This window comes from Ochotona curzoniae, unplaced genomic scaffold, assembly GCF_017591425.1.
Source record: "Ochotona curzoniae isolate NIBS_2020 unplaced genomic scaffold, NIBS_Ocur_1.0 contig_2861, whole genome shotgun sequence".
Classification (NCBI taxonomy): Eukaryota; Metazoa; Chordata; class Mammalia; order Lagomorpha; family Ochotonidae; genus Ochotona; species Ochotona curzoniae.
Window position 1 is genome coordinate 2,300,381 of NW_024465620.1, and position 57,878 is coordinate 2,358,258.

At 58.0% G+C, this 57,878-nt stretch overlaps 5 protein-coding genes across 6 annotated transcripts; 3 read left to right on the forward strand and 2 right to left on the reverse strand.

Moving 5' to 3' along the window:
* Positions 1-1,837: 1,837 nt before the first annotated feature.
* Positions 1,838-5,796, reverse strand: KLK14 (kallikrein related peptidase 14). Its single transcript, XM_040978217.1, has 5 exons — positions 5,760-5,796; positions 5,095-5,266; positions 3,143-3,396; positions 2,458-2,594; positions 1,838-1,990 (listed from the first exon to the last, which is right to left on the reverse strand). The coding sequence occupies exons 1-5, from the start codon at positions 5,794-5,796 to the stop codon at positions 1,838-1,840; spliced, it is 753 nt and encodes a 250-aa protein (XP_040834151.1).
* A 12,206-nt stretch (positions 5,797-18,002) lies between these two features.
* CTU1 (cytosolic thiouridylase subunit 1) lies at positions 18,003-23,822 on the reverse strand. Of its 2 annotated transcripts, XM_040978047.1 has the most exons (3): positions 23,795-23,822; positions 21,134-21,659; positions 18,003-18,630 (listed from the first exon to the last, which is right to left on the reverse strand). In XM_040978047.1, the coding sequence occupies exons 2-3, from the start codon at positions 21,639-21,641 to the stop codon at positions 18,077-18,079; spliced, it is 1,062 nt and encodes a 353-aa protein (XP_040833981.1). In that variant the 5' UTR covers positions 21,642-21,659; positions 23,795-23,822; the 3' UTR covers positions 18,003-18,076. The 2 variants fall into 2 exon arrangements, with proteins under 2 accessions (XP_040833981.1, XP_040833980.1); XM_040978046.1 differs by lacking the exon at positions 23,795-23,822 and having other exon boundaries at positions 21,134-22,734.
* A 3,599-nt stretch (positions 23,823-27,421) lies between these two features.
* Positions 27,422-29,806, forward strand: LOC121155155 (sialic acid-binding Ig-like lectin 16). Its single transcript, XM_040978349.1, has 5 exons — positions 27,422-27,791; positions 27,937-28,233; positions 28,870-28,963; positions 29,269-29,349; positions 29,770-29,806. Exons 1-4 carry the CDS (start codon positions 27,701-27,703, stop codon positions 29,339-29,341), a joined length of 555 nt encoding a protein of 184 aa, XP_040834283.1. The 5' UTR covers positions 27,422-27,700; the 3' UTR covers positions 29,342-29,349; positions 29,770-29,806.
* A 2,841-nt stretch (positions 29,807-32,647) lies between these two features.
* Positions 32,648-37,894, forward strand: LOC121155036 (sialic acid-binding Ig-like lectin 5). Its single transcript, XM_040978218.1, has 8 exons — positions 32,648-32,682; positions 33,450-33,514; positions 33,575-33,934; positions 34,129-34,407; positions 34,632-34,679; positions 36,800-37,054; positions 37,302-37,595; positions 37,794-37,894. The coding sequence occupies exons 1-8, from the start codon at positions 32,648-32,650 to the stop codon at positions 37,892-37,894; spliced, it is 1,437 nt and encodes a 478-aa protein (XP_040834152.1).
* A 12,531-nt stretch (positions 37,895-50,425) lies between these two features.
* On the forward strand, positions 50,426-56,118 carry SIGLECL1 (SIGLEC family like 1). The gene is made up of 5 exons (XM_040978219.1): positions 50,426-50,492; positions 51,710-51,997; positions 52,120-52,225; positions 53,611-53,767; positions 56,056-56,118. The coding sequence occupies exons 1-5, from the start codon at positions 50,426-50,428 to the stop codon at positions 56,116-56,118; spliced, it is 681 nt and encodes a 226-aa protein (XP_040834153.1).
* Positions 56,119-57,878: the final 1,760 nt, after the last annotated feature.

The following is a 57,878-nucleotide window of genomic DNA, read 5'->3' on the forward strand; positions in this document are numbered from 1 at the left end:
ACCTACGCCCAGTTGCTTGGGTCATTCCCAGGTAAAAGCATGACAGGGGCATGCACAGCTGTGTACCTGCCGGTTTCTGGGGTGTGAGGGCGCCCCCTGGGGTTGCTGTCAGACCCCCGGTGAGAAGCCAAGCAGACAGACTCAGCAAGGGCTGTCCAGAAGCCTCCAACACATCCCCTCCCCGCCGAGGGAAACATCCTCCCAGCATGGGTGCTCGTTACCATAATTAGCAGCAGACAGGACCCCAGCTTTTATTGACTCTTTTAAAAAGGAAATTATTTAATTGTTACTTTATGTAACTTCATGTTTAATGATGACTGTCTTTAGCAACCAGCTTTTAAAATTCCTGATATTTTGCCAGGAAGCACTTGCCAGCAGGAGCTGGCTCCACCACATCCCCGGCCCGCGCCCTGCCCGGGGCCAGCGGCCTTTTTTACTCATAGCGACTCCCCGGCTTCACTTTTACATTACCCTCTTGGCTCCGTGTGTGTCGGCTAGAGCGAGGACACCGCTGCCTGCCGGGCACGCAGTGGGCGCAGAGTAAGTTCCCGCGAAGAGTCGTGGGTGTGAAAGCGAGCAGCCAACACGACGGCTGCCGCTGAGTTAGAAGCAAGCCGGGCCACCCTGCAAGATTTCGCAGGGTGCCGGAAACCCAGGGCTGGCTGGCTGTGTGGCCGCCCTTGGGGTAGGAGGGTACAGAAGCCGGGGATTAAAAAGTGCAAATGAGAGAAAGGTTCTGCCAGCACTTGAATCCAGGCGTGTGAGTCGCTCGGCTCTCCCCCCGGGGAGGATCGGCTGGGACCTGGGACGCGGGCCTTCCACCTCCAGGCAGCAGGGCACTGGCTGGACTGCAGTGGGCACCGCCATTTCCTACACAGGCCAGAGACTAGGCACGCGGATGGGCAGCAGAGCGAGGGGGCACATGGCGGCATGGCATGCTACTTTCTTCTTAAGATTTTAAAATTTATTCTGGGCCCGGCGGCGTGTCCTAGCGGCTAAAGCCCTCGCCCTGAACGTACCAGGATCCCATATGGATGCCGGTTCTAATCCCGGCAGCTCCACTTCCCTTCCAGCTCCCTGCTTGTGGCCTAGGACAGCAGTCAAGGACGGCCCAAAGCCTTGGGACCCTGCACCCGCATGGGAGTTCCTTGCTCCTGGCTTCGGATCGGCGCAGCACTGGCCATTGTGGTCACTTGGGGAATGAATCATCCGATGGAAGATCTTCTTCTCTGTCTCTCCTCCTTTCTGTATATCTGACTTTCCAATAAAAATAAATAAATCTTTTAAAAAATTATCCTAAAGAGTTACAGCAAGAGAGAGAAAAATAGAGATCTTCCATCCGCTGGCTCACTCCCCAAAAGGCCATACAGCTGACTAAAGCTGCAGGCAGGAGTTCCTTCTGGGTCTCCTATGTCAGTAGCAAGGACCTCAAAACGCATCTTTCGCTGCTGCTTTGCTGGGTGCGTCAGCAGGGAGCTGGATCGGAAGTGGAGCAGCAGGAACAGGTGCGTGCACCGGATGCGCGGCACTGCAGGTGGAGCTTAAAAAACCCCCGCTCAGAGCGGGGTGGGAGTGAGGGGCTGTGTGCGTTTCTTGAGCGAAATAAAAGAGCACTGGAGGCATTCAACGAGGGTTCTTTTTTTTTTTTTATGATTTTATGCACTTTGAAGACACTGGGAGCGCTGGGTGTGGTCCCCTGTGGACCCGGAGTTGGTGCCCCACCCTCTGCAGCTGAAGGGGGCTTCAGTAGCTACAGGGGAGGAGAGGAAGCCGGAATGGGGGGCCCTGGGACAGGGAGCAGGTAGCTGGCTGGCATGCTTAGCAGGTCCGCAGGGCCTCATTTGCCCCGCATGGTCTCCTGCACCCACTTTCCATATTTGCACAGGTTGGTGTAGACTCCGGGGTAGCCAGGCAGGGCGCAGCGCTCCATGCCCCATGACACCACGCCTTGGAGCCGTCCCCCACATACCAGCGGTCCCCCGGAGTCACCCTGAGGGAGGGGGAGGGGACAGAGAGGGAGACCGGGTGGGCGGTGGGCAGTGGGCGGTGGGCAGTGGACGGTGGGCGGAGCTGCAAGCGCATGCAGAGTCAGGGAGGCTGGGACGCGGCGCTGGGGGCTCCCAGCTCCGGGGGTGGGCGGGCAGCCCATGCTGGGGTTCCACCCTGGTCTGCCGCATTGTTGGCAGGTGCCCAAGGACTTGAACCGCCATCTGTTACGGTCAGGAGCCACACACTTCCGTGTGGGTTATGGGACACCTGACGGCATCCCGAGGCCACAGGCCCGCCATGCGCCTTTCTCATTTACTGTTCCCCACACCCCCGTCTCTCCCAGGGAGGGAGGGTGGTCCAGTGGCCCCAGGACAAGAGTCGTCCTGCTTTCCCGAGGAGGACAGGAGCCAGGTCCGTTCCTCCGGGGGGCCCCCAACTCCCGTCCAACTCCAGCCCAGTCTTCCTCACCTGACAGGAGTCCTTTCCTCCCTGCGGGACGCCTGCGCACACCATGCCCTCCCTGATGGCTCCTGAATAGGCTCGCTGACACTCCTGCTCCCCGGAGATGTTCACGTTCACACACTGCAGAGCGTTGGGGTACCTGGCTGGGGTCGGGGTATCAGGTCAGGGCAGAGGTCAACACTCCCATCTCCTCCCTCAGACCAGGGGTCCAGCCCCTCCTCCCTCACACCCAGGGGTCCAGCCCAGCCCCTCCTCCCTCACACCCAGGGGTCCAGCCCAGCCCCTCCTCCCTCACACCCAGGGGTCCAGCCCAGACCCTCCTCCCTCACACCCAGGGGTCCAGCCCAGCCCCTCCTCCCTCACACCCAGGGGTCCAGCCCAGCCCCTCCTCCCTCATACCGGGGGTCCAGCCCTCCTGCCTCACACCCAAGGGTCCAGCCCAGCCCCTCCTCCCTCACACCCAGGGGTCCAGCCCAGCCCCTCCTCCCTCACACCGGGGGTCCAGCCCCTTCTCCCTCATACCGGGGGTCCAGCCCTCCTGCCTCATGCCCAGGGGTGCAGCCCAGCCCCTCCTCCCTCACACCCAGGGGTCCAGCCCAGCCCCTCCTCCCTCACACCGGGGGTCCAGCCCTCGCTCTGGAACCCAGGATGCGAAGCCCGCCCCCGTCTGTCAAGGCTATGGGGTCCTCACTGATCGGGCTGGACGTCGTCCCCCAGCCTGATACTCGGCAGGAGGTCCCGGGGCTGGCACAGGCCTGGGCCAGGGCGATGGCCCTCACGGCCCTCCCAAGCCGGGCCGGCTGCTCCAGTCGCAGCAGCATCACGTCGTGCTGGTGGGTGCTGGAGCTGTAGCTTGGGTGTGGCACCTGCTGGACCACGCGCAGCACCTGCTGGGTCGCCTCCCACCTCTTCAGGTTGTGCTTTCCCAGGGCCACCCGGAGGATCCTGGCCCGAGACACCCACCCCCAGGAATAACACCGTTCACAGGCTGCTTCCTGGTGTGTGTCCCCCCCAAGTGCAGCCTGCTCCCTCCACCACAGGCCAGCGTCCCTGCCTGGGTGGTCTCTCCTGACCCAGCCCCACAGGCCTCCCCGTGTTCTTCCTGTGACCGTGCTCTGGCTCCTGGCTTGGGGGTGTGGGGAAGGTTCAGTGTTCTGGGCCCAGTTTCAGGGTCTGTGTGGGTTCTGGGTTCCAAGGGAGACTGGGTTTAGCTCTGAATGAAATGGCTTTGGGGACCGGCGCTATGGCACAGCATATATAGCCACGACCTATAGCACCAGCACCCCACACAGGCAGCAGTTGGAGTCCTGGCTGCTCTACTTCTGATGCAGCCCCCCGCTAGTGCCCCTGGGGAAGCAGTGGAGGATGGCCCAAGTGCTGGGGTCCCTGCACCCACACGGGGGACCCAGAGGAAGCTCCTGGCTTCTGGCTTCAGGCTAGCTGAGCTCCAGCCATTGTGGCCATTTAGCGAGCAAACCAGCAGAAGGAAGATTGTTTTTCTAACTGTGCCTTCCAAACAAAATAAATACATCGTTCAAGAAAAAAAAAAAAATTAAGTGGCTTTGCTGCACGCAGCCCCACCCTCCCATCCTGATGGTGGCCCAGGCTGTGGCTTCCAGTGCTGATTCTGCACTGGGGTCAAAGCTCTAGGGATGGCCGGGGTCCCTCAAGGCCAGAGCACTTGGTTCTGGGGGCGCGCCGTCCCCACATGGGGGCTCTGTGAGGGCGGGGACCACCCCCTGAGCCAGGGGCCTCGAGGCAGCTCTTGGTTGCGGCCTCAGTTTCAGCCAGTGGGTGGCGCTCTGAGGTCCTACGCCTTGGCCTGAGCCTTGGATGCCCTTGCAGCCTGTTCTTGATTCTCTACCTAGTCCTTCCGGCTCTCAGGGCTGTGGCCTGGACTCGGGGTCCTGGAGGCTGGCCGCCACTCTCGGATTATATTATATCTTGGACTGAGGTTGGCTTAGGGAGCTGGGTTTGTGGCGTTGGATTTGGCTCGTCATACACCCTGGGATAGCTCTAGCCTGGAATGTGAGGTCTTCATTACCAGCTGGGTTCTCAGTTTAGGCCTAAAATCTGGGAGAGACTTCAGGGATGCCTGGGTGGGGCAGGAGGTGCCTTCAGAGGAGGGATCTGCCTTCTGACATTTGAAACCTAGAGTCTAGTCCTCAAAAGGTGCTGTAGCCCAGCATACTGGGTTCCCAACAGCACAACTACTAGCTTTGTGGTTGAACCCCAGGCCTTGGCGGTTGGACCCCAAGCCTTGTGGTTGAACCCCAGGCCTTTGTGGTTGGACCCCAGGCCTTGGCGGTTGGACCCCAAGCCTTGTGGTTGGACCCCAGGCCTTGTGGTTGGACCCCAGGCCTTGGTGGTTGGACCCCAGGCCTTGGCGGTTGGACCCCAGGCCTTGTGGTTGGACCCCAGGCCTTGAAGCCAGCTCTGGGTTCTGGAGTGTTTCTGTCCTCTTGGACGTGGAACAGAGCGGTCTTGGCTTCTGCCCCGAGGCTGGCTTGGGCTGTAAGAAGGGACTTCACAAAGGCTGTGGGGAAGCACAGCTGAGCCATGCTTGGGCTGTGGGCTCTGAGCTCTCTCATCCCAGTTCTGGGCTCCCCGTTAACCCAAGAAGGGCAAGGATGGGGCACTCACGGGCGGGCACAGTGGGCAGCTGTGATGACCCACCGGGCTGACAGCAAGGCGCCCCCACAGAGGAAGCTGCGCCCGGGGCCCGCCAGCAGCGCCACCTGCCACGGTTGGGAGTTCTGGATGCACGTGTAGCCTCCGATGATCTTGTTGTCATCATCTTGGCTCTGCGCCGTGGCTGGGAGCAGCAGCACAGTAAGCACGGACACCCCGTCCCTCACCCCACAGGACATCCGACTCCCCAACTTCAGCCGCTCCCCATCGCCCACCCCCACACACCCCTGACTGTCCCAGGACTGCTCCTGCCAGCCGCCTCGCCTCGGTGGCAGCTCCAAGGCCACTGCCCCAGGGTCTCACTGCATCTCTGTCCCCTGACTCCACACGCCTTTGAGCTCACACGTCCCAATGTCACCCACACCGTCTCCACCAACACCTGCAAGGGGCTCCCAGCCTTCCCACGCGGCAGGATCCACCCCAGGGTCTGCTACTCACCCCGGGGTTCCTCTCCAATGGGACTGAGAACCTGGGGTCTGACCCACCGAGGACCTCACAGTTCCCCTCCCCGCCTCGTTCTCACTGGGGACCCTAGGAGCACCCCACGTCCCCGGGAGCCTGTGTCGGGCTCTTCCCGAAGCCTTTAGGGAGGCTCCCCTGGCTTCGCACCCCCTTACCTACAGCCAAGACGTAAAGTGCCACCAGCAGGAGCATTCTGGGAGCTAGACGGGGGTTAGGGGAGAGGGAAGAAGGAGAAAGGAGAGAGAGAGAGATCTTGTGTCTGCAGGAGACTCAACAGCTGACAATGACTCACTCAGAGACCCTCAGAGACGGGGAAGGGGTGGAGTAGCGGCCAGTGGCGGGCGGGGTCCTGGGTGGCCCCCGCAGCAGCGACCACAGGGCTGTGGATGCTGAGCGGCTCACGGCTGGGTGGGGAAAGGTGCCAGGGTGGGGACTCCCTTCGCAGTCACCTGGCAAAGCCTTTTATCCCCGGTCTGGGCAGCTGGCCCGGCCCCCACTGTCTGCTCTTGCCTTTTTTTTTTTTTTATTGCTTGTTCCCATTCCAAGACTGCCCGGCCTCGTCCCCTCCCAAGCCTCCACGGCAGTAGGAGCAGCTGTAATTGTCCTGAGAACCTGTCTGCCTGGGGCTGGAGCTGGGCAGTGGACTCGTGGTGGGTTGGGGGAGTTGGGGTGCGGTGGGGTGGAGGGGGAGAACAGCCTGGGGATGGAGGCTGTGCAGTTCCTCAGAGAAACGGGAGGCTCCCAGAAGGAGCTGCTTTGAAGGCAGGGGGCATTGAGGGGAGGGGGCGAAGAGGAGGAAGGTGAATGGGGAGCCAGGCAGAAGACATAGAGGGAGAAAAACCGAGATGGGGGAGGGAGGCACAGGGTGCCCCCAGGAGCTGAGAGCAGAAATGTGCCAAGGGAAGCAGGCCCCAGCGCCGTGGCAGAGCAGATGAGGACCCCGCCCTCACAGCCAGCATCCCAGAGGGGTGCCGGTTCGAGTCCCAGCAGCTCCACTTCCGATGCAGCCTCTTGCTGTTGTGTCTGGGACAGCAGTGGAGGATGGCCTGAGTGCTTGGGACCCTGCACCCGCGTGGGAGACCCGGATGAAGCTCTGGGCTCCTGGCTTGGAATCAGCTCGGCTCTGGCTGCTGTGGCCATCTAGGGAGGGAACCAACAGATGGAAGAATTTCACACACACACACACACACACACACACACACACACACACACACACACATCCTTTCAGGTAAATAAGTAACTTTAAAAGAAATAAAGGGGAAGCAAATGGAGACAGAAGAATAGACTCAGAGTGAGCAGGTGGGGTGGGAGAGCAGGAGAGACCCCTCTGCCCGTGTGTTCCCTCACCGGCGGGATCCCAGTGGCGGTGCAGGACAGTGGAGAGCAGCGAGGAGCTGGTGAAGTGTGGCAGAAGGAAGTCGGAGCACACAAGTGACAGTGGGGACATCCGGGGTTGCGGACCTGGACGGAGGAGGCCAGGCTGGACAGAGAGGTGGACACACCTGGGCAGGGACAGTCCTGTCCCTCTGGCTTTCCCATTTGGGGTCCTCTGTCCTGGACTGGTGCCAGAGCTGGGGATGTCCAACTTAAGCAGAACAGTGAGAGAAAGTGAAGTACAGAGAGTTGACATGGGGATCCAGAGAGGGCCGGCAGAGATCCAGAGAGAGAGAGAGGACAGAGACCCAGAGAGAGAGAGGGGACAGAGACACACAGAGAAAGGGGGCACAGAGACCCAGAGAGAGAGTCCCAGACTGAGAGACAGAGACAGGGTGGAGACTGAAATTGGGGCGGGGACTCGGAGAGGACGGGAGAGGCAGAGCCGGTGAGATGAGGAGGTTTCTCTCCAGCCTGTCGTGGGGCCCTGGGGCTGGGGGCTCCCTCCTAACTTGGGGCGGGCCTGTCCTCCAGGCCCTCCCCCAGCCTGTTAAATGCCCTAATGATGGTCATTTGCCCGGGCCTGGCAGCCCGGTGCGGGACCACGCGGTGACTCAGAGCCCCACCTGTACGCTCCTGGCCCTCAGCTGCCTCCTGAGTGTGCCGTGGTCACTGTGGCACTTAGCCTGGCTCTGCCTGGGCACCTGCACGTGGGCCCACTCACCCGTGTCTGCCTGGCATATGTATTTCCCGTGGACCACCTCTGCCCCTCGGGCCCCCACCCCACCCTGTGTTTTGAGCAGGAAGCCTTGGTAAGGGAGACCCAGTGACAAGAAACAAACCACGTGTACACACACGTGCGCACACACATGACATAGATGCAGTGATGTACACGTGTGCTCACACATGCGAGCAGCAATGCTGTCACACACAGGTAAGACACTGCCGGGGAAGTCGCCCACACTGGGGTCACTGTGACGCCCGCTCGGACCCCTCGTCCAGCTCCCTGGGGACATGCACCCTGGGAGGGAGGGGACAGACTTAAAACATAATAAAAAGGTCAAGAATTCTCTAGAAAACACGAGGTCCCTGTTTTTGTATTTATTTTTATTGGAAAGGCAGATGTACAGAGAGGAGGAGAGACAGAGGAAGATCTTCTGGCCACTGATTCACTCCCCAAGTGGCCGCAACGGCTGGTGCTGCGCCGATCCGAAGCCAGGAGCCAGGAACTTCTTTTCTGGGTCTCCCGCACGGGTGTAGGATCCCAATGCTCTGGGCCGTCCTCGACTGCTTTCCCAGGCCACAAGCAGGGAGCTGGATGGGAAGCGGAGCCTCTGGGACTTGAACTGGCATCCACAGAGGACCCGGGCGTGTTCAAGGCGAAGACCTTAACCACTGCACTATTGCACTGGGCCTGGTCCCTGTTTTATTTTTAAAAAGATTTGTTGCTTTGAAAGGCAAAATTACAGAGCAAGAGGGAGAGAAAGAGAATCTTCCATCCACTGATTCACTCTCCAAATGGCTGCTTCAGCCAGGGCTGGGCCAAGCAGAGGCCAGGAGCCAGGAGCTTCTTCTGGGTCTCCCACGCGGGTGCAGGGTCCCAAGACCTTGGGCCGTCCTCGACTGCTGTCCCAGGCCACAGACAGGGAAGCGGGGCAGCTGGGACATGAACCAGCACCCATGTGGTATGCTGGCTCTACAGGCTGTGCCTTTGTGTCGCAACCCCAGCCCTCAGGCCTGGCCCTCTTAAACCTGCAAGGGAGGCTAGGGAGGTGGAGACCCTCACAGCTGCAGCAGCCCACCTTGTCCCAGCCGGCTCCCCGCAGAAGCTCCACTCCTGGAGTGTAGTGCAGCCTTGTGTGTAATACCTGATGGATGACTGAGCGTGCAAGCACAAGCACCATCCCTGAGGCTGCCCCAGGGCTGCCAGGATGCTCCATCCGCGTCCCATGTCCCATGTGCACCCAAGTCCCTGGGAAGGACGTTGTGCCACTAGGCAGCACCGCCACTGTCTGCTCCCCTCCATCTGCCCAGCCAGATACCTGCACCCAGTAAACAGTGGCTCCAGTCCCCAAGCTGGCCTCCTGTGTCCTCCGTTCTGCCTTCCTGAGCCTGGCTGCTCCCCGTGGAGCTGCTCGGCGCTGGCTGGTTGCTGCAGGGATTGCTTCTCCCAGCACTGCGCCCTCCAGGCCCACCCACGCTGCGGCCAGTGTCCGCGTCTCCTCCCCCCTCCAGGGCTGAGGACTCTCCCACCCGTGCACGTGTCCTGCTTTGTCTGTCCAGTCTGGGAGTCCTTCCCGCTTCTCCTCTCTCCCACCTGCCTTTCAGCCAGCATTCAGAACATTCGCTGTGTGTCCATTGTGGCTGTGTGCACTTGGGAAGCAGCAGAGAACAAAATAGACACCTCTCTCTCTCTTAGCAACACTTATTGAGCACAGTATATATTGCAAACCATGAGGGTTTACAAAAGGGTAAACCCCAAGCCTGTGTTGGAGTACACACAGCGGGCTAAGCCACCACCTGCAGTGCTGACATCCAACATGGGCGCCTATTCAAGTGCCAGAGGTTCCACTTTCTGTCCAACTTTACTGCTCATGCACCTCGGGAAGGCAGCAGAGGATGGCCCAAGTGCTTGGGCCCTCGCGCCCACGCGGGAGACCCAGTAGGAGCCCTTGCATCCTCGCTTTGGTCTGGCCCAGCCCTGGTCCTTGTGGACACTCAATAGATGGAAGATGGCTTTCTTTACTGTTCATGTGCAGATGCAAGGTCTGCCCTTGAGCCTTGGCTGTGCTGTCCAGGGCATCAGCCCTGGTTGCTGTGCCCACCACACACAGCCTCACATGCCCAGCTTTGCTCACCACGTCCCGCTCCCAGCTGGTCTGTGACATGAGGACTCATGGTCCTCCTCGTGCAGACCAGGAAGCTTCGGCCGCGTGGGGTCCTCCCTCCCTGGGCTTGTGCAACCTGGAGCAGCCACCATGACCCTGGACCCAGGCGGGCAAGGGTGCTTGGAATGCCCAAAAACAAAGGGCTGGATGGTGCAACGCATCCTGCTGGGAGGTGGGATTAGCCCCACGCCTCTCCCATTGTGCCCTGTGAAGGAAGGAGGAAAGGGCGGAGAGGGAGTCTGTGGGCGGCAGGAAGTGTAGGCCCAGTCTGTCTGGCGTCTTCCCGTCGGGGGCACCAGGGCAGGAGAAGGGTGATGGCATAGGAGGTGCCCAGGTGAAGTTGGGCTCATGCATTGAGGGCACCTCAGCTCAGCAGGTGGATGATTTGGTTCTTTGGCGGGGCAGTGGGGGGACTTGGCTGATGTCTACACAGAACGGGCAGGGTGGAGATGCCAGGGTGGGTGAGGTGTGGATGGGGAGGGGACGGGAAGGGAGGGAAGGCAGCAGGGGCTTGGTGGAAAGGGTGTATGCGGAGGGCCAGGTGCCCTGCAGTGGAAGAACAGGAGGCCATGCCAACCAACCTCGGAAAGAGTGGAGCGGAGCCGTCAGCAGCGTGTGGGAAGTATGGGAAACACGTGAGCGGCATCCTCCGAAAAGCCTCCACAGCGGGAACTTGGGGTGACAGTGCGTGGCAGCTCCACAATCCCCAGGGGTAACGCGGCGGTTGGGGTGTTACGGGAAGAAGAAAATGTGTAAACAAGGGGTCTCACCCACTTTTCCCTGATCAATTATGTAAACATCATCACTAATATAAAAAAAATGTGTAAGAGGCTGCGGTCAGGGCGTGGGCTGCTGTGGTTCTGAGGCCAAGCCCTTCCAGGTGAGGACGGACGGGGGAGGGCGACTCCAGGGGCAGGAGGCCCAGCAGCTGGCCTCGGGGGCTGCTCTTCCCCAGTGTGTCAGCCGTGGCCCACCCTGGCCTCCACCTGTGCAGCACCACCCGTGGTCCTGGCACAGGCTTCCTGGGATGACGGATCCTCTGGGCTCACACCACGGAAAGACAACAGCTGTAGCTGGAAGTGTCATGTGTCAGCGGCAAGTTAGGACCCCGGCCCAGCCATCTGTTAGGACCCCAGCCCAGCCGTCCGTCAGGTAGGACCCCAGCCCAGCCAGCCATCTGTTAGGACCCAGCCCAGCCATCTGTCAGTTAGGACCCTGGACAGGAAGTAAGATACATGGTGTAAAATTGAAATGAATAAATATGGGAGTTAAAATAAAAGAATGAGTAGGAATGGGGAGGGGGGGGGTTGGGGTGGGAGGAGTTGGAGGAGAAATGGGGAGATAATGTAATAAAGGTATGGTGGAAATATATGTGGTAAATGGTAAAGATAAGAAGGAGGATGGGAGTAAGGTAGGGAAATTTGTAAGGGAAGGATATCAGGAATATGAGAAGTGTATGGAAAGGATGAAAGTATGGGATATAGGTGTAGATGGATGGTATGGTAAAGAGGAAGATGTATTAAAAAGGCAGATTTATTGATGAGGGTGATAGACAAAATGATTAAGAAAACAAATCGTGTGGGACAGGAGATGGAAAAATGATATGGGAAGATAAAAAGGTAACTTGGGTATATTAGTAAGGGGGATGGGTGGGAAGGTAAAAGAAAGGGAGGGGAATGATTAAAAGTGGGGTAGGTGAAGGGAAGGAGGGGGAATTTGATGGATGTGGTGTTAAGAAATATTAATTGAAGATGGGTATAAAGATGATGATAGATAAATGCTAAGAGAGTGAAAGGTGAATACATGATGAATTAGGGAGGGAGGATGGATGAGTAAAGAAGGAAAGGAAGGAAAAATGGAATTGTAAGGGATAAAGGATGAATTCACAATAAGGAAAGGGGGTTATTAAGGAATATTAGATAATGGGGAGGAATATGATGGGATTATTGTAAGTGTAAATGGGATGTGCTGGGAAAGGAAATGGAGGGTGGGGGGAAGGGGGGGGGGTAGGTATTGAGTTGGAGATTAAGACGGGGGGGAGGTAGGGGTATTGAAAAAGGGGGTGGAATGAAGGCATAATGAAACAGGATGGGGGGGTGGTGTTGGTTTGTGGGGGTATATTAAGGGATTTGTTTGGTGGGGATTTTAGGGAATTGGGATTATGGTTTGGGGTTAGGTATTAATGGGAGTATTATGGGGGTTTCTATATCTGGGGAAAAGGGGAAGGAAGTAAAGGGAGAAGCCCCACCCAATCTCCACCCATCCCAGGTCCCCGATGTGGGGCATGCTCTGAGGGTCTTGCTCAAGTGGTTTTGACAGTTTAACAGTTATGAATTGCTGCCAATCTCACCATTCCAAGCATGAAGAAATTGCTGCAGAATCCACAGGTTGACATAGTCCATCTTAGAGTCTCTGCCCTGTTTTTCACTGCCAACATATGGCTGGGGTAGTTGATTGACTTGTTCTGTCCTCTGTCTTTTCATGGTTAGGGATCTGAGTCCGACAGTTCGGTTGAGGGAATCCCTAAAGAAACTTTGTCTGAGGTGATCCCAGACCAGGTTGTGGTGTGTACTAGCAAGTACGGGGCCTGGTACAGTCCATCGCCTCAATCACTTGGTGGTTGTAATTGCTGAGTCGGTTCTGTTTCCAGCCCTGTCTTCCACTGGAACCAATGGGTATTGCAGTCCAGCCTGGTTCTGCCCACCACACACCCAGCCCTCACATAAACCAATGGGAGCTGGGGCCCGGCGCGGTGGCGCAAGTGGTTAAAGGTCCTCGCCTTGCACACCCGGGATCCCATATGGGCACAGGTTCTAATCCCAGCAGCCCTGCTTCCCTTCCAGCTCCCTGCCTGTGGCCTGGGAAAGCAGCAGAGGACGGCCCAAAGCTTTGGGAACCTGCACCCGCGTGGGAGACCCGGAAGAGGCTCCTGGCTTCGGATCGGCATAGTATCGGCCCGTTGCGCTCACTTGGGGAGTGAATCATCGGACGGAAGATCCTCCTCTCTGTCTCTCCTCTCTGTATATCCGCCTTTCCAATGAAATAATAATAATAATAATAAAATAAATCTAAAATAAACCAATGGGAGCTGTAGCCTAGTCGGAGTGACCCGCAATAACCCCCACCAGGCCCGCCCCCTGTCCTGGTTCCTGTGCTTGCCCGTATGTACAGCGGACTAGTCCAGTCTGTCCCATATTCTATTCTGCTCTCATACATGTCAGTGGGCATTGAAGCTTCTTTCAACCCAACCAGCTCCTCTATCTAGCCCGCACACACGTTGTTGGGTGCCCTTCTGTCTAGCCACCCCTACCCCATCCTGGTTTTAATGTCCTCCAGTGGGAGTGGTAACCCAAGAGGGAGGAGCCCACTATTTCCCCCCCAGGCCTCTCCCACTCCCGGATTATGCACTCTCCAGGTGGTTCTGCAGTTTAGCTTTACAGAATTAGCCCCCAATGCCAACTTCTGCCAGCTGATGCTGTGGCTAAGCCCAACCAACCCTCACGCACTCTATTTTATGCTTGTACCAGGAGGAAAAATCAGCCCAGCCTGGCCTTTCCCCAACCTAGCGCACATGAGGTCCACAGGTGTTGTAGTCCTGTCTCGTCTGGTCTGCCCCCATGCCAGAGCATGCTCTCCAGGGGGAGTAGCTGTCCAACAGGGGAGCCCCCCATATTCCCCCTGCTGGCTCTGCCCCCTCCCTCCTGGTTTTCACGTGTGCTGTTGGGCACTGTGGCCACATCATCCTGTATAGGTCACCTCACCTTGGCATTCTATAATATGCACTGGTTTTTGTTGTGATCAAACCTGGCTCGACCCATACTCTGTTCTGATGCTTGGATTCACCAGCGGGTGATGTGAACTGGTTCAGCCTAGTCTACCCCTCAACCCATGCCAATTGTATGCCAGCGGGATACTTTCCATGGCCTGTTCTGGGCTGTTTCTTATCATGCTTCTTGCATGCTTACCCGCAGGGTCTGTGTCCTGCCGGAGGAGTTGTTCAGGCTCCTCCATCAGAACCTCTTCCAATGCCAGAATTTGTGCATACCAGTGGGTCCATGAGCCAGCCATACTCAGTTCACCTCCTGTCCTAGTAGGAACAGTGGCCTTTCCTGACTGGCCTTCAACCCAATCTGGTTCTTCTTACTGTTGGATGTTTCAGCCCAGCCATGGCTCGTCCGTACCCACATACAGCTCACACATGGCTCAGTAGGGGCTGACCTGCCCATTCTTCCTGTGATTGTTTTTCATTGTCAGCTGGAAGTCACTTCCTGGCCACCCTCTCTCAGCACTCTTTCCTGGTTTCAACCTCATCCACTTGGTGGTTTCTTTCCAATGCCTCATTTCAATCTGTAATTGCTTTATGTGTTTGCATCCTTCTTTGTTGTTGCCATTGCTTTTTTCATTCTCTCTCTCCATGGCACATAACACTGATGGATAATCCTTGGGTTTTATTTACCCACTTAAAGAAAAAAGATTGACTTTTTAATTGGAAAGGCAGATTTACAGAGAGGGGAAAGATCTTCCATCCATGGGTTCACTCCCTAAGTGGCGGTAACAAGTGGAGCTGGTCCCAAGACTTGGGGCTGTCCTCGACTGCTTTCCCAGGTCACAGGCAGGGAGCTGGATGGGAAGTGGAGCAGCTGGGATCCTAACCTGTGACCATAGGGGCCACCAGGGCTTTAGATGTAGGATAGACTGTTAGGCTACCATATCGGCTCCTACTCACTCCCTTTTTTACTCTTATTTCTGGTCTGTCTCCAACGACTTCAGTGTTGACTGACAGGGTAGACCCTGCCATCCACCTTACCCACATCTGTGCCCCAACACAGTAGATGCTCCACCAACACATGCAGAAGGAAGACACGTCTCTCACTTGGCCTGGATTCTTGTTTACTGCACCCATGACGAAGCCTCCGTGCCCAGCCTGGAGCCTGGCACGGGCCAGGGGCTATGGGAAGACTCTGAAGTGGCTGAGACTACCCTGCACTGGACTCTCTCCAGAGTCTCTGTGTCCAATGCCTCCACCTCTTTGGACCAGACGATGGTCTGCAGGTACTTGGTGCTGGGGGAGTCAGAGGTGGAGCACCAGGAAGATCAGCTGTCCAAGTCTGGCCTCTAGACCCCTGTGAGAGAATGCTTCTTGCCCCACGGGATGGGACGAGAGACTTCACAGACCCAAGGTCATGCTCAGTAAGAACAGAAGGTCCCTGGTGTTTCTGTGGAGGCAGTGTCCGCCAAGGCCGAGGACCTGGACAGAGTCTGGCCTCGGGGACCACCAGGGCCCCTGCACAGCCACGGCACCTTATGCCTGCTGGTCGCTCCTGCATTGCTGGGCCATGTTATGGAGGCCTCTTCTCTCTGCAGAAACGCCTCCAGTGGCCACCAGCTGGGTAGTAACCGTCCTTAGCCATGCCCCCCCCCCGCTAACTTGGGGTGCAACAGCTCCTTGAGGGCGCCTCCACATGCATGGCAGCCCCCATGCCTCTCACGCTCCTTCCTCACCTCTGGGTGTTGGCGTCTAGGACACCATGCTCCACAGATGTTTCCACTCTCCTGCTGTGCATGGCTCTCGGGGTGCTAGGGCCCTCTCCCTGACTCCCCCACGCCACCCCCCAACCAGGAGCTGGTGGAGGGCAGGAGCTGGGGCTGACTCAGCGCCGTGTGCTTGCTGTGTTAATGCACAGATAATCCTCTCTGTGCTTCCGCTCAAGGCCAAAGCCAGAGCTCCAGCCGCAGCCAGTCTGCCACCTGCTGCTGTTCCCTCTGGCAGGAGGCTCTTTTTGTCCATTCTATGCTTGGGTCTGACTCCCTCCCGCAGACTTGCCTTACCCACCCCACATGGGGCACAGACACTAGCGGGAGGCCAAGGAAAGACCTTGCTGGACAGCACAGCCGCCAGCTGCACAGGCATGGTCACAGCGGCCCCTGGTGGCTGCAGCTGAGACCAGCACCTTGCTGTGTTCCTGAGTGCCCCCTCCCCAGGTGAGTGGCTCTGGTGAGCCCACACGGCCAGGAGTGTGCCCAGGGCAGAGGCTGTGCCCAAGGGCACATGGCTAGAGGGGCCGAGCGTGGCTTGGCATGCAGGCTCTCGATTCCAGACTGGATGTCTGCCCTGCCCAGGATAGGGGGGAGCACCAATGAGTGAGAAAAACGTACTTGCTAGCTTTTAGCAACCAAGTATTAAAAACCAGAAACAGGGCCTGGTTCATGTCCCAGCTGCTCCACTTCCCTTCCAGCTCCCTGCTTGTGGCCTGGGAAAGCAGTGGAGGACGGCCCAAAGCCTTGGACCCTGCACCCGTGTGGGAGACCTGAAGGAGGTTCCGGGCTCCAGATCAGAGCCCAGCTCTGGCCGCTGCAGCCTCCTGGGGAGTGAACCAGCAGAGGGAGGATCTTTCTGGAAGACCCAGAAGAAGCTCCTGACTTTGGATCTGCTCAGCTCCAGCCGTTGTGGCCACTTGGACAGTGAATCAGTGGACAGAAGATCTTCCTCTCTGTATACCTGACTTTTCAATAAAGATAAATAAATCTTTAAAAACACGCACAAAGAGAGCAGTTGGAGTCCCGGCTGCTCAGCTTTTGACGCAGCTGCCTTGCTGATCCACCTGGGAAAGCAGCAGAAAATGGCCCAAGTGCCTGGGCCCTGCACCCACAGGGGAGATCCGATGGTCTCTCAGCCCCAGTCCCGTAGCTGCATTGTGCGTGAGACACGCACCCACAACCAGAGGCCCAGCTCCCCAACTTCCGCAGGGTACACAGTGCAAGGGCCAAGACTTGTTTCTTTCCTGACTTGCTGCTGCTGTGTGGCCCAGGGCATCCTCCGGCCACACATCCATTCTTCATGAAACTTGACCGTCTAGCGCCCCCTGCAGACCATCGTCCTCACAGCAACTGGAATAAGTTGCCGAAAAATGGAAGCTGCATTTGCCCCCAGCACCGGACCCCTCCCATGTGGTGTCACCATGCTTAGAATAAAACCCTTGTCCTTCTCACCCTTGTAAGGGTACACTGGGACATGCCCTGGCTCCTTGGAAGGGCCGCCAGGGTCACGGCCACCCCCGGACTCCCTTCCGCCCAGACAGTATGACATAGACTATTTGCCCATTATCTGTCTCTGCTTATTCCTCATTATCTGTCACTGCTTATTCCTAGTGCCCCGGGGAAGCCTGGCCCAGTGCAGGTGTTCAATAAACTGCTGTGGATCGAACAATTAACCCAACGCTTGTCCCACAGGGAGGCAGAGGCGCTGGGCAATCTGCTTTGCCGCCAGGCTTATCAGGAAAAGTGAGCCAGCAACTGGGGAGGGCTGGGGAAGCTTCTAGAAGGCCCTTGGAGAATCGGGATGGGACATTGGGAAAAGGAGGGCCCTGGGACCAGCAGCCAGCTGACGCAGCTGCCCAGGATGTTAACACAAGGCCCAGCTCCCCAGGAGGATGCAGGGACCAGAATGCAGCCAGCCCAGCTCCCCAGGAGGACGCTGGCGCCAGAGCCCAGCCTGGCCCAGTCCCTCAGGAGGTCCCGGAACCCAGCCTGGCCCAGCCCCTCAGGAGGTCCCGGAACCCAGCCTGGCCCAGCCCCTCAGGAGGTTTCCTCCACGAGTCTGACAGCTGGGCCTCACGGGAGGCCTCTGTCCCAGGGCTGAGCCGCCTGAGCCAACAGGTGCTGTGATGGGGACGGGAGGCTGGGATGTGGGTGAGGGGTTCTCCTGCTATTTCCAGGGGACAAAGCAGACATTTGGAGGGGTTCTGTCGCAGACCCAGGCCCACCCAACCGCGCCAGCTTGGAGCGTTCTGATGGGAACCCCCTCCTGCTTTCAGCATGGTCACCTTGCGGCCATTTGCCCCTCAGGCCGTGGCCAGTGAGGTCAAGGCGGGGCTGAGAGGAGAGCGCGCAGCACCCCCTGCACAGGTACACGCGGCACCGGAAGACAGCACCGGGACAGGGACTGTGATTGACACCTGTCCATCAGGTCACGTGGCTTGGCTTAGCCCACCACAGGCAATGGAAACATCGGGTCCCCAGGGCTCAAGGTCTCGGCATCAGGTGAGCTAGCCCGGAGCGGCCCTCCTCCTCTCGGGTGCACGCGTCCAGTTCCTGTCCCTCCCCAGCTCCTCCCGAGTCCAGCTGGGAGACGGGGGCAAGAGTTACACAGGTTTATTCACACTGTCAGTGATGTGGGACCCCGCCCCCAGCCCCAGTTCCAGGCAGCGTCACTAGAAGGTGGGGATGGGTGCAGAGGCGGGGACGCCCTCCTGACCCCCTTCACCACCCTGCGGCCTTGAGGGCGGTGCCCCCTCCTCGTCCAGTCCCCGGCGCCCCTTGCCGATGGCCAGGCGGGGCCGGCCTCGGTTGAGGCCGTCCAGGAGGGCGCAGGCCTGGCAGAGCGCGTGGCTGGCGAGGGCCCCGCAGCGGGAGCAGGTGCCGGGGGGCGGGGGCCGCGCGGCCGGGGCCAGCGACAGGCGCTCGGCCGAGTGCACGAGGTCCAGCACCACCGATGGCCGCGCCGCCTCCAGGAGCTTGAGCAGGTCGCGGGCGTGGCCGCGGAAGGCCTCGGGCGCATACACGCACTCCTCGGAGAAGTAGTCCAGGCGCCGGAAGTGCGCGTACAGCACCACCTCTTTCTGCGAGGCAAATTGCAGCGGGCGGCAGCGCGGCAGGGCGCCCCCCTCGCCCGGCGAGCCCAGACCCCCGCCCCGGGCCAGCCGCCCCACATCACCCCGCAGGAAGTTCATCAGCACGGTCTCCGCCATGTCGTCCGCGTTGTGGCCTGTGGAGAGAGAAGGGGCAAGGCCAGGTGAGGTGGGGCGTCCCGCCCCTGCGCCCCAGGGGCTGTGGGGGCAGCCAGAACCCGGACATCCGGAGCAGGTGGAAGCTGGATTCACTCGGGGCCCATGAGGTTCCGGGGTGCCACATTAAGCGGGAGTGAGCAGCCAGGGGGAGGCGGAAGGTGGACGACGCCCCTCTCCCGTCCCGGGGCGCCTTCGGGACCCCCTCCCTGGCCGCACACCTGCGTCCCAGACCCCAATCCCTGTCCAACCCCGGTCAGCTCTGTGGTTCACACTGCATGCCAGTCAAGCCGGCGCCTTCACGGGAGGGTCCCAGAGGGCTGGGCGGGCAGCAGGCCTCCCTCCCACACCCAAGAGCCCCTGTCCCCATCCTGGGAAGCCAGGGAGGAGCCTGGTTACTGCGCTTCCAGGACTTAGGGTGCCAGGCAGCTGACTGCAAGATGGGGCAGTCACCGGGTCTCCCCTCCTCCTTGCCTACGCGAGGGACCTTGCATGCGATGGAGGCAGGAAGGTCAGGATTAGAGCCGTGAGGGCAGAGTCCAAGCCAGAGGGATGCCGATGGAGGAGGCATGCCCGGCCATTGCCCTGGCTTTGAAGACGGAGGACGGGGCTGCGAGCGGGCCATGCCAGCCACCCTGGGAGGCTGGCCAAGGCTCCTGCAGCTGGACTTCAGCCGTGCCAGCTCCAGATGTTAGCCCAGCGAGACCCTTACCAGAATTCTCATCCCCAGCAGCGTAAGATAACCCATCTGTGTCACTACAAGTGGCAAAATATGCAAGAAATACGCCAAGAACCTGTCACCCCAGTAACAGGACTGTTTTCACCAGGTGACCCTGCGGACGACACATATTGGCAAGGTGTCCTTGTTGCTGTCTCTGTCTAGAAAGCCCTCAGGGTGTGTGTGTCCCACCAGGACATGGAAGCCTCCTCTCTCATCCCTCGCTTTCCTGTCCCGTTCTGTCCGAGTCTGCATCCGTGAATCCCGGCCGAGCGGGACGTGGATCCTGGCAGAGCGAGATGTGGCCCATACTTGGCGATGCCTGAAGGCATTTGGGGTTGGCTCCAGAGGGACTGGTGGGGGGTCAGAATCGACGAAAACCCTGCTGTGTACACAGCAGCTGTCGCGCGACAGTTTTCTGTGGCCGGGGCTGCGCTCTGAGACGGCCCAGTCCAGAGGCCAAGGGCCCAGGTCTGCTCTAACTCAGCATGGCTTTCCAAGCACCGTCCGGCTCTGCGACCTCTGGCAGCTTCAGTAAAGGTTTGCCATCTGCCAGTCGGCTGAGTCAGAAACGGCGTTACTCAACGGGGGGCTACGCTCATGCCACACCTGCCGACTGCCAACCCACGGCAGGGCGTGGCAAGGACGGTGATTAGCACACAGGGCCTCCAAAAAATAGAGCGAATAAACAAAGGGGGAAAAAAACCACAAAAACCCAAGTTAAGGATTTTTTTCTGGACGTCTCCCTTAGTTTTACGATTTTAATTAGTAAGTGATTCTGAGGGGGCATTTTCAAAGAGCGGTCTCGTCCGTCCACTGTGCTGCATGGAGGAGGGCCCATCCTTCCCGCCTTCCCCCCACTGTCCCCCCAAAGTGCTGGGCTTTCAGCAGCATCTCGAGGCCATTTTCTGTGCATGGAGCCACCTCGTGCCAGTCCTGACCACTTGGACCCCCAAGCGCAGGTCCCTGAGTCACAGCGCCCTGTTGTGGAGGCCGCCGGGATCACACCTCTGCGAGACCCCGCTGGGACTGCACCTGCTGCTGTACTGCCTTCCCTGCAGCAACACTGATGCTTGCTGACCTGCGCAGGGCAGGGAGCTGGGCGTTCTAGCCCTGGGCTGACAACAGCGCAGGCTTCTAAGAGATACTTTGTAATCTGTTACCATTCTACCTATGCGCGCTCTGCCACACACACTCTTCTGTTAACTCCTAATGGAGGCCTGTTAACTCCTAATGGAGGCCGGTACTATCAACGTGGTTGAAACGGAAGCAGAGAGGTTAGGAACTGCCACGTGGCCACAGTCTGGGGCCTGGCATGTGGCAGACAGGCTCTGTTGCAGGAATGGGCGAGAGGGAGATTTACAGACGTCCTTTGAGAAGGAAGAGGCTATTCAAAAGCAAAAGAGACAAGCCAGAGGTATTTTTTTTCCAAGGTGGAGCTGGGTTCTAAAAGGTGGACCTTGAGAGACTCCGGAAGATTGGAAACAACTTCCTTTGCCGATCTCCGGAGCTCAGGACAGTGGTCGGCTCCAAGGCTCAGTGCCCGCCCTGCCCCATCCTCCCCCAGCATCCTGAAGCAGGGATGTCCACTGCGCAGGTGGGGCATGCACAGGTCCCGGCTCTCCCAACCCAGCTCCTGGCTGTAAGCCTCGACCAAGGGCTCCTTTTTCACCTCTTGGGCACCTGCCCTGCCTCCGCTGCAGGCCCCACCTCCCCATCCCTCCCAAGCATGCGCCCCGGCCCCTCCCTGCAGCATCTGCACTCACCTGTCACGATGTGCGTGGCTCCCACGAGGCGAGCTCCTTCCTCGAGCGCCCTGCGCCGCAGCACCCCGCAGAAGGTGCAGCAGGAGCGGCTGCGGCCCGTGCCGGCCGTGCTGCGGGCCACGGCGTCCATGGTCCAGCCCCCAAAGAGATCCTCGTAGGCCACGATGGTGAGCGGCAGCTCCCAGCGCGCGGCCTGGCGCTTCACGGCCGCCAGCGCCGCGTCCCGGTAGCCCCCGATGCCCTCGTCCACGGCCACGAGGTGCAGAGAGATGTCCAGGCGAGGGGCGAGTGCGCGCAGCACATGAGCGAGCACCGTGGAGTCCTTGCCTCCCGAGGCGCCCACGGCCACCACGGCGCCCGGCGGCAGCAGGCGGCCCGCCAGCACCGTGTGCAGCACCTCGGCCTCAAAGGTGGCGCAGAAACAGGCGCCGCACAGCGCCTGCCCTGAGCTGGGGCGTCGGAGGGCGGCGCGGGCCTCGTGGCATGAGGCGCACCGTGGGGCAGGCATGGCGGCGGGGATCGGCCTCTGCGGGACACAGAGAGAAGACACGTGGGTGTGTGATGCGGGGGTGAAAGGTAGCCACCCCATCATAGCTCTGCTCAGAGGGACAAGGGGCCATCGCCAACCCGGGCTCCAGAGCTGTCCAGAGCGCGTGGGGCCAGCTCTGAAGACAGAGGGAGGCCGGGGGACTGAGTGGGAGGACGGACTGGGTGGGACACCGCCTGCAGGATATGATCGCAGAGGCACTATGTCCACCAGGGACGCGGAGGCCGCCTGGACTCCACCTCTACAGCGACTGCCCGGGGTTGCACCTGCTGCCAGGTCTCCGGGAACCAGCTCATCCTGGACCCCTTCCTGTGCGCTGAGACCCCAGCCCCTGCTTGGACTTCCTCGCTGGGCTCTCTGTGCCTCTCACTCTTGATGGCAGCTATCGGCCAGCGGGGGCCTGTCCAGAACTGTCCCCACTCCCATGGGCCTGCCTCACTCCGGTCCTTAGAGTGGCTTGTGAGGCCCTCTTTTTCTCGCTGACCCCCCTCCCTCTTCTTCAGCTGCATGGTGGAACACCCAGGGAACACTCCTGCTGGAGGGGGTGCTTGTATCCCCTCGGCCTCAAGGGCACCCCTGCTGTGGAGCCCAGCAAGTGGCCCTCGGCCCTCCCTCATCGGCAGTGACCAGGGGCCACCCCGTCCGTCACGGCCGGGCCATCTCTCCCTCCCTTCCTTTGCGCTGAGGGGTGCCCACACCCCGTCACTCTCCTGTGCCCATGAGGGGCACGCTCAACTCCACACCTCAGAGGCCTCTTCTCTGACTCCAGGCACCTGTTTCCCCGCTGCAGCCAGGGTGGGACACAAGCCCCGCTGAGCTCATCTCTCACTCCACTGAACCCAGAGCTGGCCAGTGCTCTGACCAGCAGGGGGACTCCGGGTCCAAGGAGGGGGACTTGCAGGTATCTGCTGGGGGTGACAGGTGGTGCTGGGCAGAGAAGGGGGTCCAAGCTGACTCCAGTTTGATAAAGGATTCTCTTGGGGATGGCACGGTGGCTTACTGAGTTAAACCTCCACTTGCAAGCAACACCGTCCCACATGGGCGCCGGTTCTCATGTCCAGGCGGTCTCACTTCCCATCCAGCTTCCTGCTGTGACCCAGGAAAGCAGTGGAGGACGGCCCAAAGCCTTGGGACCCTGCACCCATGTGGGAGACACAGAAGAAGCTCCTGGCTTTAGATAGGTTCAGCTCCAGCCATTGGAACCACTTGGGGAGTGATCCAACGAATGGATGGATGACCCTTCCTCCATTTCTCTCTCTGGAAGTCTTTCAAGTAAACAGCACATCTTTGAAAACATAAATAAAAAGGGTTCTGGCGGTTGCGTTGGGAGGAAGACTTCAGAAGCCAGGAGGTCAATGAGGGCGCTGTGACTGGACTTGGTCAAGTGGTGGAGGCCTGAGCATCTGGGCCGACGGTGTGGGCACGGGGCAGCGGGTCTCCTGCAAGCCTGGGGGGTCCTAGGGACACCTGGTCTCTCTGCAAGCCCGCAGGGCCCTAGGGACGCCTGGAGCCCTCCGGGGCAGTTGGTCTCCTGCAAGCCCGCAGGGTTCTAGGGACGCCTGGTCCTCTCTGCAAGCCTGCGGGGTCCTAGGGACGCCTGGTCCTCTCTGCAAGCCTGCGGGGTCCTAGGGACGCCTGGAGGCCTCCAGGGCAGTGGGTCTCCCTGCAAGCCTGCGGGGGGGGGGGGTCCCAGGGACGCCTGGAGGCCTCCGGGGCAGTTGGTCTCCCTGCAAGCCTGCGGGGTCTTAGGGACGCCTGGTCCTCTCTGCAAGCCTGCGGGGTCCTAGGGACGCCTGGAGGCCTCCGGGGCAGCTGGTCTCCCTGCAAGCCTGCGGGGTCCTAGGGACGCCTGGTCCTCTCTGCAAGCCTGCGGGGTCCTAGGGACGCCTGGAGGCCTCCGGGGCAGCGGGTCTCCTGCAAGCCCGCGGGGTCCCAGGGACGCCTGGAGGCCTCCGGGGCAGCGGGTCTCCCTGCGAGCCTGCGGGTTCCCCGGTGGGGTCAGGCGCCTCTCCTGCAGCCCTGACCCCGACCCTCAGCCGTCACAGCCCCAAGGAAGACCCCCAGCCTTCCCACATGCCGCCAGCCCGAGCGGCTCAGGTGCTGGACACACTCACCTGCGCTCCAGGGAGCGGCGGCGCCTGCCACGCGGAAGCCCGGCACGGAAGTGGGCCCGGGACTACAACTCCCAGAATGCCTGCTACCGGAAGCACGGGTCAGCGGGATCCTGTTAGGCCTACGACTCCCAGCAGCCCTTGCAGCTCTGTTCCGGACGCATCTTGAAGTTTCCTAGGCGCGGGCAGCGGGCAGCGATGCCAAGGCAACGCGCCTGCCCGTGCTCTGATTTCCTGGCTTTATGAACCTTCTCATGAGTTTTCCAGGCGATGATGCAGGGTTGGTGGCGTGTGACAGGGGGAGACCGTGCAGGGCCGGGGTGTCAGAGGGCCTTGCAGGATTCGCGGCTGTGGCTGCATGCTTGCAGGTCCGCATTGCAAGGGACAAGGGCTGAACACAGAACCCCCGGCGGCAGGTGCACCCGGCACCCACTGCTCAGACTCGGGGTCCTGGAGCTGCACGGGAGGCGGGAGACCCGCAGACGCCCCAGGTCGCGACTCCAAGATCTCCCCCCATCTCCGAAGTCTGTCCCTTGTTCCCTGGAATGGCTGGTGCCACCTCGGCCCAAGCCGCACATAGGACCTGCCCATCCTATTCTCAAAGGAAATAGTGTGTGCACACGCGTGTTCTAGCTGCTCCATGTGCCATGACTCCAGTTGGGAATGACCCACGTGGCTCTCGACAGGTGCAAACGGGCATAATCCATCATGGAAAGGGAAATATTGATGCTGAGTGAAGGAACGCGGACAGAAAGCTCCACTGTGTGTGTGGTTGGTTTGTGGGGGAACTCTGGGGGCGGGGGGGGGGAATTGCAGCACTAAGAGGAGACCCCATGCCTCTGATGAGGGGGAGTGGGGAGATGGGTGGTCATGCAGGGTCGTGTAGCCACAGCTCAGCTACTCACCGGGGATAAACGGGTGGGGGGCAGAAGGCTGATTTTCCCTCTGCCTCCTTGGGGTGCAGAGGCGTGGAGGGCAAGGCTTGCATTCGAGGCTGCACAGCGGGTGCTTTGCAAATGGTGCGGCGTGACACACATGGTGCTGGCCCTGCGTCTACACTCTCCCTCCTCCGTGTCCTCAGGATTGTGATAAGACAAGACGAGAGAATGACACTGCTCAGACAAGACACTGCTGGGTAATGAATAGAAATCCTGTGAGTTCTGCAAGTTGGAAATTCCAAGGTGGAGGCTTGCGGCTGAGCAGTGCGAGTGCTTGTTCCAAAGCTTCCTGTTTGTTACACAGTTCCTGGGTGTTGCTTTGTGAGAACCCCGAATTTGCAGATGCTGCTGTTCAGGTTGCAGCCACCAGATGGCAGTCACGGCCCTGCAGGTGCCACGTGCCCGGAAGTCCACAGGACTTTTAATATTGTTTACGAAGTTGAGAGGGACACACGCCCACGTGGGCCTATGGTTGGGGAGAGGTATGGAGGAAGGTGGGTGGGGTAAATATTCGAATTTTTTTCTCCTGTGTCCACAGAGGGGGCCACTGCTTGCTGTCAAACTACATGAGAACCTGGGCTTGGGGGGTAGTCTGATGAAACTTTCAACACCCCATGTGGGGAAGTGTTCCCGAGGTGTTACTGGAGTGGTTTTGATAGTTCTGAGACATCATCAGGCTTCATTGGTCCAGGGTTGAGACAATCTTTCCAAGGTCTGTTGGCTGACCAAGGCCATTTTAGCGTATCCCCAGGCCCAGGAACATGCTGCCCCAATACTGCTACCATGTCCTGCCACTGAGTGTGCCACGTAGAGCGGCACAGAGTTCCCTGCGTGCTTTTAAAAATAATGGTGGCAACCATGCTGCACACGGGAATGATGAACACAGAGCATTAACCAGGCTCAGGATGCCACCAGCTACTGGCTCCTTTCCTCAGCAGAGACCCACAATGGGTCAGATCAGTACAGAGTGTGTGAGGGCCAGGGCAGGGTGGACACAGGGAGCAGACACCTGTCCTGACCTCCGTCTGCAGGGAGGAACTGGGGCCCGGCGTGGCGGCCTACTGGATAAGGTCCTGCCTTGAATGTGCCAGGATCCCATGTAGTCGCCGGTTCTACTCCAGCAGCTCCACTTTCCACCCAGCTCCCTGCCTGTGGCCTGGGAAAGCAGCTGAGGACGGCCCAAAGCCTTGGGACCTGCACCCATGTGGGAGACCCAGAAGAGCTCCTGGCTTTGGATTGGCTCAGCTCCGGCCGTTGCGGTGTCTTGGGAGGTGAATCATTGAATGGAAGACCTTCCTCTAGGTCTCTCTTCCTCTTTCTATATATCTGATTTTGCAATAAAAAAATACTAATTTTTATTTTAGAGTCAATCTCAGCATCTGGGGCACTGTGGAAGTTCTCCCTGGCAGCAGGGTACCGGGCTCATTCCACCATGTGTGGGGTTGGCAGGACAACCCAGGGTGCCGCCGGACAGAGCTGTTCTGGGGGGCTGAAGGGGACGGGTAAGAAGACAACAGCTGGCAGCTCTTACTCCGCCCCCACCCCAGCTGTGTCCTCTCCACTGCCTGGAGCTCCGGCCAGCAGTGTCCACCCCGGGGCCAGGTGCACACCTCACGAGCCAGTGTTGTCCCCTAGGATGTGATGAACAGATGAGGGCAGGGAGGCAGGACAGACACCCGAGGGGCAGGACGGGGCTTCTGGAGGGCACAGGGTCATGTGCTCACAGGGAGGATGAAGAAGTGGGCGGAGACCAGCCTAGGGGTGCCAGATTTAGAACCAACATGCAAAATGTCTGGATGCCTTTAAATTTGGAACTGAAAAACCGTTTTTTCTTATTGTGCATGTCCATCTGTGCAGTGTCTGGGGCCGACTCAGACCAAAGAGAGCGAGGCAGGCCGCCCTTCTGTCCATCCCTGACCGGGCGTCCTGCACTCCAGCCAAGAGCTCTCCCTCCGTGAACCCTCCTCCACTTCCACCACGAATCCCCTATGAGAACTTTCACTTCTGCTTCCTCAATGACCAGGACCCAGAGGGAGAGTCCCCACCTCCCGGATCCACCCACAGCTTCCCCAGGGGGCCAGACGCAGACACCCCTCCCCTGCTCTCCCCCTGAGGTGGCTGGGACAAGAGCTGCCCCACCAGCCCCAAGGCCAGCCAGCAGCACCCTGCCCCACTAAGAAAGACAGAGAAGCCACCGAGGGACCGGCTGGGCGAGGCAGGCACGAAGGGGAAGAGGGTCCCACAGGCTGGGGGAGAAGCTCCTGTGTGCCTCAGTCCCCGGGGCTCAACATCCGCCCTCGGCTTCCCCATCTGCACAGCACCGAGCAGCGGCTGGCCGCCCAGCTGGGGAATGCACCTGCTTCGTCTGGCACCTCGCTAGGCCATGATGCTGCTGCCTTTGCTGCTGTCCCTGATATCAGACGGTAGGTGGGTCAGCAGCCTGCGGGGGACCTGGGTCCAGCTGGGCTGAGGCTGAGCCCTGTGTGCCCACAGGGTCCTGGCTGGGCTGCGGCCGAGCCTCCTTGTGCCCACAGGGTCCTGGCTGGGGCTGAGCCTCCAGGGGGTTCTGGTTGAGGTTGGGTCTGAGCTTCTGTGTGCCCATGGTGTGCTGGTTGGGGCTGAGCCTCCGTGTGCCCATGGGGTCCTGGCTGGGCTGGGGCTGAGTGTCTGTGTGCCCACAGGGTCTCGGGCTCAGGGCTGGCTGTACAGGGTGCAGGTGCCGGGCCACGTGAAGGTGCAGGAGGGCCTGTGTGTCTTCTTGCCCTGCTCCGTCGAGTACCCCAAGGACGGCTGGACGGACACCACCCCGGCCTATGGCTACTGGTTCACGAAACACACTGACACGCTCAAGGGCACTCCAGTGGCCACAAACCATCCAGACCGAGAGGTGCAGGAATCTGCCCGGGGCCGGTTCCTGCTCGTGGGTGACCCCAGCAAGAACAACTGCTCCCTGTTGCTCAGAGAGGCCCGGATGGAAGACATGGGCTTGTATGTCTTCCGGCTGGAGAGGGGAGACAAAGTGAAATATAATTTCAAGCAATGGCCCTGGCTGGAGGTGACAGGTGTGCAACGTGGTGGGGACCGGTGTATCGCATGGGCGAGGGGCCGGCATGGGGGAGGGGCCGGGCTCCCGGGCCATGGGGTGGGGCGGGGCAGGGGGCTCTCACAGGGGCGACCCAGGTACTGGATGTGCCTCCTGTCCCCCAGCCCTGACTCAGAAGCCGGACATCTTCATCCCCGAGGAGCTGGAGCCCGGGCGGCCGGTGAAGGCCCTCTGCGTGTTCAACCTGACCTCTGAGCTGTGTCCAGCCCCTACTTTCTCCTGGATGGGGGCTGCCGTGACCACCCAGAGGACCCAGCTGCGGAGCGCCCACTACTCGGTGCTCAGCTTCAGCCCCAGGCTCCAGGACCAGGACACCGAACTCACATGCCGAGTGGACTTCCCTCTATCGGCCAGGAGCACCCACGAGAGCGTCCGCCTCAGCGTCCGCCTCCGCCTGGTTGGTGAGTGCACAGGGGCATGGTACCCCAGGGCAGCTCCAACTCAGGTGGCGGTGGGCATGCCCCTGGCCACTATGGCCCCTTGTTCTACCTAGGTTGACAAGCAAGCATCCCCCGGGGCTGGTGTTGTGGCACTTTAACACCCTGGCATTCCATCATGGGGGTCCAGGCTGTTCCACTTCTGATTGGGTTCTGGTTGCCCGGCTAGGTGCCACTGCTGAAGTAGAAGGGGTGACCAGTACTCCAACTGGGGGCCACCACGGGGAGTACGGGATATGCATCTGGAGCTGATTCACCAATTGATCAATTGATCAATCACCGACTTAGCCAGCTCCCTCCTCAGTCCTGATAAACCACTGGAATGTGTCAGCGACCCTGAGCTTGCACAGTGAGGCAAGTGGCAGCGAGGACCCCGGCTGCCCTGGGAGCTCAGGGGCAGGCAGTGGCTCCTGGGGGCGCTGTGGCCGGCCTCACCTCGGCGGGGACCCCTGAGGGCCCTGGGAGGTCAGGCCTGCGCCAGAGAGGCCCACTTCCCAGGCTGTAGGCAGCAGGCACAGAGCCAAGCCTGGTCCTCCCAGGACAGAGAACCCACAGGCTGGTGGCCCAGCTGATGACACCTCTGGTCAAATGTCTCCGCAGGGAAGGGAGGGTGCCTGGCACAGGTGGTCCTGGTGGCCATCGGAGAGGCGGTGGCCAAGATCCTGCTGCTGCTGGGCCTCTGCCTAATCCTCAGGTGAGGCTTCCCCTGGAGGAGGACGGGCCCATGGCTGTGTCCCATGGGTTCAGCGCTCAGCAGGGAGGGACGGGGTTTCAGGGAAGGGCCTGGCGGCATGCTGGCCATAACACGAGAGCCAGTTGTCAGCTGTGCCTGACTCCTGGTGGGTGTCCAGAGTGAGGAGGCCTGGAGGGGGCGGCGGCTGGACTGGCTCCCTCCCCCAGTCGCTGTCCAGGCCCTGACCGGCACAGGGTGGGTGGGCTGCAGCCCGCTGCCACCCCCCCCCCCCGTGCGCCCACCCTGAGGGTCCTGCTCTCTCTCAGACTGAGGTCCCACAGCAAAGATGAGACTCGGGAAGCAAGGGGCACGCAGGACACAAGCCAGGTGGAGCGCTGATCTCTCTGGTGAGCAAGGCGGGGTCTCCTTGCTGCCGCCTCCAAGCCCCTCTTGCTCCCCGCCTGCTGCGCCCACCTCCCTCCTGCTGCCCCTCCCCCTCCAGCCTCCAGGGGCAGGCTCTGTCCAGCTCCCCTGCGCAGTGACCTGGGGAGGAAGGGGTCTTGCTAAGGCAACCGCAGAATGATCCAATGGCAAGGGCTCCTGCACGCACGTGGAAGACCTGCAGAAGCTCCTGGCTCCTGGCTTTCGCCAGCTGAGCCCTGACCGTTGTGGCTATTTGGAGAGTGAACCAGCAGACGGAAGATCTCCCTCTCTCTCTCTCTGTTAAATAAACACATTTTGGGAGCCTGGCAGGGTGGCCTGGCGGCTAAAGTCCTCACCTTGCACACGCCAGTCTCACATCTGGGCACTACTTCTAATCCCAGCAGCTCCACTTCCCATCCAGCTCCCTGCCTGTGGCCTGGGAAAGCAGTGGAGGACGGCCCAAAGCCTTGGAACCCTGTACCCATTGGGAGACCCGGAGGAGGTTCCTGGCTCCTGGCTTTGGATAGGCGCAGCACCGGCCATTGTGGTCACTTGGGGAGTGACTCATTGGATGGAAGATCTTCCTCTCTGTCTCTCCTCCTTTCTGTATATCTGACTTTGCAATAAAAAAATAAAAATAAATTTAAAAAGTGAATACATTTTTGAAAGGAGTGCTTTGTCTGTGAGTCCTCTGCCGGAGATGCTTTGCAGCAAGCGTCTCAGTTCTCCAGCTGTCGTCCACACTGCTGGCTGGTCCCCTGGCGATGCAGTGTCGTCTCGTGACGCAGTCCCCTTCGGCTGCTCCTCCTTTTCTTTCCAGGTTTTAGGGTCCAGTGCAAAGGGATGTGATCGTGCAGGTCCAGGTCCCAAAACGGCGCCCCGTGTCCTCACTAATGGTTCCCTTTGCGATGTGGAAGTCTTGTTTCCGGGTTTTGGAATCATCCAGGCCAAGGTCCCACAGCTGCACCCCGAGTCCTCACTAACGCTTTCACAGGTTCGGGTCTTCTAGGGAAGTCTTCTTTGTTTTGTTTTATGTCTGTGAAAGGCAGTTACAGAGAGACACAGAGAGGGAACGAGAGCTCTTGCATCTGCTGGTTTGCTCCTCACATGGTGCCAGTGGCCAGTGCTGGGCCAGGCAGGAGCCAAGAGCCTCACACTCATCCGGGTCTCCCATGGGTGGGGCCAGGGGCTGACCGCCGGGCCACCTGCACGGGCCTCAGCCAGGACGCTGCCCTCGGGTCAAGTTCCTGAACTCAGTCACATCCACAGGTCTCAGACTGAGCCCCTCGACCACCACCCACCCAGGCAGCTGCCCCAGTGACCTCCTGCACCCCGGGTCTCCCACACCCCACACCTTATCCCTTCCAGCCTCGTCCTCAGCCGCATATACTGGTTTGCTGCACAGCCGATGCTTGGGGACACGAGGGCTCGGTGTGCTGGGGAAGACACTGTGAAGGGACCGAAGTAACAGTTACATTCCAAGGGGAGAATCTAGATCCCCAGTGAGAGGCTGGCTCCAGAACGTTCCAGACTGTGAAGTAGAACACCACGAGGCTGGTGTGTCCCTCAGCCGGTCACAGCCAAGTGCAGCCCTGTATTACAGCAGGGAGCCACGAGGCTGGTGCGTCCCTCAGCCAGCCACAGCCAAGTGCAGCCCTGTATTACAGCAGGGAGCCACGAGGCTGGTGGGCCTTGTGTAGCTTGTAGCCTCGTGTCTTGTAGCTATGTCAGGACAGTGGCAGCAGCAAGGCCTTCTTTGTGGGCCACCCGCCTGGACAGCTCCAGGGTGCTGATTCCTTCTGCAGCCGCGGTGGTTGTCACTCATCCTGTCGGGTGTGTGTTTTCTCGCGTCTTGCTCGGCGATCTCAGCACGGCACATCTCCCTGCCCTGATGGTTTCTGAGTTTTGTCTCCATCCTGGGCTGTCCTGAGCCCGGCTCATGGCGTGGCAGAAGTCTGGGAGCAGGGTGGGGCTGCGTGCAGGACCTCACATCCTCCATCGTCCCCGGAGCTGTGTCCCTGCGTTTCCCTCTCGTCCAGTGGGGCACGCGTGGGGACCAGCCCCCTCCTTACATACGGACGCTGCGTGCCGCAGAGCTCGCCCGTCGACCCTCAGAGCCTTATTCCCACACGGGAACACACCACATACCCCAACCGCAAACTCACACACAAAGACGCACACAGCAGTTCTTCTTTGTTCTAAAAAGGTCACTTCTCTAAAACATGGCAGATGGCCTTGACTCTCGGACAGAAAGGGAACGCATGTGAACCACGCCGTCCTCCACGCCGTCCTCCACAGCCGTGCCCAGCTCTGCTGGCTTCATTTGTCTCACACTTTCCCTTACCCGTCACGTACCTGGCCTGACCCTCACCACTAAGCCGGAAGCTCGCTCTGGCCAGAGGATTTGCCAGCTCCTCTTCCCTTCTCCGCCCCCTGTGGTCTGCTCCATGGCCTCCACGCCCTGTCCTGCCAGCCTGGGCCGGCTCTTGCCTCCCACACAGCTCTGCCCACCGGCCACCTCCCAGCTGCGCTGCCCCCTCCTCCCAGCAGACCCGCCTACTGCTCGCTTTGCATCCCCTCGGTTCCCGCGGGTCATGTTCTAGGTCTAGCCTCACCTCACCCAGCTCTTTCTGCCCTGCTGGGAACTCTGCTCCAGATATGGGGCTGGTTCTGTCCTGGGGTGAGGAGGGGGCCAGGTAGGTGGTCTAGGTAAAGGGGGTTTGGGGAGGAGCCGCTTGTGGCCAGCACAGCTGAGCCAGAGGAACCGCAGGGGTGGCCTCGGATGCCACATCTCTCCCTTCTGTTACATATTTGGCCCTGTGGTCCCCGTGTGGTTGCACGGTGCATCAAACCTTCAGGAAGATCCCAGGGTACTTCCCTAACCTGAGCAGCTTAAGCAACTGACTTGCTTTCCTCCGAGTTCCGCAGGCTAACGTCTGAAGTGTGGGCAGGTGGGCTCCTTCTGATCCACGCCTCAAGCCTCTTCTCCCTGTTGGGTCCTCAGCTGGTCCCAGCCACGTCTTCGTGAGGCCCTTCCCCTGTGCACCTGCGTGGCCTCAACTCCTCTCTCAGTGTGAACGCATGAGACCTGGCACTTTGGGGCCCACCCTAAAGTCATTCTGACCCACCTGCCAAGCCCCATCCCCCTACAGCTTCCAAGGGAAGGTGCTGGTGGAGGGGGCGGGGCTTCAGGGTGGATTTGTGATGGGAACCTGCGATTCAGGTGCTGGACACGTGGTGAGATCTCTTCTCTGGACAGTACAGCAGGTGTTGGGAGCCGAGATGGAGCCCGTGACCGTGACACACTCCCACCGGCTGTGAGTCCTTCCATGATGTCTCCCAGGGGTCTCTCGCCCAGGGAGGGCTCAGCGTGACCATGGAGGAAGGGCCAGTCCAGTCCTGGACGCTCAGGATTGGTGTGTGTTCCCAGGGTCACCGGACAAGATGGGAAGCTCCCTGGTCACGCGTGGGACCACTCCCTCTTGATGCCCTGGAAGACCTGGTCCTGTCCACTCGTGCCCAGTCATGCCCAGTCACTCACTGCACAGGGCAGTTGAGTTTACCATAAGCCCCTGCCCATGCTCCACTCCCACTCTACCACAGCCATCCTGCCAGGAGCCGTCCTGACCCAGGCTTGCTCTAACTCCTGACTCCTCGCATCCTTCCCTCCTCCCCTGAGTGGCGTGGAACCTGGAGGTGATCATTGCATTCATTCATTCATTCATTCACTTATTCATTTATTCCAGCTGTCGTCCCTACCCTTTGCCATGCCTTGTTCCTCCAACGGCTTTTCAGCCATCCCACGCTGCCATAACTGACCTTCCCAGGCCTCCAGAAGCTGGGAGTGGCCAGGCAGGGCCTGTTCTCCTGGTGTGGGAAAGATCACAGCCAGCGGAGGAACAGGGGTCCTTCCTGCTGCCTGAGACCCTTACCTCTCACTGGGAGCCCTTTTGAAAGGAAGAAGTGTGTGTCCTCTGGGGGTCCTGACACATCTGACCACGCACGGGCCGAAGTTCCTCTTCCAGGTCCACTTGGCTCACCACACTGACTGGTTTCCTATAAGACTTCTTGGTCTGACATGAAGATCCCAGATCACTCAGCCCCAGGAGATGCCACGGTCACTGCTGCTGCTGCTCGTGCTGTGGGCAGGTGAGTGGCCGCGGGGTGCAGGGGCGTGGACGGGGCACGGCTGACCTTCTTTCTCCGCAGGGTCCCTGGCTCAGCCTCAAAGCTTTTGGCTGGAAATTCCGAGGATCGTGACGGTGGAGGAGGGCCTGTGTGCCTTCATACCCTGCCGTGTCCACTTCTATCATCCAGAGACCCAGGGTACCTTTAGGTATGGCTCCTGGATCCGGGAAGAGACCAAATCCCAGAGTGAGTTAGCGCTTGAGAGGATCTACAACTGGAAACGCCTCACCAGAATCCGCCAGACTGACACCTGCTCCCTGAACATCACGGATGCCCACAGGTCGGACACAGGCTCCTACTTCTTCACCTCTGAGCCGTACACCAAGTCATATGGTTACTCATACGACAGCTCAGAGAATCGGCTCTACTTGCAAGTGGTGGGTAAGGAATGAGGCCAGGAGGGACCACACCAGGGCTCCCAGGTGGGACTGGGAGGGGACCCCTGTTTCTTCTTGTGGGAGGTACCAGAGGTACTTGGATGAGGTGCTGAGCAGGTCCTGGGGCACAGCGTGCTCTTGGGGGTACACATGAAGGTCCTCACCTCCAGGGTTGGTGTCTGTCTCTCTGCTTCCCAGCTCTGACACAGACCCCGGTCATCCTTATCCGGGAGACCCTAAAACCTGGCCACAGTCAGAACATAACTTGTGCAGCTCCCTGGGCCTGTGAGGCGGGGACACCCCCCACCTTCTCCTGGAGTGGGGATGCCGTCTCCTCTCTGGACGCCAAGAGTCTCCATTCTCCGTGGCTCATCTTTAACCCTGGGGAGGACACCCATGGGGCCTACCTGACCTGCCGAGTGACCCTGCCTGGGGCAGGAGTGAGCACAGAGACGACAGTGCAACTCAACATGCACTGTGAGTGCTGGGCTGGGACTTGTCCTGGAGGACAGGGCAGGGCTGTGGGGGCTGGGCAGTAGGCAGAGCCTGGGGACCCCGGTGCAAGTCATGAAACTTAAGAGTGAAGGGCAAGTTAAGGGGTTCCCTGCCTCTAGCACCTCCCTCTGTCAAGTTTCCTTGGAGGAAGTGCCAAGTGCCACCTACCTGGCACTGAGAAGGGAACCTCGTGTCTGTCCTTCCAGATGCCCCCCAGAATATGAGCATCACTGTCTCCTGGATGGATGACACAGGTAGGGTGAGACTCTATTCTAGGGGCTGCTCTGTGCGGGGCCAGGTCCCCACTCAGCACAGGTGGAGGAACCGTGGCGGTGCGTGGGATGTCCTTACCCACCGTCACTGGCTCACTGCCCCCAGCTGCGCTCCGTGGCCAGGGACAGGTTAAGGCTGAAACTGAAACCCACAGCTCCACCAGGGGCTCCCATGCGGCTGGCAGAGACCCAGCCACTGGGCCAGGGCCTTTTGCCTCCCATGCACCCGAGCAGGAAGCTGAAATCAGGAACTGGAACAGGGACTCGCCCCGAGTGCATGTGTACATGGGGCGTGGGTCTAACCTACCCCACAAGGGCCTGCCCAGTTACTGCTATGTTTAGTAGTCAGCGTGAGAATGCTCTTGGTCTGTCACAGCTGAAGTTCATTTCTCGAGTCGTGGAGGTTGCAACGACCAAGCTGAAGGTGAGGCCCTGTCTCTGGGCACCTGCTAGCTGTGGTCTCACAGCTGGCCAAGCCACCAGTGTCAGTCCTGAGAAGGGCGCAGATCCAATCCAAGGGCCTTGCTCTGTTGACCTCATGAACCCTAGCTGCCTCCATCCCCGAGCACATGACGGGCAGAGTGGAGTGTGTGCTGTGACATGCCACTCAGTCCACGGCACGATTAAAGGAGGCAGACTCAGCACCTCCCGTTTCCCGCCTCTGGGCTGTTCTGCCACAGTGATGTTTGCCCCTTGTTGAGTACTCCTCACCTTCTCCGTGGTCTTAATTAACTTTTCATTTTGGGGTAGCAGTGCAAGGGCGATGCCATTCCTGTAATCTTCTGATTTCCTCAAGTCTTTGACCATCATCCTGTTTACCACCACTGATGGCATTATATTTCATAGTATAAATGCTAACTTTGTATCTGTTGGAGAACTCTCTGTGGCCACCAAGGGAAATGCCATTAAAAAAAAAATCTATTTATTTTTGTTGCAGATCAGATATACAGGCAGGAGGAGAGACAGAGAGGAAGATCTATCCGCTGACTCACTCCCTAAATGATCATAATGGCTGGAGATGAAGCCAGGAGCTTCCTCTGGGTCTCCCGCATGGGTGCAGGGTCCCAAGGCTTTGGGCTGTCTCGACTGCTTTCCCAGGCCACAGGCAGGGATCTGGATGGGAAGCCAGCACCCATATAGATCCCGGCACGTGCAAGGAGAGGACTTTAGCCACTAGGCTACTGCACATGGCCCAGAAATTCCATTTCTAATTGAGGACTTCAACACTGAACTGGTTCTCTATTGGTGGAAAGTGACAACATTTCCTGGTTTTTTTTGCGGATGCAAATGATATAGCAACTGGCATACCGTGTGTGTGTGTGTGTGTGTGTGTGTGTGTGTGTGTGTGTGTGTGTGTGATGAATCTGCAGAGCAAAGCCCTTGACAGAGGGGAGGGGATGCTGGGGAACCCTACAGGAGTGGCTCAGTGCTGCGGCATGGGGCTTGTCTTCGTGTTGCCCAGTCAGCAGAATGCCCCGTCACATCCCAAAGCACGTGTCATCCGTGCTGACGTAGGTGACTTCATCTAGTCTCAGTTTGTACTATCTTGTTCTGACTGGGTCAGGTAGCATTCGTTGTGTGTAAGGAGCATTTTCATGAATGTCTCCCTCATGGTCTGAAGGACTTCTTTTCCTGGTAAGAAAAATCAGCTGTTTGCTGGAAGGCTGCAGGCACGTGTCTGCTGACACGAGTGGTGATCATGCCACGCAGAAACGTAGGCTGGTGTCTTCTCGCCAACGCACAGGGCTGCATGGAGGCGGCTGGCGCTGGCTGGCGCTGGCTGGCGCTGGCTGGCGAGAACATCTGGGTGCATCTTTTCCCAGCTGCGTGTTCATGTCATCTTATTGGCAGCGTCAAAGTGGCCAGCAAGAAAGTTGGCAGATGCACAAGTTGTAGCTTTTAAATTTATTATTATTGTTAGTTCTGGTGAGCTGATGGCCACACATATCCCTGCGATCCTCGGTGGCACCTGCTCCTATCTCCTCGTGGCACGCTCCACGCGGCATGTACCCATTAGAGAAGCAGAGAGCAGATCTGTGTACTAGAGGGGAGCCCCCAACATCGGCATCTGCCTCAACGCCACCTTCTCACTGCCTCTCCAGGCTCAGAAGTTCTGGACGCAGGTCCCGATGTCTGGGTTCAGCAGGGCCGGTCCGTGCGCCTCGTCTGTGCCGCTGACAGCAACCCCGCTGCTACGTTGACCTGGACCTCGAAGGAACATAACATTAAATTACAGCTTTCTGCTGATGGGGTCCTGCAGCTGCCTCGGGTGGGCCTGTATGACCAGGGGAAATACGCTTGCACAGCGCAAAACGAGTGGGGCAGGGAGAAAGCTTTGGTGTACCTCTTCGTGAAGCGTGAGTTGGTCTTGGGAGCGCGGCACTGGGGGGTGGGGGAACAAAGGTGGAGGGCTTTCTGGGGGTGGGTCATCCAGGTACAGGGCAACGGGCAGTGGGGTGCCTGGGGACATGACATCTGGTGCACAGAGACTAGGACCCTGGGGCTGGGCACCAGGGTGTGGGGTGCCTGGGGCTGGGCACTTCTGGGGGTAGCGTAGGTGCCTGGGCAGGGGATAGCCCATCTGACCTGCCCCTGTCTCCCCAGCCTCCCAACAGTTGCTGGGCCCCTTCTGCACCTGGGAAGCCTGGGGTGTGCACTGCACTTGTGCTGCCCATGGATTCTCCAACCCCTCCCTGCACTGGCGCCTAGGGCAGCGGCTGCTGGAACAGAACAGCAGTGATGCCTCCTTCACGGTCACGGTCACCTCCATTTCGGCTGGCTGGACCAACAGCTCCCTGAGTCTCCACAGGAAGCTTACCTCAGACCTCAGGCTCAGCTGTGAGGCAGGGAGCGGCTTGGAGGAACGGAGTGTGTTTTTCCTGCTGCCAGTTCCGCAAGGTAGGAAGGGCAGGGCCTGGGGAAGAGGAACTGAAAGTTGGGGTTCTGGAGTGAGCCCAGCATTGGGAGCAGGGAGCACCCTAACTCTGCTTGGGGAAATCGGGTCCAGGGGCCCTGCCCCGCCAGGGAAGTTGGGCAGGCTGGATGGTCAAGAGCCTGCTTCCTATGGAGGTGCTCCCTGGATTCCTCTCTCCGCAGGAACCCCGGGGTCCAGGACAGGACAGGTCCTGGGAGCCCTCGGAGGAGCAGGTGCCACAGCCCTGCTGGTTGCCTGTCTGTGCCTCCTGTTCTGTGGGTGAGTGGGTGGCTTAGCCTGGGTGATGGTGTGTGGCAGAGACGGGAGGGGTGGCGGCCCTGCTGAGGCCTGCCTGCTCAGGGGGCGAATTGGGGGCCAGCAGGAAGTCTCTTTCCCCAGAGTGAAAGTCTCCAGGAAGGCGAAGGCGGCGAAGGCGGGGGCTGATGGGGGTCGCAGCCCCCCTGAGATGACAGCTGTCTCACTGGTGAGTGATGCCTGGGAGGGTGGGGGTGTCTGATGGGGGAAGGGGCGCAGCTGGCCCTGAGATGCAAGCTCGCAATGGACCTCCACCACACACCTGTGTGTTTTCCTCCCGATCTGCTGCTCCAGGCTCAGGCCAGGGGCCAGAGTGGAGCTGCCCCACCTCTGACCCAGCTCCCAGCTGGCAGGGGGCAGTTTTACTAGCTACAGCCAGCCCTTCTGTGCTGGCTTCCACCTGTGAGGTGTCCTCTGTCCACTCATTTGCTCCAGTGTAGTCTTCAGGCCTGGGTGTGCCAACCACAGGGCTGTCCCCACTACGCTGTGAGCCCAGGGCTGGCATGGGCGGGTCTGACACAGCCCCCAGGCTCCACTTTTGTCCCTTAAACCCCAGCTGCTGGTGAGACACAGGGCGGGGGGCAGGGCCGATGCTTCAGACATCTGGCGGCTTGCTGGGGCCTCCTGGGGAACCCTCTGAAGGTGGGGGTCTTCCTGCTGGATTCACTTGACCTGGCTGGGTCTGTCTCCTGTCTGTCTAACGGGGAGCATGGGTGGAGGCTACAGGGCTCCTTGTGGTTAGAGACAAGACCAGCCCACCAGGGGAACTCCTGTCGCAGGCGCAGACAGGTGACACGGTGTGTGAACTGGGTAAAGGAACAAATGTCCTCCAAGCCCGCATTCCCTCGGTGACCGTCCTGGTCCTTTCAGATCTGACACGCCTGCCCTAACTCGCCATTCCATCATTCCGCTTTAGGACCCCATGTGTGCACCCCCCTTAGAGGAGGACCTCTCAGCCCAGCATGGCCCTGCGGCTGCTACCCCTGACCCCACAGGGCACCATTACGCGTCTCTCATCTTCCACTGGTCCATGTTCCCGGAGCCCCAGGAGCTGCAGGAGCCGGCGGTCCCCAGCAGGACCCAGTACTCGGAGGTCAAGATCCACAGCTGATGTCCCCCGGCCTGGGCTGCAGCTCACACGAGACAGCCCTGTGAAGTGTGTTTTGGGGGTGCGCTGGTGCAAGGTTGGGTGTCCCTCCCAGGCCGGGGTTCTCGATGGAAATGGGTCTCTCAATGCCACCGAAGAGTCCAAGTTCAAATCCAGACTCAAAGTGTCACCACGGACATATGCCCCCACCTGCTCCCCTGTGAAATGGGGGTCACGTTGGGAAAATGCACCATCCCCATTGTTACAGAGAGCGTTTGGAGTAGCGTGGAGGGCAGGGTCTGGCTCCACTACCGATTTCTGCGTGGCTTCAGTCTTTTTATGAGCATGCGTTATTTTTTTAAAAAGTAAGCGGACGCAAAACTCTGTAGGTGGAGACATCATTCCCCGGCACGTGTGCTAGAGGACTTATACCCACAATGCATACGGAGTCCCCATAATCAATGAGAAACTGACGCACAACCCTGTAGAACAATAGGATATGCAAATGCCCAACTCACCGGTGGAGGTGTGTGCTGCTTTAGTAGTTGTCAAGGAAATGCAAATAAAAATTGCAATGCTAGGGCCACCAAACTGGCCAAAATAACAAAGTAGATGCTGAAAATGTCTACTGTTGGTGAAGGGGGTTGAGGAGCTGAGCAACCATGGCGGTTGGAACGAAGTGGCATTGGTGGCACTACCAGGGAAAATGCCCACTGTCCCAAGCAGCCTTGGGCATGTGAGCCAGCAGTTCTGTTCCCAGGGCGCTCTCCACAGACCACACGCAGCTCTCCCCTGGCAGCTCTGCTCCCAGGGTGTCCACAGACCACACGCAGCTCTCCCTCGGCAGCTCGGTCCCCAGGAGCTCTGTTATCACAGCTGACATGAAGCCAAGCCAAACGCCCATCACTGGGATGGCAGGTGGATTATCTGCGTAGCAGGGGAAGCAGGGAGCAACTCTACATCACACTCGTGACTTGCGGACACTGGGCAGAAGAGCCCGGATACCAAGATTAGAAACAGGCTGTGCTGATCTTTGGCAATAGGAATCTGGATTCTTAGGACGGTTGTCCGGCTGGGGCCTGGGGTGGCGGATGGGTTTGGGTATGGATTCCAGACTGGAAGGGAACAGGAGGCCTTGTTTGGGGGCCCTGATAGGAATCCGTGTGCCAGTTGTTCAGTGTATTTAGTCTGTGAAGAACAAATTGTAGCAGAATTGATTTGTGTCCATTTTTTATGGATTTTTTTTTTTTTTAGTACTTTTCCCCTTGGAGAGCGGGTCACACAGTAACATTCTGACTGAGGCAGACCCCAGCATCAGCCAGACAGCCCAGCTGGGCTGCGGAAGGGTCGTGTAGCCATACTGTGTGCAGACAGCCCAGCTGGGCCGTGAAGGGTCATGCAGCCATACTGTGTGCTGCTTGTGCGATGATGACACCCCCTGATGATGCATTTCTTAGATGTCCCTGGTGTGGCGTGAGGCGTGACTGTCTCCAGCACCAACTCCCTCCCAAATGGCCGGCTTCTCCAGGGCGAGGGCAGGACTGTGTCCAGCCAGGTCTCGTCCTGGACAGAGCCCTTTGGGTGTCTCCGTAAAGCTTGGAAGCGACAGAAGCCGGCTGCACTCCACTAAGATCTCTAACCAGTCCAGGTTTTTCCCTTAGTCCCACCCAAGTCCCCGGGCTTCTTACGACCCCTCCCAGGGCTCCCCACTTGCCATGGACCCCACTCCGGACTCTGTGTCCACCAACAGGCCTGGTTCTACCCCAGCAGCGTGAGGGTTTCCACCTGTATTCATGGCCTTGTACCTTCGGTGGATTGCATGTCCCTAGTGAAGCCCTGTGAGGCAGAGAGATTAGATCTCAGATACGTCTTGTTTGTGGTTCCAGGAGACTGAGATGTGCAGCGTGAAGGCACGAGCAGATTTGGGGTTCAGGGGAGGTAGGCCTCGTTCCATGACCATGCCTCCTCACTCCATCCTCGCACGGCAGGAGGAGGAAGGATGATCCCTGGGGTCATTCCCAGAAGTTCCACCAGTGTGGTTGAACCTCCTCTGGAGTCCCACACCGCAAGCATCGCATCACCCTTGGGACACTGCACCCGCATGGGAGACCTGGAAGAAGCTCCAGGCTTGGGATGTCTTTTGGGAACCCCCTGCCAAGGGCTTGCATCACCCACCCTGGGTCCTCCCCTCCTCGCCCGCTGCCCTTATCCCACTCCATCCCGGCTTGCTTCTGGAAGCTTCCAGAAGCGGCTCCTCTTCTCATTCTCCACTCCCCTGCTTGCCACCCTCAGACAGGACAGTAACTCTTTCTCTCTCGCTCTGCCACCTTTGGGAAAGCTTCATTATTCAAAAAATGAATGAATGACTTCTGAATTTGTTACCAAGCAACTCTTTTTTCTCCCACTTTCATGGCATTTTCCCCAAATCCACAGGAAAGGTCACACCCCCACAGCAGCGCCGTCTTTCTCCCACTAGAGGGCAGAGTTGCCAGTGCTCCTTGGCCTCGGATAATTTCTAGAATATGTGTCACAAAGGCTATATTGGAAGCTTCATGTCTTTCATATCCACGCAGTTGCCTAGTGTTTTTTTTTTTTTAAGATTTATTTCACTTGGAAGGTCAACTATACACAGAGAGACATAAAGAGATCTTACATCCACTATTTCACTCCCCAAATGACCACAATGGCTGGAGCTGAGCCAATCTGAAGGCAGGAGCCAGGAGCTTCTTCTGGGTCTCTGACACAGGTGCGGGGTCCCAAAGGCTTTAGACCATCTGCTGCTGCCTTCCCAGGCCACAAGGTCAGAGAAGGTGGCTATGGGGAGGGGACACTCCAGGACTGGGATGGCTACAGGAGGGGCTGACAAGACGCCCTTGAACACACACCTGCAGTGGTAGGCCCAGCGCCCCCGTCACCAGGGAGCGAGGACTGAACTAGCTTCTGAACTCTGCAATGACCCAGCAACTGAAGCCCATGTAGGACACACACTCCGCCCCCTGCATCCCGCCCGCACCCCAGCTTGTGTCCCCACTGTTCTACTTCCCATCCAGCTCGCTGCTTGTGACCTGAAGGCAACAGAGGATGTACCCATGGGGGAAGTTTGTGGCTCCTGGCTTTGGTCTCGCCCAGCCCTGGCCATTGTGTCCATCTGGGGAGTGAGCCAGTGGGTGGAAGATCAACATCGCCCCCTCTAACTTTTTCAAGATGGACAAATGAACCACAACAGATATAGGACTGCGTGTAGTGCAAGACATTAAAATCCATCCCCGCCCCAAACCCCAATAAAAACGACAAGAGACAAGCTCACGAAATAGCAGACTTTAATTATCAAGGAATTTATACCTAAAATAAATATCTAAATAATTAAAAGCATGGCGGGGTTGTTAGAGCCGGGATTGCTGGAAGCCCAGCCTGCGGGCAGAGCCCTGGGCCGGCCAGGCCGGGAGGAGGCCCTGGACGCGAGGCTTGGGAGTGGCAAAGGCCCTTCCAGGAGCACCTGCGCTCCTTTGAGGCTTCAGCAGCCCGGACGGACGCAGGTGCAGTGCAGCTGGAAGGCCGAACACGGGGCAGGTGCCAGGCAGGCCACGGCCCGGCCCTCACTGGTCCTCACCCTCTGCGGAAGTCACGTTGGAAGTCCATAGATGCTTTCCGGGTACAGGGCAGCTGTGGAGAGGAGGCCGGGTCCGGGTCGCACCCTTGGGCTTCACTGGAGTCCTCCTGGACAATGGGGTGAGGGGCAGAGGTGTCCGCCGCCTGCTGGCCCGCGAGCCTGCGCTCCGGGAGAGTCTTATCCGGCTGTTGGTAGACCATACCTGGAGGAGCAGAAGGGATGAGGGGCAGGTGAGGCAGCCGGGCCCACACCTCTCCTGCCATCCTAGGCTCAACCTGAGCACCCTCACCCCAACCCCCTAGGACTCCCAGGCAGGGGCGAGGGGCCTGAGGGTTGCAGCTGTGCCGGGACGCGGTCCTGGAGCTGGCCCCACCTGCAGGGGGTATCCACCCAGGTGGAGCTGGGCCACCAGCTTCCTGCACTCTCTGTAGGGCACGCACTGCCGGTTCTCCCTGAAGCTCTGCCTAAGCCGCCGCAGCTGCTTGCTGTAGAAGGTTCGCGGAGGCCGCTGGAGGCGCAGGGACGGCGCGGGGCGACCAGCGGCTGCAGAGGCTCTAGCGGACACCAGGGAGCCTAAGGGCGTTAGGACCACCAGGGTCACGGGGATGCCCCAGGCTGGTGTGAGGCCCTGGAAGAAGCGAGGATTCTGGAACTGTGTGTCCTTCCCAGGGCAGTGCCAGTGCTGGGCGCCCTGCGGTTCCCAGGAGCGATGGAGTCCCCGGGGCTGTGGCACATTCTGGGGACTGCAGACGCAGGTGCGGAGCGGGTGCTTAGGGCTCTGGGGGCCCCGGCGGCCTTTGGGGTCCTGAGGACTGTGGGGGTCCCCCAGGCACTGGGAGTCCTGGGGCCCTGACAGGCTTGAGGGGCTCCCCGATAATGGAGGTTCTCGAGGTGCTGGAGTTCTCTGAGGTCCTAGGAGCAAGAGAGAGCAGCACATCAGAGGAGCCGCCCCTCTCCCCAGCACACACACACACACACACAGTCCCGGGTCAGCTCCCCAGCCGCCCCCCTCCTCTAGGGCAGGCCACCAGCGCAGGCAGGAGAGAAGGTGGGGGGCGCAGCCTTGGTCAGACCCTGGCTCCTCACCTTCCAGCTAGCCACGCTCTGGGCCTGCCCTCTGGCACAGGCAAGAGCCAACCCCACCGCGCTGCACCCAGAGCTGCTAGACTCCCTGACTCACCCTGGCCGTCCTGTGGACCTTCCATCCTGGCTGCTTCTCTGCCTGGCAGCAGTAGCAAGGCTCCCCGCATGGGGCCTGCGATTTAAATCCCACCTGCCTCCCTCCCCTCCAGCCCCCAGCTCGTCCCGGTGGAACTACAGCCATTGATGAATCCTGCCAGTACCGAGCAGCACCTGCTGGCGGGGTCCCTGAGGAGGGGTGGGCTGGGCTGGGCGGGGCGGGGCGGGGCGAGGCTGGGCCTGGCTGGGTCCCACCCCGGACCCCCGCCCCACCCCTCCATTGGAGGTAGTGATGTCACCTCCGCGGATGTCACCCCCCTGAATGAAAGTGATGGAAGTATGAGCTCAAACGGCTAGGATGATAAATCCAGATGAGCCTGTCTTGGCAATTTCTTCGGAGCATAGGAAATGTATCTGGTTTAGCCGCTTATATAATTTTCGGCTAGAGGAATTAAGAATACTTTTATTGATATTATAGAAATATGCTTTTAATTATTGTTTGATCATTTATGTGGTTGAAGAGCCTGTAGTTGAAGGGGAATTTAATATTTGCAATTTTTATTTTGGAGCTTTATGGTTTTTTTTTTTCCCTTGTGACTTATTTCTGCCATTAAATGATGGGCAAGTTGTAGAAATAGAAATGTGGTAGGAATGTACTACTGATTAGCAGGTAACCGCATGTGTCTTGGCCTTGGAGTCCTGGCAGTCGCTCCATGGCTGCTACTGTAGAATGGCTTGCTTTGACGAACATGAATATGGTATTTTGCAGAATTATCTTTAGGGGCACCTGCTTAGCCCTGAAGTACAGACAGAATGACCGAATGCCTATGCGTGCCCCCTTAGTCATGAAGTAAAAACAGGACAATGAAATGTGCAGAAGCTTGGGGTGTGGCTGAGTAAATAAAGGACAGCTTCTTGAGCTGTTGGCAGAGGGCACCAAGGCGCAGTGTCTGTGTCTTTTCTTTTCGCCAACTCCTCACACCTTTCTCGAGCTCTGAACTCAGCTGGAGCTGGCCTCCTGCAGCCCTCAATGCTCTCCAAGCCAGCCAGAGCCGAAAGCAGCCAGGAAGCTGCAGGAGAAAGACCTGGCTGTCCGTAGGGCTCAAGCCGTGCTCTGCACCGCGGCAGTGCGGGTTGCAGCTGAGGCCACGCCTCCAGCAGGTTATCCACGGGGGTGACACAGCCTCTAGGGAGCGCCAGGCGGCATGCCAATGCGGCTTTCCCAGGCCTAGGGGCTCACCTGCCTGGTGCTGTCAGGTGCAAGTCAGCTTCAGACACCCTTTGGCCACGCCCAAGTCCTTCATCCACTCTGCCCCGCTCCCTTTAATGAAGCAAAGCTGGGGGAATCTGTTGGCAGCAAGGCTTGCTGATGGAAGCCAGCTGCCGAGAAAGCAGGAGAACTTTCCACGGCCCACTGCCCAACCATGTGCTCTGGCAGAGGGCTCCGCTCGACTCATGTGGCTTTGTTCCATTCTGCATTGTGAGCCAGAGGCTGATGTCAACTTCTGAGGCTGACGAAGCACGCTTCCTGAGGTGCTCAGGGCCCTGGGTGGTACAGCGACACCCCCATGGGGTTCCAGGTCACTGGACATGCCCAGGAGGCATTCCTCACGAAGTACATTCATAGGAGCCTGGAAATGAGCTGCTGTAGGAGCTCGTGTGCGGGATGAAGCCACTGCCTGCAATGCCTGCATCCCACGTGGACAGGGTTCCAGTCCCCACTGCTCCACTGCTCAACAGCCGGAGCTGTGCTCAGCTGAAGCCAGGAGCCCTGAGCCTTGTTCAACTCTCCCATGAGTGTGCAGGGTCCCAAAGCTTTGGGGCATCTTCAACTGCTTTCTCAGGCCACAAGTGGGGAGCTGGATGGGAAGCAGGGCCACCGGGATTAGAACCAGTGTCCATATGGAACCCCGGTGCATTCCAGGTGAGACTTTAGCCGCTAGCCTACTGCAATGGGCCCTCTTTCTTTCTTCCTTTCTTCCTTTCTTTTCTTTTTTTTTTTTTTAATTTTCTTTTCTTTCTCATCCACCTGCTGGTTCACTCCCCAGATAGCCACAATGGCTGCAGCTGAGCCAACTCAGACCCAGGAGATTCTTCTGGGTCTCCCACAGGGGTGCAGGGTCCCAAGTGGACCATTCTCTACTATTTTCCCAAACCATAGCAGGGAGCTGGATGGGAAGTAGAGCAGCCAGAACTGGCTGCTATATGTGGTCCTGGCACTTGCAGGAAAAGGATCAGCCAAATGAGCCATCACATTGGATCCTAAGTCTGCCTTTCTAACAATAATTTTTATTTAAAAAAAAAAGTTTACCCCACTGCCAAGGGACAGTTTTGGGGGAGGGGTCATGACTTGGGGGGAGGCAGAGCTGATGTGGCAGGAATGGAGCGGGAACCAGGACTGGACCCAGCAGCCATCAGGGGATTGGTTCATTGCAGGAGTCAGCATGGTTTCTGGAGATGGAAGTGCCTGGTGAGGGTGCTGTGAGTCCCATGGAACGTACACAAAGGATTGGGAAGCTTGCAGTTGGCCTAACTGACGAGGGAGAGGCAATGGAGGGCCTGGCGTGATGGCTCAGTGGCTAAATCCTTACCTTGTATACACTGGGATCTCATATGGGCAGTGGTTCTGTCCTGGCTGCTCCACCTCCCATCCTGCTCCTTGTTTGTGGCCTCGGAAAGCGGCAGAGGATAGTCCAAAGCCTTGGGACCCTGCACCTGCATGGATGACCCAGAAGAGGCTCTTGGCTTCTAGGTTTGGATTGGCTCAGTTCTGACTTTTGTGGCCATTTGGGAAGCACATCAACAGATGGAAACTTGTCTGTCTTTGCAAAGCTGCCTTTCCAATTAAAGTAAATAAATCTTTTAAAAAAATTATTTTCATTGGAAAAGCAGAGTTGCAGAGAGAAGGAGAGACAGAGGGAATTTCCATCTGCGGGCTCACTTGCCAAGTACCTGTGATGGTCAGGTTGGGGCTGGACGAAGTCAAAGCCAGTAGCCAGGATTGCCTTGTTCGTCTCCCATGTGGGTACCGGGGCCCAGGCACCAGGGCCGTCTTCTACTGCTTTCCCGGGTGCATTAGCAGGGAGCTGGGCTAGCAAGTGGAGCATGCAGGACACAAACTGGTGCTCACACAGTTTGCTGGTGCCACAGGGGTAGCTTTTCTTGCTAAGCCACAGCACTGGCTCCTGTAGATCATATATATATTTTGTCTTTTTGGCTTAACACAGGCCAGATGGTGGCAGGACTGGGAGAACTCATGCTATTCCCAACAGAGAGAGATGCAGAGGAAGGTGCAGGGACTCGGACACTGCCAGATATGAGAAATGGAGGCCAACACCAAAGCATACATGGAAGAGAGAGGGAGACAGAAAGATAGACAAGAATCCCAGCCCGCTGTGCTCACTGTGAGCCCGGCACCATCGGGAGCACCATGGAACAATACCTCATGGCCAAGTAGAGCCTTGCTCAGGAACGCAACTGGGTATTAGTTATAGCTGGATCTATTTACTCAATAGAGTAAAAGGGATGGGGCGGGAAATGACCAACTCAATAGATATAAAACAAACATCGGACAAAATTCTCCACCTAGTCATGGCTTCCTAAAAGGCTCATCACGAATAGGCATTTGCCCTGGCAGTTCATATGCCCAACAAGGTACCCACCTCCCAAACCAGAGGACCTGGGTTCAAGACCTTGCTCTGACTCCTGGCTCTAGTTTCCTACCAGCTGGCACCCTGGCAGGCAGCCAGTGAGGGCTCAGTGCTTGGGGGGGGGTCCCCACACTATGCCCCCAGCCTAAGTTCCTGGCCCCCAGTTTTGATTTGGCCCAGCCCCCCAGCGTGTGGAGCAGGTAGGCAGTAAATAGAAGGGTAAGAATGCCCCCTCTCTCTCCCACTCTGACGCTCTCAAAAAAATAAATCAATAAATGTTCACTGGGAATAGAATGAATTTTACATAACACAATTGAGTGGCTGAAAAGGCTGCAGGCCACAGGGCTGTTTGTGGGGAGCCAGGGGCCGGGTCCCCAAAACTTGCGCTCCCCGTGGCCGCAGGGAGCAGACCCGGACCTGCCCAGGACAAGCTCCTGACTGCTGTTTCCTGAGACAAACAGTTCCCCACAAGCAACTCCCATGCTTCCCCTGGGCTGCGGCTGGAGACACAGCTGTGACCAAGACAGGTGTAGGCCCTGCCTGCCGGGCACAGTCAGTGGGAGACAAGCAGGAAATGAATTGAGAGAGAGTGGGAGAGAGAGCACACCACTGGTTCACTCCCTAGGTGGCCACAAAAGTCAGAGCTGGGTTGATTCAAAGTGGGCTCCATCCCCTGCCTTCCCTCCCATCCCAGCCCTGGTGCTGATCCATGGATTGCACCAGAGTGGGTATTGTCCACCTCAATGCTATTGACCTTGGGCTGTGGCGGTGGGAGGATTCTTCAGTCTGTGGAGGTGGTGTGGCTAGGCTGTACGATGTGGGAGGTTGAGCAGAATCCCAGACCTCGAACTTGTGAGATGCCAGTTCCCTGCCTTGCCTGCTTTAGACATCCAAAGATGTCTCCGGGCAGTGCCAGATGCCTGTCGTGGTCCAATGAAGCCCTGAAGAGATAGAGACTCAGGAGTTTGACCTCACCAGGCTCACACTGGCCAATGAGCCGGAATGACCAGTGTCCCCGGATTGTTCCTTTCAAGGTTACCACAAACACCGTCCTTTGCGCCTGGACAGTTGCAAAACAAAACAAAACAAAAACCATTCAGTGTGTGTGTTTTGGCTCCTTTACGTTACACATATGAAGGCTGCCTTGGGGAACCCCAAGTCTGTTCTCATTCTGTTCTACTGTATTACGCTCTTTGTGGCACAAAGGGAACTTGAACATGAAAGCTTTCTGAGCTGGGACAGGCTTTGTGGTAACAGTGGCTTAGACTGTGCGGGACCCCCACAGCCCATACTGGAGTGCTGGGCTGACTCCCCCGGCTCCCCTGCTTCTCCTCCAGCTTCAAGTACGATGCAGTGGATGATGGCGCAAGTGCCTGGTCCCTGCTGCTCAGTGGGAGACCTAGACGGAGCTCCTGGCTCCCGACTCCGGCCACGCCCAGTGCTGGCTGTAACAGGCCCTCAGGGAGCGAACCAGCAGGTGGGAGATCTGTGTGTGTACCTGCCTTAATTTAAATAAACAAATCTAGACTAAGGTAAGGAGAGATTTTATCCAAAAGAATTATTGCAATGCAGGAGGGAGACTGTTGTAAAGTCTCCTATTTGCCACAAAACAAGTATTAACAAATTCTCGAAGATTAAAATCCTACACAACATCTTTTGCCATCACGCTGAAATGAAACTAGAAGTCTATAAAGGAAGGAAAATGGAAATTCACAAATATATGGAAACCGAACTCAAACAACTGATGGATTGAGGAAGAAATCACGAGGGAAATTAGGAAATAGCTTGTGAGAAATGAAAAGCAAACCCACAGCACACTGAGATGTGTGGATGCAGCACAAACAGTGCCGAGAGAGAACTCTACGGCTGTAACGCATCTAAAAACGAAGATAGATCTCAAATCAATAGCCTAATGTTACAGCTTGAGGAACTAGGAAGAAAAAAAAATTAAATCCAAAGCTGACAGAAAGGGAGAAATAATGAAAATGAGAATGCAGACAAATAAAACAGGAGACAGAAAACCAGCAAAGCAAATCGACAAAAGGTTGGTTCTTTGAGAAGACCAGTTTTTAGCCAGGCTGAGAAAAAGCATCAAATTGCAAATGGACCATCATCCACCAGCAAATAGAATAATCTAGATGAATGGACAAATTCCTACAAACACGAAAGCTCCCAAGGCTGAATCCTGAAGAAACACAAACTCCGAATAGACCTAGTTAATAAGCAGATTCGATCGGTCATGAAAGCACCTAACCGAGAAAGGCACCGGACCGGAAGCTTGTGGTTTGCTTCCGTCAGACCTCGCTGAGAGGACAGTTGCCGCCAAACGCGGACGGCACCGCCCACCGACACTGATTGGCGCAGGCCGGGCGGCAGAGTTCCAATGGCCTTGCTGATTGGTCGTGCAGTAGTGTGTGTGGCTGCTGATTGGCTGATCGGGTCACCAGGCAGTGCAGGGTCTCCTGGCGACCCTGGCGATCTGGGTGAAGGTCCTGGGCTTCCGGGAAGGTGGGCTCGTCTGTCACCAGCCCTTGGGTTGATGACGCATAGTGGTTGGGTAGGCTGCTTTAGGGTCACATTTCATTTCTGAGAAAACAGAGCTTTGGAACCCCAGCGGAATCTGGGTGGCTGTAGGGTATCGGTACTGCACCCTTATCTTTGCCAAGTCTTCCTGCTGCGCACACAGGTGACCGTGTGGGGAATGGACAGGGCAGGTGTGTCAGTTCACTTCAGTGTGGTCACTTCACAGTGTGTACACATGACAAGCATTCTCTTGTATACTCAGATGCAGTCTGTGTCACCTGTGAGGGTAGTCCCACCCACCCATACCTCACAGATACACAGACCTCTCCCCCAGTCCCGAGGGGCTGAACCCGTGGGAAGGACACACAAGGCAGGGCGGTAGAGCGAGGGAGGTGGAGTGTTGGGTGTCATAGGGTGGGCACCAACACACCGAGGGGCACGGGGCTCACAATGCAGTCCCAGCGCCTGGCCTGCTTTGGGGTTTTTGCTGCCCCAGCCTACGTGCTGCTGAGGCCTGGTACCGTAGCCAGGCTAAGTTAAGCAAAGTCTCTTATGAAAATACACTGTGATCAATGGAGGGAGATGGGAAAGATAACATCAACTTCTTTCCCCCCAGTCGTTGGTCTAGTCGTAGGCTACAATGTCATCTCGAGGCTGGGTGCAGCTGTGGCGTGCCTGGCGCGATGCTTCTCGGGGGTTGTGGCAGCGCCTCCCTGTTCCCACTGGCTCCTGACGCTTCTCCCTTCACCAGGTCAACAGGCCTTCGGGATGACCCAAGAAACGGACGCTTCTGCCCTGGCTGCCCCACCGCCTCACTCCTGAACCATCCGGTTGTGGTGTCACAGCCAGCACAGCCAGGGTTCCTCCTGCTTCCTTACAGCCGCTGTGGCAGATGGGGCTTCCACGCGGACAGCCAGGTGAGTGGGACGGGAAGCAGGGCTGTGCTGTCTGAGGGTGGCTGTGAGTGGGATGGGAAGACAGAGCCCACAAGGGGCACACATACCAGATAGCCAGTGCGTGCTGGCCGGCTCAGCGCCTGGTTCTGCAGGGCTGGGGTGGATGGGAGTGAGACTGGGGGAGGGTCCGCCTGGAGGAGCATGAACGCGTGAGCACAGGGGGCTGCCTGAGTGGAAGCCCCGAGTTAGTCTGTTTTTCAGAATCTCCATGGGCGTGTTGTCTCATTTGATTAAAATGGATCCGAGGATAGCAGCGGAGTGGGGGCTGTGCACGCAGCGTTCTTACACATTCCTCAGCTCCCCCAAGTACGCCAGAAGGAAAGTCCAGTGGTTCGGGACTAGTTCGGGGCGAATCAGCCCGGCCCTTCCTTCTCCCAGTAGCCTCAGCCCTCATGAAGCGTGAAAGACCACTGTAGGACTCTCCGAGGAATGGGACATCTCCTTATTCATCCACGATACTTACTGCGTGGTGGGAAGTCCTGCTGCTTCCTGCTTGTAGAAACAGTGCAGCGAGCAGCAGGCATGAGCCTTCCCTGTAGGCGAGGCACCAAACCGAATCCATGCTCTAAATGTGGTTACTCAGAAAGCGCCACAGCAGTCACTAGATGGTCTAGAGAAGGCTGAATGTTCATATTCAGGACAGATGGTAGAAGATCCTAGATTCCATTCTATTCTAGAAGGTCTTTCTGAAGCTCCTTCTGAGTCGCTGAGGGAAAGCTGAGTCCTGCGGAAGCAGAGAAGGCAAGCAGCGTGCCTTCTGGACGCCCTCCTCCCCCAGCACCTGCCAGGCTGCTCAACTCCTCCTGCTCCTGGGAGAAGAAGACACTGCAGTGCAGCTGCTCCTTCCGTGGGGTCCCCACACCCTCTGTGCAGTGGTGGCTGCTGGGAGGCACCCCCGTGAGTGCGAGCAACACGAACGCGAGCCTGAACGTGACTTCCATTGTGCTTGAGCCCTGGGCCAACAGCACTGTCAGACTGAGTGAGAAGCCAGCAGCAGGCTCGAGCCTTCTCTGCGAGGGGAGGAACCACAATGGAGTCCATGCTCTGAGCATCCTGCTGATGTCAGGTGGGAGTGGAGGGGGTTCAGGGGGCAGGGGCTGGTGCTCGGACAGGAGGAAGGAGCAGGGTTTGGGCTTCATGTCAGAGGTCTTGGGAAAGAAGCCCTCCTCACTCGCTCTCTGTCTTCAGGAAGGAGCCCCTGGGCTCCCCAGCTCTTTCTGAAAGGGCTGCTCAAGGGCGTTGTCTACGGAACCCTTGCCGTCGCACTGCTCTTTCTCTGCCTCCTCCCCATCATGTGAGTATAGTATGGTTTTGGTCCATTCGCTGTTGTCAAAATAAAACCACTCGAGACCGAGTCATTTATAAAGACTAGAAAGCAATCTGGTGTGTGGTCATGGAGGTCAGAGACCAAGAGTGTGGTGCTCGCATCTGCTTGGGTCGGCTTGACGTGGCAGAAGGCATCACACGGCAAGACAGGGCAAGGGTGCTAGCTTGGGCTTCTGCTTCCTACATAACCACGAATGCCATCATTGTTGGCACTATCGTGGCTTCATTTAATCCAAATCGCTTTCCAGCTGCAAATACCATAAACATCTTTGGGGATTCAGTGTCTACCACATGAGCTTTTGGGGGTCTCATGGAAACTGAAATGCATCCACAGGCTTCTCTGTAGGCTGTGCAGATTATGATGATAGTACCAGCTATTCTGGCACTCCCCCCACCTCCGCCATACATTCACACACACACACACACACACACACACACACCCTCAAGGATCTCAGGATTTCAGAAGTCAAGGAGGACTTCCAACACGACCACCAGAATCCAGGTCCATCAGGACTGAGACTTGCAGAACAAAGGAGGGCCAAGGGGGGACACGGTGGCCCGAGGAAGCCTGGAGATGTGCCCCAGATGCTGTTCCAGGCAGGCCTGTAGAGCCGAGTTCTCACTGACTCATTGGAAATTAGCAAAAGCCAGAAGCTAACCCTTGAGCCACTTCCAGTCTGTGTAACATCAGATTTATTGATAGTGGCAGGTGAAAGCTGAAAGAGAGGTTCACAAAGATGCTTGATGTTTGTTCATGAGGCTCCTGGAAACTTGTCCGAGTACATTGGCTGGAAGCCTGGAGTGACAAGGCCAGACTCCTTGGAGGTCAGATCAGAAAGTCAGCAGAAGAAACACTGGCCAGTCCGGAAGGCATGGGCTGTATCTTCCGGTGGGAGCCACAGGGGACAACTCACCCAGCTGGGAAGGAAAACCTGAGCTTAGGGAACAAAACAGAGCAGAGAGACTCGGCCAGAGGCAGGCAGGGAGCTGGTGCCAGAATCAGGAAGCAGGAAAGATGCAGGCCTTTGCTAAGGGAAAGAGTTGTTGAGAAAGACATGGCAGGGCGCAGTAAGGAGCCATTTCCGAAGTGTGGTTAACTGGACTTGGAGACTAATGACCATCTCCGTGTGACCCTTTTGCAGTTGGTCTAAACTGAGCTCCCATAGTCCGCTAGGCAGGGCACCCTTATCGTGTTCCCGGAGAGGTGGTATGGATTTTCTTTGACAACCCAGCAAGCAGGGTCGTGCTGCTCAGGCTCAGAGCTAGACTGGCTTCTCTGATCAAAAGCAGAGCCCGTCTGGGGACTTGGGGGAGATGGGAGAGTCACAGCTGACCAAAAGCTTCTCTCCTTAGAGTGAAATACATCAGAGTGACTCAGGCGCAGACAACCACAGCCATCAAACCAAAGGAGCAGGCTCGAGCTAGAGCAAGCCAAGGACGCAAGAAGTCTCTGAAGCGCAAGGAAACGGGAGAATCCATAACGGCACCCTCCTCTGAGAGCCAGATGCTGGTAGGTACCGAGGGGTCTGAGCATCACGTGCACAAGACCCCTGGGCAGTGGTCTGTCCAGTGCTGCGAGGCCACGGTCATTCTCAGGATGACCTGCAGGATGCCCGGAAGCCAAGGCTGTGCCTGCAGATCATCTCATAGCTGTTGGAGCCAAGCAGAGGGGAAGAGAGGCAGAAATCAGGAGAAATAAGTTGAAGGATAGCTAGAGCCACAATGTCCTGTGAGGAGGGGTAGTCGTGAAGATCAGAGTGAGAGGGCACGGTTGCAGAGAAGGTTCAACCAGTGCCTCCTCCACGAGTCTTAATTCTGTGGCCACAGGTGCATCCTTCTAAGGTTTGGCACCTCGTCCTGTAGATCTCCTCCGGCATCCTTCCTTCCTTCCCCCCTCCCTTACCTCTGAACTTCCCTTCCAGGAAAAGCAAGCTAAACTGGAGCCGACTCAACCACGGAAGCTGCATCATGCCGGGGGTCCTCAATAACGCTGAGATTACCCAAGTCCACAAAACCTGGACAGACTTCCCAGAAATCCCAGAATCTGTAATCAACCTGGAGCCCCCAGAGTCTCAGCCCACAAAGCCCTGTGCCCCTTCCATCGCTTCCTTGAGATCTGCAAAGGCAGACCACCCCCCCCCCCAGTCTGTTGTTGGAATTAGCCAGAAGAAATATGTCTCACCATTGAATGGCGTCAAAGGAAGGGAACATATATGTGCAGCCGTGACACATTCTGGCAGGAAGTGGCGTTTGAGCCCCAGTGTGTGATGGTCACACGTCAGACTTCCTGGCTTTGACGCCATTTCGTTTGTACAGAACCCCAACTTCAGTGCTTAGCGGCCGTGTGACTTTGGCTAAAACCTATCCCCCCACCCCCGCATAAGGGATTGGAGCCTGACCTCGCGGGAACTCATGCTTGATTGCTTTGTTTCTGTCGCACAAGAGCGGAGACCATCCCTGGTTTGTCACTAACACCCTGTGTGGTGCCTACAATATAACCCGTTCTCAAAAAGGTTTGTTAAATAACTGAATAAATAAGTACATTCTGACCCGCTGGATATTCTGAAGCAAAGCGAAGTGACAGATATGTGAAGGAGAAAGGCGTGAATGGGAACCCCAGACCCGTACGGAAGACGTGACACTGTCAGCCGAGAGCTTAGTCAGGGGGTTGTTGATTCTTTGGCTGTGAGATCTGGGATGCTAGTGTTAACCATGGCTGTGTACTGTCCTCCACAGAGGAACAACCTTCCTCCTGGAGCCAGATGGGTCATTTTCAGTGGGTGAACAGAGAGGGCTGTGTCTTTCCTGAGGGGCAGTGGGGAACAGTATCTATGCATCCTAGACCAGTAATGAAGAGAAGGAGCAAGCCGCTGGCCCTGCCCCGACACAGGTACACAGAAATGCAGCTGTGGGTGGGGCCTGGCGCAGCAGCCTAGTGGCTAAAGTCCTTGCCTTGCATCCCATATTGGCACCGGTTCTAATCCCGGCGACCCCGCTTCCCACCCAGCTCCCTGCTTGTGGTCTGGGAAGGCAGTAAAAGACTGTCCAGAGCTTTCAGATCCTGCATCCGTGTGGGAGACCTAGAGGAAGCTCCTGGCTCCTGGTGTCAGATCAGGCTCAGCTCCGACCATTGCAGCTGCCTGGGGAGTGAGTCAACCGACTGAGATCTTTCTGTCTCTCCTCCTCTCTGTATGTCTGACTTTCCAATAAAAATAAATAAATATTAAAAAGAGAGAGAGATGTGAGTAAATGCTAGGAAGGGAAAGGACAGAACAGTGTGAGAAAAGAAGATCTTTGGGTTCAAGTCAGAGCAGACGCCTGAGAAAGTGACACTGTGGGGTCCAGGCCAGAGGTGGGAGCCCAGCGCAGCGCAGGGCCTCAAGGACTCCGCTGGTGGAGGGGTTCGCAGCCTGTGCCTGGCAATTCTGAATAAGCACGCTCAGGCCCACTTAGTGCGACTCTTACATGACACAGGTTTTGAATTCAGGACAGAAAGTTCCAGAATGAGTTTGGTATGTGTTCTCACGAACGAAGCCTATGACCAGACTGAGAGGACGGCGTGCCGTAGGTCTGGGAAAGCAGCCCCAGAGGAATGGGTGACAGATGGAAAAGAGCTCGCGGCTGAGGTCGTGGGGACGGAGAGCCAGGGGTTCCTCGTGCGTCTCATTGGCGACAGGGGCCTGAACAAGCAGAGCACCGAGGCGACTCCGGATCGCTCCAGGGAGCGGTGCAGCGGCCATTTCGTTCCTCGGGGCAAGGCCTCCTACCAACCCGGCTCTCCCTCTGGCTTCCACGCAGTGTGAGCGGACGGAGGAGCGTCCCTACACCGGCCTGGAGTCTAGAAGGCTGGCAGGAGTCTAGAACCATCTACTCTAGAAAAACCACGCTCTGGACGGGCTGGGGGTCTCCCACTACCAGGCGGTTCACGGATGGAGGGGTGGAGACTGGCTAGCTCCTCGTGGCCCCTCCCCTCTCGGCGGCTCCCGCGCAGCGTGGAGCCTTGCGCGTGGCACTCGTTGGCGTTCCCGTGCGGGCAGGACTCCGGGATGGTATCCCTGTGTTACCCCTGGCTGGCAGGATATCGTGGAAACTTCTGGGGCCTGGTAAGTCACTCAGAAACTGGCCAGTTAATCGGTGGCTTCCCTCCAGCTTCCTTAGTCACTCTTGGCCGCCGTGGGTCACTCGGTGGTGGTCGTGCGCATGGTTATTCCGCGTGCCCGTGGGGGGTTCTTAGCCGTTAAATCAGTCCAGTCGGTGCCTCTGGGAGGTAAGTTCTCCCATCACTGTTTCTTGCATTGTGAGATCAGCCCTACTCCCCAGATGCGCTTAGCAGAAATGCTGGTGGACTTCTGGCTTTCCAGGAACGGTGCGGAGGAAGCCTGAGTTGGTGTGCTTGGCACCTGAGTCTGGGTGGGCTGCGGGAAGATATGCCAGGGCTTGGGGAAGGGAATCAGGCTTGGCAGATGAGCCGTTACAGCCTCCTCAGTGACAATGCTCCCATTTTACAGATGGGGACAGCGAGGGCTTGTCAGGTCTGATTCTGTTAAGAAGGAGCCAAGAATCTGACCACTATCAATTTTATATGGGGTACTAAAAGCTTCCTATAGGAGCGTGCTGTGCTGCGGCACCGGTTTGAAAATCCTGAACTATTTTGGACCAGCAGCGGCTGTTTTCTGGTGAGGAAATGGCCAAGCTCAGAACGTCCTGACAGGTGTGTGTAAAGGAGCTGGTCAGATCCTGGAAGGACCGGCTTCTGGGACCTTCCACACTGCGGCACATGGAGGAGGGGTGAGGGCATGGAGCAGGGGTGAGGGCATGGAGCAGGGGTGAGGGCATGGAGCAGGGGTGAGGGCATGGAGCAGGAGTGAGGGCACGGAGGCGCCACACCCCTCCCCACGTGGCCCCCACGTCTCCCCATCCAGCTCCTCTTGAGTTATGATATGCAAGCGATCCTGTGAATTCAGTCTGATTCTTGAAGCACGGAACCGTTAAATTTATCTAACTTCTCAGTTGGACGCCAACCTCTGATTCTAGGAGAGGTAGGAAGGGAATAAAGCCTTGTTTGTTTAGCACATTATAAGTTGTGCTTTTCAGTAGCTAAAATCTATAGAAACCAGCATCTATAGAAAGACCTAAAATCAAGAAAAAGAGGGGCACTTAGGAGCCCACATCCTGTGTGTGGGGTGTCTGGGTTTGAGTCCGCCTCTACTTCCTTTTTGTTGTTGTTTTAAAGGTTTATTTATTTTTATTGGAAAGGCGGATCTACAGGGAGGAGGAGAGGCAGAGAGGAAGATCTTCTGTCCATGATTCACATGTGGGAGACCCGGATGAAGTTCCTGAGGCCTGACTTCAGTCTGACCCGGCCCTGCCTGCTGCGGCCGTTTGTGAACCAGCAGACGGAAGATTTTTTCCTCTCTCTCTCTGTCCCTCCTCCCCCTCCTCCGTTTATTTCCTTGTCTCACACTTCCAAATAAGTTTTAAAAATTTGGGAAGATGGGAGTGGGGAAGGAGCGGGGCCCTCCCTTCCATGGAATGCAGGGCGATGTCCCGCAATCCTTGCAGGCTGGACAGCCAGGGCAACAGGGCACACACACCCAAGCTCGATGGCTCGAGGTCGAACA

Coding starts and splice junctions, on each gene's coding strand:
- CTU1 (XM_040978046.1), bottom strand. CDS start 21,725: ATGATGGGGTGGCTACCTTTCACCCCCGCATCACACACCCACGTGTCT. Junction 18,631..21,133: donor AGCCACGCACATCGTGACAG/GTGAGTGCAGAT, acceptor CTCTCTCCACAG/GCCACAACGCGGACGACATG.
- KLK14 (XM_040978217.1), bottom strand. CDS start 5,796: ATGCTCCTGCTGGTGGCACTTTACGTCTTGGCTGTAG. Junction 2,595..3,142: donor GACGACGTCCAGCCCGATCA/GTGAGGACCCCA, acceptor CCCCGACCCCAG/CCAGGTACCCCAACGCTCTG. Junction 1,991..2,457: donor GAGGAAAGGACTCCTGTCAG/GTGAGGAAGACT, acceptor CCCCTCCCTCAG/GGTGACTCCGGGGGACCGCT.
- SIGLECL1 (XM_040978219.1), top strand. CDS start 50,426: ATGCAGTCCCAGCGCCTGGCCTGCTTTGGGGTTTTTGCTGCCCCAGCC. Junction 50,493..51,709: donor CTACGTGCTGCTGAGGCCTG/GTACCGTAGCCA, acceptor CTCCTCCCCCAG/CACCTGCCAGGCTGCTCAAC. Junction 53,768..56,055: donor CCTCTGAGAGCCAGATGCTG/GTAGGTACCGAG, acceptor GCTTCCACGCAG/TGTGAGCGGACGGAGGAGCG.
- LOC121155036 (XM_040978218.1), top strand. CDS start 32,648: ATGGAGCCCGTGACCGTGACACACTCCCACCGGCT. Junction 33,935..34,128: donor GCTCTACTTGCAAGTGGTGG/GTAAGGAATGAG, acceptor TCTGCTTCCCAG/CTCTGACACAGACCCCGGTC. Junction 37,055..37,301: donor GGTGTACCTCTTCGTGAAGC/GTGAGTTGGTCT, acceptor CTGTCTCCCCAG/CCTCCCAACAGTTGCTGGGC.
- LOC121155155 (XM_040978349.1), top strand. CDS start 27,701: ATGGAAGACATGGGCTTGTATGTCTTCCGGCTGGAGAGGGGAGACAAA. Junction 27,792..27,936: donor GCCCTGGCTGGAGGTGACAG/GTGTGCAACGTG, acceptor CCTGTCCCCCAG/CCCTGACTCAGAAGCCGGAC. Junction 28,234..28,869: donor CGTCCGCCTCCGCCTGGTTG/GTGAGTGCACAG, acceptor ATGTCTCCGCAG/GGAAGGGAGGGTGCCTGGCA.